The sequence below is a fragment of the Lepus europaeus genome, chromosome 2, assembly GCF_033115175.1.
Source record: "Lepus europaeus isolate LE1 chromosome 2, mLepTim1.pri, whole genome shotgun sequence".
Lineage (NCBI taxonomy): Eukaryota > Metazoa > Chordata > Mammalia > Lagomorpha > Leporidae > Lepus > Lepus europaeus.
The window spans coordinates 22,814,814-22,886,902 of NC_084828.1; positions in this window are offsets into that span (position 1 = coordinate 22,814,814).

A 72,089-nucleotide genomic window follows, 5' to 3' on the forward strand; every position below is an offset into this window, starting at 1 on the left:
AAAGACAGCTTTTCATTCTTTAGTTTTACTGGCTGAGTTGCATTCCATCATGCATATACACCATAATTTCTTTATCCTGTCATCAGTTGACAGACATCTGGATTTACTCCTTTATCTCACTTATTGTGATTGAGGTGTTATAAACTTGGGAGTACAGATAATTCATTCATATGCTGTTTTTTTCCTTTAGATAAATTCCCAGGAATTTCCATATTTCTTAAGAATCTTTGTGTTGTCTTCCATAATGGTTCTACTAGTTTACATTTCCACCAACAGTGTTTTGGTGTACCCTTTTCACCACATTACTGCCAGCATTTATTTATTTTATTTTTTTTGATTTTTGGTTGATAGGCATTGCAACTGCAATGTGGTAAAATTAATTGTGTTTTTTTGCATTCCCATGATAGCTAGTGATTCTGAGTATCTCTTCATGTGTCTGTTGGCCATTTGAATTTCATCCTTTGAAAAATATGTGTTCATATCTTTAGCCTGCTTCTTAACTGGACTGATTGTTTTGTTGTGGAGTCTCTTGAGCTCCTTATGAATTTTAGATATTAATCCTTCATTAGTTTTAAAATTTGAAAGCATTTTCTCCAATTATTTTGTTTGACTCTTTGTTGTTTCCTGTGTATATGAAAGCAATCTTATTTGTCTGTTTTTACCTTTATTACCTATGTTTCTGAGGTCTTATCTTAGAATTCTTTACCTAGGCCAATGTCCTGCGGTGTTTTCCCTTTGTTTTTCTATAATAATTTGATCATTTCAGGTCTTTGATTTAGTTTGCTGACCCACTGTTTTTTAATCCATTCAGCCAGTCTGTATGTTTTAAAGAACTTAGGCCATTTACATTACTAATAATTATTGACAAGTAATGACTTGTTCTTGCATTTTTTCCATAAATATTCCAATGATTTTGGATTTACGTTTTACTTTTTCTAGGAGATTTTTTGCCTTCACATACTTTCATGCTGATGACTATCTTTGTTTTATGTGTAGCACATACTTAAATATCACTTATAAGGTTGGATGAGTGGTGACAAATTCTTTCCATTTCTTTTTGTTTTGATAGTCTAAACAGATTTTTCACAGGACACATCACATTCATACTTTAAAAAGTAAAACAGAAAGAAAAGATCCTAAAATGTGCAAGAGAGATATGATAAATTATCTTTAAGAAAACTCCCATTAGATTGACAGCTGATTTCTCATCATAAACCCCACAGGTTAGGAGACAATGCAGAGAGATATATTTCAATTCCTAAAAGAAGAAAAACAAATCTTTCAACCCAGAATATTATTGCAAAATGAAGTGAAAGAAAGATGTTCCCAAACAACAGGAACTGAAAGAATTTGTCACCATACAAATATCTTACAAATGATACTTTAGAGTGTGCTACACAGAGAAACAGAATCATAATATCATAAAGGAATGTAAAGACAGAAAGCTTCCTAGTAAAGTACATAAGAGAGTCAAAACAAACAAATAGTACTATGAATGGGAAAACAGCAAGTTCAAGTCATTGCTTATGGATAATAACCTGAGATGCAAATAGAATAAATTCTCCAGTTTAAAGATACAGATTGGCTTAATGGGTTAAACACACACACACACACATGCACACATACACACACATACCCCAGAACCATCTAAATGCTGCCTATAAGAATCGCTACTCACCAAACAAGATACATACAGACTGAAACTGAAAGGATGGAAAAAGATTCCATATAAACAGAAATTAAAAACAAGCAGAGGTTGCCATATTAATACCATAAAAAGAGACTTTAAGGCAGAAACTACTAAAAGACATATAGCAGTGTATTAGGCAGTGATTAAAGGATCAATTCAGTAAGACGTGACTATAGTAAATGTATATGCTCCCACAGTTTGGGCATGTGGCTATTTACAGGAAACGTTGTTGGATTCTAAGGGAGACAAATACTTCAATACAATAATAATGTGGGACTTCAACAATTCATTTTCATCAATGTACAGAACTACTGGCAAAATAATCACCCAGAGAAAACAGAACTAATCTACATCTTCAACAACATGGATCTAATTGATATCAACAGACAATTCATCCACTGCTGCAGAGTATATATATTCATTTTTATAATTTTTCTTAATATAACAGAAACATATCTCATGTATTTGTTAGAGATACTTCTAAGACGGTAACCACACTTCTCAGCCAATTTACCTCCCTCAATCCACTTCCTACCTTTCTTTCTTTTCTTTCTTTAATTTTTACAATACCATGATTTTAATTTACTTTACATCCACATGCTTAATTAACCAAGGAGGTGAAAAAATATACAATGAAAATGAAAAGACAGTGAGTAAATAAGCAGCAGAATAATAAGAAATAAAATGATGGAAGTCACAAATATCCCATGTTCATGGATTAGAAGAATTAATATCAGCAAAGTGCCAACACTACACAAAGCAATTTATGGATTCAATGCAATCTCAGTCAAAATGCCAAGACCATTCTTGGACCTAGACAAAACAACTCTAAAATTCATATGGAAACACAAGAGACCCTAAATAGCTAAAACAATCTTAAGCAATAAAAACAAAGTTGGAGGAATAGTGATGCCAGATTTAAAAACATTACAGGGCTGTTATAATCAAAACAGCCTGATATTGGCACAAAGATAGATATTTTGACTAATGGAACAAATTAGAAATCCCTGAAATTAAGCTATGCATCTACAGCAAACTAGTCTTAGCAAATGAGCTGAATACACTTCCTGGATAAAGGACAATATCTTCAACAAATGGTGTTAGGAAAATTGAATCTCCACATGCTGGAGTATGAAATAAGACCTCTAACCTACACTCTACCAAAAAAAAAAAAAAAATCAATTCACAAGGGATCAAAGAAATCAGACCTGAAACAACCAAATTTCTATAGAAAAACATAAAAGGAATGTATTCAATCTGATAAAATATTCATATCAAATATGTAAGAGCTCAAGCAATTTAACAACCAAAAAAAAATGCAGTTAAAGAATGGGCAAAGAAATTAAACAGGCATTTTTCAAAGAATGAAATACAAATGGCCAACAGGCATGTGAAAAAATCCTCCAGATCACTAGCCATTAGAAAAACAAAAATAAAAAACACAATGAGATTTTACCTCAGTACAGTTACAATGGTTGTCATCCCAAAAATTGAAAAACATAACAAATGCTGTCAAGGAGTTGGAGACAAACATACCCTAATACACTGTTGGTGGAAATGAAAATTGGTACAACCATTATGGAAGACAACATGGAGATTGCTCAAATATTTGAAAATGGGTCTAAAATATAACATAGCCACTATATTTCTAAAATTTACCAAAAATGTATGAAACCTATAAATGAGTTATCTGTACCCCCATGTTTATAGCAGCTCAATTACTACAATTGGTAGCTAAGATATGAAAACAACCCAGATTTTCATCAACCGAATGCTGGATAAAAAAATGTGGTATAATACACAATGTAATGCTACTCCACCATAAAAGGAATGAAACTCTATCTTTCCCATCAGTATGTATGCAACTGGAACCCACTATGCTCAGTGAAATAGGCCAGTCCCTAAAAGATAAATATTATGTTTTCTGTGCTTTGTGGTAGCTACTGCATAGAGTACAAAAAGTGTAATTTATAGGAATGAAATTGACAACTTGAGATTTGATTATTTTCTATTGCCCTTGTGTATACTCCCATGAAACAGTGGTCTGTTTTCTAATTGTCAAATTATTGATTTAGTGGAGGTTTAAGCTTGTGATTATAAAGAAAATTGAAACTCTGTGATTATAAAAATTGTAAGGAAAATTAAAAAAGAAAGGAAATATCATTTTGTGTACAAAATTGCATATATGAAATATACAAAATATGTTCTTCCTATATAAATAAAATATTTCTTTAATTATAGAGGAGGAGAGAGAGAGAGTGAAAGAGAGAGAGAGAGAGAGAAAGAGACCTACCACCCACTCATTCATTAACCAAATGTCAGCAGGATTTGAAGGTGGGCAAGCCTGAAGCTAGGAGCCAGTAACCCAATCCAGATTTCCTACATAGGTAGCAGGGACCCAACTACATGAAGCTTTGCCTGCTACCTCCCAGGATGCATGTAAGCAAGAAACTGGAATGGGGGAGTGGAGCTGAGACACATCTAAACTGGTAGGCCAGCTACCTGATCCCTGACTCATTTTTAAGTTCTTCTTTTTGTATCTGGAATTCAAAAGCCTAAACTTAACTATGCGAGATCTCAATCTCAGGATTAATCAAATTTTCTCAAGACAAAAATATTATGAAAAATGACTGAACTGTAAGAGAACCAAGCTTACCCAATCTCTGGAAAACATCCCATATAAAGTAATGTGCATTGGAATATGTTGTATAGATTACTTAATTAAATTTAAATATATTATATGCATTTTTGTCTGATTGCAAAAGTGAGCTCAGAAACTTCAATGACACAGTTCTTGGAAGTGGAGTTTGCAACTGATATTCAATAGCCTGATCATGAAATGTTTACTTTTGCATTTCAGATAGATGGGAAATATGCTTCTATTGGATCCAAAAGATAGAAGTTCTGAAGAAGGCTAATGCATCACCATAGCAGAAACATTATTTTTGAACTACAAGTAAATAAAGCATCTTTCAGTATCAGACCATCATTTTCTGGAAAATTTGAAAATCTTATAGTTCAATTAATTTTTACACTTCCTAGTAGTTTGCAAGGGTAAGCATTAGGATCTTATAAATTCATACTGAAACAGAATTAATGAAGCCTATTAATAATGATCTTTCTAATAAAATCTTTTTAAAAAGATTACTTATGCTTTGTAATAGTGGAAACGATATATTTTCACTTATGTTGAGTTATATCTTCTTTAATAAGATTATAGAACTAGCTACCAAATACTACCATTAAAACATGTTAGAGGGGCGGCACTGTGGCCCAGCAGGTTAATGCCCTGGCTGAAGCGCTGGCATCTCATATGAGCACCGGTTCCAGTCCCGATTGCTCCTCTTCTGATCCAGCTCTCTGCTATTTTCTGGGAAAGCAGTAGAAGATGGCCCAGGTTCTTGGGCCTCTGGAGCCAGCCGCGTGGGAGTCTTAGAGAAAGCTCCTGGCTCCTGGCTTCGGATCCGTGCAGCTCTGGCTGTTGCCGCCAATTGGGGTGTGAACTACCAGATAGAAGACCTTTCTCTCTCTTTCTGCCTCTCCTCTTTCTGTGTATCTCTGACTTTCAAATAAGTAAATAAATCTTAAAAATAAATAAATAAATAAATAAAAACATGTTAGACCACAAATTCTCTAATAAGTTCAGGTAATGCTATATGTCATTGATTTTTTGTCACCAAAATATTGAAAATAATCTAGATTCTTTTTAAATCTATTTTTTTATATCCATGGTCAATTGACGTTATTTTGGATGCCTAGACAAGGCAATGGAGAAACAAACAATTTTTGAGTGGTCCTGGGAAAATCGGATATTCACTTGTCACAGAAAATCAAATACAACTAATAAGATAAAAAACTGTGAGAGCTAACAAAAACTTTTAGAGGAAAACCTAAGCATATCTATAAACCATAAAAATTGAACAACAATTAAGAAGAAAATACAAAGTCTTCTGAACTCTCAAGCACTAACGTTTTTTGTGTTGCTTAACATCAAGTTTTCTAGATACAAGTGATGAATATAAAATCTTATAAAAATGGCATGTACACAATTGAACATAATGTTAGTATTCTAGCAGTGGTCTTAAAGTAGTATTTAAGAACTTTGATACACAAGAAAAGCTATAGGTTAGTTTAGCTCAAGAATGTGTTTAAGTAAAACAAGGATTTTATCCTTATTCTTGTCTTCAGCATTTTCTGCAGGAATTCCAGTCCCCAGTGTTTTAAGTATCCCACTAAGAGTATGGCCTACTTCCCCCAGAAAGTCTGATCTCCCAGCCAGGATATTTTCTCTGCACTTTTGTGGGGTTTATGAGATAGTTTCATATTAAGTCTGCCTCAATACAAAGTATCAGTCACTATTCTGAAAATAACTGGTGGTCATTCCCATGGCTTAGATTTACAGCCAGGAACAGGAGGCTTTGATTCTTCTGGGTTGGCTTTTGGTTGCAGTGGCTATAATGTTGCAGTTAGCCAACTTAAGAAGTCACAGAGCCAAGTCTCCGGGATGCTCTCTATCATAAGTATAGAAGACTGGGATTTTCCTTTGGTTGATACTTACAGAGGTGTCTTAAAAGAAAGTGATACTAGTATCTTTTTTTGTTACATGGAATCATTAAAAAATAACTTTTTGTTTTATGTCTAATTTTTCTGCCCTAGTCTCCATGTAAATAGGTGAAAACACAGTGTTCTCAATCCTTTCTCTCATCTAATAATTAAGTAGGTTTTCTGAAAAAAGTACATCATACGTAGCTCATTACTCACTTAAATTTCCTAGATTTCTCTTTTAGCTCCATATGCAGAGATTTCAGAACCACCTGGTTCTGAGGACTGAAATTGAACCCACATTTTCCACTATTCAATGTAATTCATTTGAAAAAATATGTAGCATTGCCTGATCCACAAGATGTAATTCTAATACATATACGTATACATACACATATGCATTTAATCTGTCATTCAGAAAATCATACAAAATATTCTATATTTCATTATATGACATAGTATATATTTGATTATTAACATCTCAAGCTAAAATCTAATCATGATGATAAAAATGTTTGTTTCACTTTTGTTTAGCACATAGAAGGTGTGGAGTACCTTGTGTTTGATACTCTAAGAAAAACACATAAACACTCATGTACATATGATGAATTGCTGAAAGTGATTTTATTGTATCTGATTTATTTTTTAAGATTTATTTATGTATTTGAAAAGCAGAGTTACAGAGTGGGTGGGACAGAGATGGGGAGAGAGGGAGAGAAAATCAAACATCCACTAATTCATCCCCCAATGGCTTCAAGGGCTGAAGCTGAGCCAGTCCGAAGCCAGGAGCCAGTAGTTTCTTTTGGGTCTGCTACTTGGGTGCAGGGGTCCATACCCTTGGGCTATTTTCTGCTGCTTTCCCAGGTGCATTAGCAGGTAGCTGTATCAAAAGTGGAGCAGCTGAGACTTGAATTAGCACCCTTATGGGATGCTGTGGTCACAGGTGGTGGATTTACCAGTTATGCAAGAGCACCAGCCCCATGATGAAAGTAATTTTTAAAAAAAGAGACATTTAATCTTGTTAAGAGATACAGTGAATCTCAAACCCATTACACATTAAATAAACCAGTTTATAAAATATCCTAATATTTAGATAGGATGAATCAAAAACTTTGGGTTCAGAACTTCTAATCTAATTATAAAATCTCCATTATCCCCTCTATAAACTATAAAATTTCCTTTTGGGTAAATATATTAAACACTAAAAAATTTTTGACATTGAGAAAATATAAAGAACCAGTATTTATTTAACATTTTACTAAAATTTGCCTGATTAACAGAATGGATGAATTAAAATACTTATTATATATACCTGATTTTATTATACTTTCATTATGGCTAAACTACAGTTTGGATTTACATTTTAAAAATTACTCCTCATAGAACACATTAAACTATTGAAAAATTGTCAGACATTGCATAAGAAACACTCGTCATTTTAACAGTATTTTCCATAATTTTCTGTGATAATGACCACCCAAAGACACATATCAAAGCATAAGCTGTTAACTAAGTTGCTGGTTGCTTTTTAGAGTAGGAATCTAACAAACTAGCTATTAAAGAAAACCCACAATAAATAGTAAAGTCCTGTTAGATAATATTTCTCACTTATTTTAAATGGGGTGCACATATATTCCCTTAATTTAATTGAATCTGTTTTTATAATTTGTCTATGATTTTGATGTTGGTTTGTTTCTAACTATGGTTTGAAATACAAGAAAAACACAACATTTCAGATAGCAAAACATAGAACTTGATTGTGTTTTCAAGCTATATAGAAATTGAATATGGAATCATCTCCAGTTTAGCATAAATTGTCACAAACTGTTATGACATATTTTTTTGAGGTTCTTTGCATTTTTTCTCCTGCTCACTTGAGGATCAGTACATCTGGCAACTCATTTAAATCAACGACATTTATTAATCACTTCTCATTATTTCAGTTATGATGTATGACGGCTTTCACACTTGTGAGATTTCAAAAGTACCTAAAACTGATGATTCTCATTTCCTCATTTAAAACCTATTATGAAAAGGTCTCCTGAGAAAACAGCCACCTGTGTCCAGTTAGCAGCTTCTGGCTGTCCAGAACTCCTGCTTGTAGAGCTGAAATTTATTTACTTCCTACTGCCACTGACTCAGTGCAATGTCCTTCAACAGCATTTGTCTTGGATATTTCTGTGTGGTTAATATAGACTTTAATGGAATTAATCTCTGACGATATAAAATATCCACTTGCTTTGCATTATTTCTGTTAGTTTTGAGCTGGTTGAAGTTATGCAACTATTATTTAACAAACAAAACATAAATTTCCAAATATCCATAAATAAGGAAAAGTGTCAATTATTACTTCTTAACATTTGTATATTTAACACAGAGTGAGTTTGAAAAAGAGAAACATATTAGAATAGGAAATATATTAGGATAAATGAATGTTATATCACAAAATAATAGTATTTCAGATAGTTTGTATAACTATTATTTTTATTTTAATAAAATATAAATGAACAGTGGTAGTCATTTTCCTTGGTAGTTAAATGAGTATCTGGGTTCAATTCCCGTATCCGATCCCTTGGGAAACAAAGGTGATTACTGAGTTAATCGGGATTGTACCACCCAAGTTTGAAACCTGGATTGAGTTCCCAGCTCCCAGCTTTAGCCCTGATCAGTCCCAACTGTGGTGGGAATTTGGGGAAGTGAACCAGCAAATGAAAGCTCTCTGCATATGTCTGCCTTTCTCCATCTATAAATAAGTAAAGTGATTAAAAATGAATATTAAAATTATTGTAATAATATTCTCACCTTACCCCCCTGAATTTGGTGACAAACAATTTGAGACTTTTTTATTCAGCTGAGTATACTTTGGAAGAGATGGATGATGAGTTACCAAATAGATAGATTGAGGAAAAGCTAACATCAATGGTGCATTTCCAAATAATAAATTCTCAAAACTTTCGATATGTAATAACAAAGTCTTAAGTGAAGGCTTGTTGGTGATATTGCCTTAAAATTTCCCTTGAACTTGAAAGTTGGTAATTTAGAGAATTTAGCAGACATTTCTTCATTTTACCTATTTGAACTGCAACAGGTAGAATAGCAGGAAGCCCAAATAGAAATTAAACATTGCAAAATGGGAGAAATACCTGAGCATGACATGTTGCATTAAAACTAAAAATGTTCAAGTGGGGCTGGCACTTTGGTGGTTCAAGACCTGACTGTTCCACTTCCCATCCAGCTCTCTGCCTTAGCCTGGGAATGCAGTGGAAGATGGTGCCTGGGCCCCTGCACCCACGTGGGAAATCCAGAAGAAGCTCCTGACTCCTGGCTCCTGGCTTCCGATCAGTGCAGCACTGGATGTTGCGGCCAGTTGAGGAGTGAACCAGCATGTGGAAGACTTCTCTCTCTCTCTTTCTCTCTCTGATTCTGCCTCTTTGTAACTCCGCATTGCAAATAAATAAATACATCTTTAAAAATGATCAATCATCACTATTAGGATGTTTAATATTGACTAATATGCTTTATGTGATCCAAGTTGCTTTTGGCCACACTCATCTTAAACAAATATAATAAATTTCACTATTCATTTGCACTGAGATAAATTAATTATAAGAAATGTATTATCTGAAGCCTATATAGCATAGTATACTCAGAGTACTTCAATTACAGAGCAAAAGATGAGTATGCATATTTTTATGAAGGTCAGGAAACTATGATATCTAAAATAAAGCTAATAATTAAATATAATTAGATAAACTTAGCCATGTGAACAAAAGATGTTTCATAAATTAGATGGGAGGCTTCATAAATATGTTGACAGACATTGGGAATTTTTAGGAAGATATCAATAGCTGTAGTTAAATGAATAAAAATAAACTCAAATCTCTTCACTTATTTTTTTAAAGATTTATTTTATTTATTTGAAAAACAGAGTTACATAGAGAGGTAGAGACAAAGAGAGAGGTCTTCCATCTGCTAGTTCACTCCCCAGATAGCTGCAATGGCTGGAGCCTCATCTCCCACGTAGATGCAGGGTCCCAAGTACCTGGGCCATCTTCTACTGCTTTCCCAGGCCAAAGCAGAGAGCTGGCTCAGAAGAGGAGCAACCAGGACTAGAATCGGCACTCATATGGGATGCCAGCGCTTCAGGCCAGGACTTTAACCCACTGCACCATAGCACCAGCTCTGCGATCTCTTCACTTATAATCTCTATAGAGTGAAGTAAAGGCCATTTTTGATGACAGATAAATAAAATAAATTGAAGATGGAAGCTTTAGCAGAAATTTTACAGTTCATATCAAAGTACGGAGTAGACTGACCCTTAAGCATTGGTATCAGGCAATTAATAGCATACCGAAGGTGTCATTGACAAATCATTTCACAATGCTTTAATTTAACATATTAAAATATGTCTTAAAATAAACTTATTTTGCCCTTATTTTATAAATACTGAGCAATATTACAGAGAATATTTTGTGTGGGTGTAGATTCACAAGTTTGGAGTGGTGTGAAGAAATATCCACTATCAATTATATTTCATTGAATATCACAAAAAATTTAACAAATATAAATTCTGATGAATTCTTGGACTTAAAACTTTTCTTGGCATCTCTATGTATCTTAGTTTAATAATGTTTTCAAGAACTAAAAATTAACAAATCTGGTAGTCTAACCTTGTATGTATGAAATTTGTAAGATGCTGTTACTAGTTATGAATCAACTAGATTCTCTTCACATATATTTTCAAATTTAAATTTTCTATTTGTGAACAAAATCACAAAGTGTTATTGGTGTTTAACTTGCCTTCTGCAGGAACCAACAACAAGCTCCCATTTTGACTCTCACCAGATTCTCGAGATACCCAGGATCTTGATCTTGTAATTCCCAGCCTCCAGAACTATGAGAAATACATTTCTAGTTACATAAATTAGTTGGTCAAGGTGTTTCGTTAGGCAGCAAGCACAGACTATGTCATCTTTTAACATGTATACTCAGGTATATTAAAGAAAGGATAGGGCAATAATATACATTATGTTGGAATTAGATTGACATGTTTCTTAAAATGTGTTGAAAAAATTGAAAATCAAAAACAAACAATATCACCTCAAACTTCTTTATCAGGTGATATCTTTTTCCTGCAAACCCCAGTGAAATAAACCTAAGGAAACAAGTAAAAAGGTGAACCGCTGATGGAAACTTTAAGAAAATGATAAACATTAAGAATTTTGTTCTATTGTGAAAACAAATTTTGGTTTACAAAAATATTCGTGGCTCCCCCATCATGAGAATACTGTTTTACAAGCTTTGCTGTAAAAGACTAAAATTATATAAGAAGAAAACAAAATAGAAAAGTGTGCAAGATATGTAATTATGCCATAAAATTTTCCAAATATTTCTGAGAATGAGAAAATTCGAAGATTTTTTCCCTAAGCATTTTTAGTGGATAATTGACAAATACGAACTGTATCATTTCAAAGCATGCTACATGCTGCTCAAACATACGTATGCATAATATGATGACTGAAACCAAATTAATCAACACATCTGGCATCACAGTTATCCCTTACAGTATGGATATATATATATATATATATATATATATATATATGGGGTCACTTAATCTTCCTTAGCAAATTTCAAGCAAATGATACAATATTAATTATAGTCACCTTGATATAAGATTATCTCTGATAACTTATTAACCTTACAACTGAAAGTATATATGCTTTAACCAACCACTCTTTTTTTCCCTATACTGCAGGCCAAGGCAACCACAATTCTAATCCCTGCTTCCATGAGTTTGGCTTTCTTACTTTTCACAAATACATGAGATCATTGAGTTTGGCGTTTGTAGATTCCACAGATAAGTGAGATTATATGATATTTGTCTATGGTTATTTCACTTATTATAGTGTCTTCCAAGTACACTCATATTGCTGAAAATAGCAGAAAAGCCTTTTGTTTTACAATTGAATGCTATTCTTAAAAAAAAAAAAACAGTTATTGACTGCTGTTGTCTTGACTTCAATATTTCCAACATGAGGAAGATACAAAAGAAAAAGGCATTTAGCTGAAACTTTCTTCAAACATTGAATTGTGTTCTATTCCTTAGCTAGCAATATGTAGACATTGCAATGCTGGGCAGTAGCCATGAGCTGCAACTCTAGTCAGCCACCCTTTCATGGAAGCAAACAATGGATATCATACAGTAGACTCTGATGCTAAGCTATGAAATCAGGTAGGTGTTATGATGTAGATGTGATTTGTTCCCAAATACTTTATGCTTTGCAGGTTAGTTCCTTGGTATGGTGGTATAGAGATGGTAGATACTTAAGGCTAAGATTTTAGCTCCAAGTAGATTATGGTAGTTCTTATTTGACATTGAATTGGCTCTTACTAGAGCAAGTTGCTTTAAGAAACAAGCCTGACATCTAAATCTCTCTTGATTCCTGTATGGTGATGTGATCTCTCATTGCTACCTGCATCCCGACCCTGTGTGGGCTTCTTCCATGATACCCTCTGCCATTAGACTGTCACCAGAAGAAAGACTGTTGGGGTCACCTTATCTTGGACTTCAAGCCTTCACAACTGTGAGCTAAATAAATATTTCTTTATAATGTAGCCTGCCTCTGATATTTTGTTATAAAAGAAAATGGACAAATAGACTAACAGACTGGGTTAGGTACATTAAATATATTTTCCTTTTTTTAAAATTATCTATTTGAATGGAGACAGGGAGAGAAAGGGAGGCAGGGAGGGGAAGAGTGAGAGAGAGAGATAGAGAGAGAGAAAGAGAGAGATAACTTACATCCACCTGTTCACTCCACAAATGCACAAATGGCTATAACAGCTGGACTGAGCAGGTTGGAGCCAAGAGCTAGGACCTTCTTCCCGATCTTCCAAGTTGGTGTAGGGGCCCAAGGACTTTCCCAGGGGCATTAGCAGGGTGCTGGATTGGAATTGGAGCAGCTGGGATCTAGCCAGCACGGTTATGGAATTCTAGCACTGTAGGCAACAGCTTTATATGCTACACAACAGCACCGGCCCATGAATGTATTTTCATTTATGACGTTTTCAACTTTTGATGTGTTTATCACAATAATCTCTCAGTACAGTGTTGAGTATCTCTATGAGAAAAACAAATCGTTGGATACTGAGGGACTAAATTTAAATTAGGATGATCACTTTTTAAAGTAATCATTTATTTGAGAGGTGGAGCTATAGACAGAAGGAGAAGCAGAGAAAGAAGTATTCCATCTGCTGCTTCACTCCCCAAATGACCACTTGTTCTGGAGCTGGGCCTATCTAAAGCCAGGTGCCAGGAGTTTCTTCTGGGTCTCTCAACTGGGTACAGGGGCCCAGGCACTTGGGCCATTCTCTACTGCTTTCCCAGGCCATTGAAGAAAGCTGGATCAGTAGAGGAGTAGTCAAGACATGAACTGGCACTCATAGGGGATGCCAGAGCGGCAGGCAGAGACTTAACCTTACCACACCACAGTGCTGGCCCCGTATGTCCATTATTAAAAACACTATGGAGAGCCCTAAAAAAGGGGGGGAGGGAAGATTATCATATGATCCCATTATTCCACTTATAGGTATAGCCAAATGATAGTAAATGAGGATTTTATAAAGATTTGCACTCTCATTGAAGCATCACTTACAGTACTCAAACACAGAAATAACCTAAATGTCTTGATGAATGAATGGGAAAAATCTCACCTCAGAACTGTGGAAAATACTCATCCTCTGTATTCTCTGGGAGAAGAAAGTATCTGTTGTCAGAAAAGGAACCTATATTTTACGTGGTTTTGGTATGTGTGGTGGATGAAAGAAGAAAACTAGGGTGCAAGGGTTAAAAAACATTCGGAGAATAACATCCTGTTGATGTAATACCTTATAGTACATACCAACATTCCTTAAATTCACAAGCATAAGAAGAGTTACTCCCTGTGATTCAATTTTGCACCACTCATGCTACCATATTTGTTATTAGATTTTTCCTAGAAAATGAAGGCAAGACTAATGGTGTTTCTTTTTTTAACTTTTTTTAACCTGATTTGTTTATTTGAAAGGCAGAATGACAGGGATCAGGGTGCAGACAGAGGAGAGAGTAAAAAAGATATAAAGAGAAGTTTCCCAGTTGTTGGTTCATTTTCAAATGTCTGCAACATCTGTGGCTGGGCCAGCCTGAACCCAGGATCAGCTCCATCTAGGACAATTCTGTGGGTGGTAGGGACCCGAGTCTCTGAGTCCTCATCTGTAGCCTGCTAGGCACATTAACAGGAGTCTGAATGGGAAGTGAAGGTGGGACTAGATCACAGGTACTATGATATGGGATAAAGGCACTACAGGCAATGACTATCTGCCATTTTCCAAGAACCTTCTTCAAAGCTAATATAATTCTATTTTCTAATAATTTTCAAAATACACTTTTATCCATATTTCCATATACAAATGCAGCATTTGTAATAGGCATGTCAGGTCAAAATTAGACTTGAATAGTTTAATTTTTCCAATGTTTTTACCAGTCTTCATGTAAAATTTAAGAGCTATGTAGATCAGAAGCACATAAGCTTGTATTTCCTATTCCTGTTTGGGAATAAGTTCAATTGAACCAAAATCGAAACCATTACTAAGAGAAGCGTATTTTTAAAAATTTCATTGAAACTGGGAAAGGTCAATTCCAGACTTTAGTTTTGAAGGTCATGAAAAATATCATAAGAAATTATTTATACGTTTCTACAGGGCTATAAGGATACAGTAAAAAGAAGGGAATCTTAGAGGGATTGTGCTAGAATCTGGCCAAGAAGAAAAACAGAAATAGTAGAAGACTTGCAGTGTTTCTATTCAAGTGGCATTTTAATCAAAAGATAGAAATTAAGTGTGATATCTATTTTAAAATACTACAGCTGAGATGGAAATGTGATATTCTAACAATTAAAGAGTTTTAGGACTGGAGAAGAAAGCTAAAGCAAAATATGACTTAAGGATACAAACTATACATAATTATGTAGCCAAATTACATTTTACTGAAATGAAAAATGTTTTCCTTCTCTTGATAGGGGCTTGAAAATGCACATCAATTTTTCACAAACAAGCAGAGGTCATTCCTGGAAAATGGATTAGCATACATGACACAGGTTTAGGGAGCATCTCTGGAGGCAGACCACCTTACATGGAGTCTGACTCCTGCTGCTACTCGGGTCTGTGACCTTGCTCTTGGGCAATTTTCAGATATTAGTGAACTACAATTTGTAATAATCATGGTACTTCCCTTATGAGCACTATTCAGTGTATAATATATTCAAGCTTTGTAGTATACATTAAATACTTAATATATGTCACCTCTAATTAATGAATGCGCAGAAACTCTTAGAATTGAAAAATATACATATGTAGACATTGTAAATAATACCAAACCCTTAATATCTGCCAAAGGTGACAGTTGATGCAATCTGAGATGGTCAGCCTCCTAAACCAGGAGGAAGATTGGAGAATAAATGTAGAGATTAATGGAGAATCTCCAGTGCAGGTGATAGAAGCTTCTTATTGCTTCTCATCTCTTTGATCTTATTACCCCTTGCTTATGTTATAATTTCTTTGAGTATCTCCAAATTGAAATGTTGATATTACAGCCCCAATAAGATGGTATTACTTTTTTAAGCATAATTAGTTTTAAAAGAGGTCAAGCGGATGGAGGCCCTAGGGTGAGATTAATGTTCTTACCAACAGAGGAAGAATCTCCAAGACATCATTTGTTCTAAGTATGGATAGAGCCAAAATGCAGCATCTGCAAGCCAAGAAGAGGGTCTTCATTAAAAAATCAAATCTGTTGGCAATTTTATCTTGGGCTTCTCATCCTCTCAATCTATGAGAAATAAACATATGTTGTTTAAACCAGCCAATCTCTAATATATCATTTTGGAAGCCTGAGATCATTAGGATAATATTCATGAAATATTGAAAGTTGCATGTGCTAGTGTTTGTGATAGATACAGCTCTAATTAGTATTCATGCTTTCTATCTTCCCATTTTGTATAATTTGTATTTTTTAATTTTTCAAAATGAACAAATTTCATGTCTTCCATATATACAGCTTTAAGAGCATAGTGATACTTTGCAACCTATCCTGCTCATGCCCTCCCTCCTCCATCTTTTTATTCTTCCTTTTAATGTTTAATATTTTATTTATTTGAAAGAGTTACACAGAAAGAGAGAGAGAGGGTGAGACAGCATGATCTTCCATCAGCTAGTTCACTCATCAGAAGTGGAGCAGCTGGGTCTTGAATCAGCACCCATACGGGATGCCAGCATTGCAGGTGAAGGCTTAAACTGCTATACTACAACACAATACCTTTTTATTTTATTTTTACAATGACATATCTTCAGTTTATTTTATATTCGTGAGATTAAAGCTACATTAAGTATTCAACACATAGTAATAAATAAAAAAACACACTGTTCCTCAAAAGTAGAGACAAAAGCTATAAACAATGATCAAGTCCCCAAATGTCACTTTATGTACATTATTTTTTTATGCTTTGTTGGTGCCACAAATCAGGGGAAACAAATGGTATTTGACTTTTTGGGACTGGCTTATTTTATTAAGTATAACTGTTTCCAGTTGCATATAGTTTCCTGTGAAAGAAAATATTTAATTTATTTTTATAGCTGAGTAGGATTCCATAATGTATATAGACCACATTTTCTTTTTTAAAAAATATTTATTTATATGGGAGGTAGAGTTATAGATAGAGAGAGGGAGAGAAAGAGAAAGAAGTCTTCCATGTGCTGGTTCATTTCTCAGATCAGCCAAAGCTGTACCAATCTGAATCTAGGAGTCAGGAACTTCTTCCAGGTCTCCCTTGTGGATGCAAGAGCCCAAGCAATTGAGCCATCTTCCACTGCTCTCTCACTCCATTAGCAGAGAACTGGATGGGAAGAGAGCAACTGGGACACAAACCGACACCAATATGGTATGCCAGCACCACAGACAGAGGCTTAGCCTACCATGCTGATGTGGGCCAGCTGCACCTGTCGAATGGAACCTGAAGGAGGGAGTGGGAATGAAAAGAGGGACAAGGGCGCAGAGAATGGAGCCAAGACAAAAGTCTGATCAAGGCTCACTTTATTGGAGAAGGAAGCAGCTTATATAATACAAGGCAAGGATTGTAACAGTTGAGGGCAAGCAGGTGTCATCTCACAACATAGTTCAAAGGAATAATTTCACAGGACTCAGTATCAATTTGAGAAAGGGAGTTACAGCGAGGTCTCACAGCTAGCAGACATGCTTATCAAGGCACAAGAAAGAGAGCACTGAAGCCAGATGGCCAGGCGCTAACCATATCAGTGAGCCGTACAAATGGACTTTTCTAGTGACTCCTCCTTACAGGAACACAGTTGAAGGTTAGTCTAAACAAAGGCCTACACAGGGAACCCAGCACAGTGGCTCCCAACACCATGCCATAGCTCCAGCCCTGCCACATTTTGTTTATCGAGTCATTGGTGGATGGACAATTGGGTTGATTCCTTATCTTTGCTATTGTGAATTGAGTTTCAATAAACATGGGGTTCCTGATAACTCTTTCATATGCTGATTTCATTGCATTTGGGGAAATTCTCAGGAGTGGGATGGCTGGGGGATGTAGTATAAATATTTTAAGATTTCTGAGGAATCCCCATACAGTCTTCCACAGTGGATATCCTAGTTTACAATCCCACCAACAGTGGATTAGTGAATCTTTTTTACCCATTTCTAAAAAAGCAATTAGAATTTTTTTTTTGATTTCTGTATGATATCCATTCTAACTGGGGTAAAGTGAAACCTTATTGTGGTTTTGATTTCCATTTCCTTCATAGATAGTGATTCTATTTTTTTTTTTCATGTATCCAGCCCTCTGGGACCTTTCCAAGAACTCTTTGCCTATGCCAATGTGTTGCAGAGTTCTCCCCATGTTCTCCTGTAGTAGTTTTATGGCATCCAGTCATAGACTTAGATCCTTGATTTATTTTTATTTGAATTGTGTATAATGCAAAAGTTAGGAGTCTATTAAGAGTTTTATTTTAAATGGCTTATAGATAAGATTGTCCATAAATTTAAGCTGCTAAAATCAATCAAAGATACATTTTAATTTGTGGAACCTGAATCTGTGTATCATATGTTTTAGACTTATTGGTAGAAAGAAACTAAAAACATTTTAGATGGTTGTGCTTAAGTTTACTGGTTAAACAAACTACACCATGTTAGATATTTAATAGGTGTTTTCAAATACATGATTCTTAAAATTTATAGAAGGCATTGGACCTTCTGGTAAATGTTTTCTTAAGTTGTTATCTAATGGTTGAAACGGTTTGCTAAGTATTCATGTAATATTGCTATTGTCAGCAAGCGATCTAGGACTTGCTCCCTCATTTCTCTATTCTAAGCCCAACTTGTTCTTTCATTTCTCTATTCTCTTCAAGGTAGGAAACTAATTCTATTATGAAGGAATCTGTAGGATGCACAATTTAATCTTTAGACCTTATAAAAGAGATGGCTAACATTTTTCTGCAATAGCATAGCCAAAATAAGAACTTAAATAATAATCTCATAGCTAGATTCACTTCGCCATCAGTGAAGTATACAGTAAGTAGAAAAAACCTCCCTTTCAGACCAAAGGGAAAGAAAGTTTTAAAGTGAGAATATAATTTTCCTCATGGGCATTGTCTACCTTAGAAAAACTACTACAGAACATGCCTGTGACTATAGACTTGTAGTTCAGGCCACCGAAGATTAGAGATGGGACTTGGCCACTCCCTTGACTTGCATCCTCTGGTCTGCTTTAACACAAACCAGGAGGAAAAGAAAGCTCGGCATCAGAAGCAATGGGTGGCAGGCCTATTAATGGCTGATCTATACAGTGATCTGCCCTCAAGGAGACCCAACAGACCAGTCCACTGCAGTGGCTTTCAAAGTGGTAAGCCTGGGCTTCAGCAGAAGTCAGCTTGTGAAGAGCCCTGGCAGCTCTGCCAAGAGTTGGATCACTGGAAATGGACCTGCCCTGGAGTCGAAGGATGCCCAGGTCAGAGCCACAGATCTTATTGGCTCTAAGCTGAAAAGCCCTTCACTCAGCCCAACTTCCAAAGTGACCACTGCAGCTGAGGGGATGGTCAAGTAGGGTCAGCAACATTGCAGGCAGAACTGTAAATTTCTTGTTAGAGATGCCCCCTGCCTTTACCTGGCCAGCTCTCCTCCCAGGCCAGCCAAGTAATGAAAGTCAACAGAGTGCCTTCCCCTAGGAGGTTCACACCTCCCTTAGGATATACCCCATGTGAAGAGATAGATAGGTCTGGGCCTCTGAATTTACAAGGCCTAAAGCCCACCAGATTATTATCAAGCCCCTTCTATCAGGTTCTATTTGCCTCTCAATCAGAAAACTTCATTGTAGCTTAGACAGCACCTTTCTTAGCTCCTCTAATAATGACTCTGTCCTTTGTTCTAGGCCCTGTCTAGTGCACTTGGGCCTCATTCCTTTGTAATCATAACCTCTACTCTACCACCAATGGCTCTACTCCCAACATGTGTGTACTGATGGTCCTCTTCCCCACTTAATGCTGTATAATTGTTCAAACCTGGTAAATGCCACTCTTAGGATCATTGGTTACTATCCTCACTCTGTCTTTTATGACCTTGTCTAAATATGATCAGAGTCGGCAAACTTGGAAGGCTTCCATAGCCTTGGCAACTCATGACGACAGCCTCGGGTGGTTACTGGCGCCATAAACTAGAGTGTCAATTTGTTGGGTCAACAACAGGAGCCACTGTGCACTTGCTCCCCATGTGGGATCTCTGTCCTTAATGTGCTGTACATTTTGATTTAATGCTATAACTAGTACTCAAACAGTATGTTTCACTTTGTGTTTCTATGTGGGTGCAAACTGTTGAAATCTTTATACTAAATTGATCTTCTGTATATAAAGAGAATTGAAAATGAATCTTGATGCAAATGGAAGGGGAGAGGGAGTGGGAGAGGGGAGGGTTGCGGGTGGGAGGGAAGTTATGGGGGGAGGAAACCATTGTAATCCATAAGCTGTACACTGGAAATTTATATTCATTAAATAAAAGTTAAAAAAAAAGTTAGGAGTCTTATTTCATATTTTTGTACTAAGAGATCCAATTTTCCCACAACAATTTATTGAAGAGACTGTCCCTGCTCCAGCAACTGATTTTAGCTCCTTTTTCAAAGATTAGTTGGTTGTAGATGAGTGGATTTATTTCTGGGGATTCTATTATGTTCTATTGGTCTACAAGTCTATTTCTGTGCCAGTACCAAGCTATTTTGAATATAACCACCCTCTAGTATGTCTTGAAATGTGATATTATGTTGCCTCTGGCTTTGTTTTTGCTGTTTAAATTACTTTAGTTTTTGGGAGTCTCTTGTGTTCCATATGAATTTTAGCATTTTTTTTTTTTTAGATCTGAGAAGAATTCTGTTGGTGCTTTGATTGGGATTGGACTGGATCTGTAAATTTCTTTGAGTAGGGTGAATATTTTGATAACATTTGTTCTTTTAATCCACAGACATGGGGGATTTTTCTATTTCTTTGTGTCTTCTAGTTCTTTCATTAATGTTTTATCATTTTCACCATTGAGATCTTTCACTTCTCTGATTAAGCTTATTCCAAGTTATATATTTTTTTTAAATGCTACAAATCGGACAGAGCCTACAAGTTCTTTCTTAGCCATGGCATTGTCTGTTTACACAAAGGCTATGGATTTTTTTGTGTTAACTTTAAATTGTTCAACGTTTTAAAAACTCTCATGAGTTCCAATAGTTTCCTAGTGGAATTGTAGTTCCTCTTTATATAGAACCATGTCATCTACAAAAAGAGATAATTTGACTTCATCCTTTATAATTTGTATCCCTTTGATTTCTTTTTCTTGCCTAATGGAATCCTACAAAACTCCTTCTGTGAGACAATCATCACCCTAATTCCAAAACCAGAAAAAGATACAACAAAGCATGAGAACTATAGACCATTATCCTAAAAATCCTCAACAAAGTACTAGCTAATTGAATCCAACAATTCAGAAAGACCATTCACAGAGACTAAGTGGGATTTATTCCTGGTATGCAGGGATAGTTGCACATATGCAAATCAATAAATATGATACATCATATTAAGAAATTGAACCATAAAAATCATGTGATTATCTCAGTGGATGCAGAGAAAGCGTTAATAAAATATGACATCCTTGCATGACCAAAAAAAAAAAAAAACTTAGGCAAATAAATTGGAATTGGAAGGAACATTCCTCAACACAATCAAAGCGATATATGATGAACCCACAGCCAGCAGCCTAATGAATGTTTGAAAGGTGGAAGCATTTCCACTAATACCTGGGTCCAGACTTGGATACCCTCGATGACTTTCACTATTCAATATATTCCTGGAAGGTCTATATCCTCATTGATGCAGCCGTGTAAGCCTTTCCTCTTTGTGTAAAGAGGTCCTATGAAAATGACAAAGTATCAATTCCATTATTAGGTTCCATTCCAAGTGTAAAGGATTCTGGAGATGCAATTAAGATTTCACTTAGTTAACAAAATATTTGTCAGTAGGAAGTTATCATGATTTTGCACATCTGAATCTGTGAGACTTTTAAAAGAAGGACTAAACTTTGCAAAAGTTGAGGAAACCAAGACATATTCCTTTGGCTTTGAAGAAGTAAACTACCATTTCATGGAAAGTTTTGCTGACAGGTAATGTCTACTGTTTCCCTTGCCATAACAATTTGGAAGTAATCACTGAGCTTTAAAAAGGCACTAGGCTTCAGGTAAATCACAATCCCAAACCTCAGTCTTGTTTCAGCATGACAAGACCCTTAGTAGAAGACCCAGTTATCCCTACCTACTATCCCTATACAGTTGACCTGTGGATCTGTGATACAATAAATAGGTCTTATTTTAAAACTTAATTATGTCTCACTATTAAACAGGAAAAACATTTTATAGTTGCATATCTGACAAGGGATTAATAACCAGAATATGCAATGAGGTAAAAAAATAATCCAATATAAAAATCAGCAATAGATTATTGAAGCAGAATATTTCTAAAGGCAGAAGATTGTCCTACATTTAGATGTAGAAATTACAATTAAATTTAAATACACACAACACAAACATACACACACATACATATTATTAAAAGTTTCAATTATCAGGGTAACATGTAGTGAAAGTTATTTTTATCCACTACCCTATAAATTATTTTCCTATATTATTTAGTTTTTTGATTATCTATATAAATTTTTCTACTGCTCATATTTATGTTTAATCCTTAAAAATACATTATTCTCATAATATTTCATTTTAAGGTAATTGTTTCAAAAACCTGATTAATAATTATATAATCTAAAATATAAAAATTATTTTATTTAAAATATTTTATATTTTTATTAAATTATTTTATAAACAATAATTTTACAGTTTTTGTCACATTCTTTCATATGTAGATATTATATGTATATGCTAATTTTTCTTAAGAACAGGAACATTAATATCACATAATGTTGGATTTGTGACAATGATTATGCAGTGCGGAAAGAAGAGAATATTGCCATGGAGATTGCATAATTTAGTGAAATAATATTTGCAACTATCTATAACCAAATCTATATTTTAGATAAATCCTTCTTTTTTCTTAATTCAAACTATTGCCACCTGTACCACCTTTTTTAATATGTCCTATTTATGAAAAATCTATATTTGTATATATGTTCTATTAAAGTGTATTCAGATGGAAATTGGATTGTTTTCATTCCAACTATACTCCATTAGTGCTGTTAAAAGAGATTAAATTTATTCGACCTTATAACAGGGACTGATTGAATTATTTGTCCCTACAACAGACTCTAAGCAAATGACTATAGTTTTCAAATATTTCAGCAGAAATGCAAACTGTTTAAATAATTAATATTGCAAACATATGTGCTAATATATTCAGTGTAAATTTGTAAGAATGTAATGTACATATATATATATATATATATATATATACATATTTGTTTCTCTTTAGCCACAGAGGATTGAAGATGTCTCATGTTGTACTATTATGTATAAACCTTGACATAAATAATTGCATAGTATTTCTATCTACTGATTAGAGTGATAGGACATATACATATATGGCTTATTTTATATAAACTAACAATCTTGTAACTTCCATTCTATTTGTTATTGAATTTTTCTTCTGTGAATTTATCTTGAAAAAAATTTTGTTATAGTTGGATTAATGCTTTTTTACCTTGACTCTTTTAGAGAAATATCAGTGGCTATAAATTACTTATATGGCTGATACTCATACTGGATTTTAGTTTGGATATAAATTTCAAGAACATCCAGTGTCTTAAAATATTATCATTGAAATTACTATTATTTGATGATATAATATAAACTTGTGAAACATATATATATGTGCATATACATGTATATTTATACAATTTATTTTTCACATCCTTCATTTCTTTTGCTTGAATTCAATGGTAAGAAAGTTTATTAAATTTTCCAGAAAATTACAAATGTGATTGAAAAGTTATCAACTGTTCTCCTGTTTTAACCAATAATAATAAAAAATTATGCATTCAAATTCTTACCATACTTTTCTCTAGTGCTTGTAATTGACATTTTTTGCTAATGCATTCTACTGTGTAAAGTGTTCAAACTAGAAGAGGCTTGTATAAAGTACTCTGAAGAAGTTCAGTTATTATAAGCAATCTACGGTATTCAAAAGGAGTACATGAGAGAATGTAAAATAGATGACATGAGCTTTATGCCACATAGAGTGGTAGAAGAGAATACTTGTAGAGAATACCTGAAGTTCACTGTATTTTTATCTCCTTTTCCTGCCTAAGTAGTTAATAGTTATTTCCTATATAATTTCCTCTAATACACATATGACACTTAGAAAACAAGAATAAAATCAAATAAAAAACCCAATTGTAGTATGATAATAAAAATTGTCCCCATTCTTATTTTACTTTTCTCTGTGGTCTTTAATCAGTTTTGCTCAAACTGACCTCTTAAATAAATTATAGAATGCGTTTCAGTCCAAATGGTGGTTGTGAATATGAACAGCAAATGATGCTAATGAACTGTCTTTTCTAATCTCTTAGACATGCTCAACTAGTAGTGTTATCATGGAAAATGGATCTAACACAGTAGACATTAGGGAAAAGAAGGAAAGAGAATAGAGGTACAACTATATATTCCAAAGGAATCTAACATATCCATGAAATGTTTCCTGGTAATTTTACTGCCAATCATAAAAATGCTTTTTGCAGCAATAAAAACATTAGGAATTGAAAATAAACTCTAGTGAAACCAAATTCAATGGTTTTGTTTTATTCTATCTTTCATATCTGCTAGAATTATAAGAAATTTGAAAACCAATGTAACTTGTGAGTTAGATTGTTAATAAAGGAATATAATTAGATTTATTTGATCTTTGTACTGTCACTTTTACAACATTGTCTCAAGCCAAATAAAATACTTCTTTAGAATGATGAGTACCATAAAATTAAAAACTAATTTATAAAATATCTATATATTTATCAGTTGTTCACTCCACAATATCAAAACTATGTTAAATATTGATTGGAAATACTTTATTATCATCATAATTATGAGTATCACATTTGTTATATACATTGTATCATCCTAACTATGAAATAATTGGTTACGATATTGACTGTGGTGTGTTTTAATAATATAAATATTAAATATATTATTAAATATTTTTCATAATGCAATAATAATTAATCTCTCAATTCCCAGAATTTCACAGTCAATGTTAAATTTTTTTTTTTATTTTAAAATTTTTTTTTTGACAGGCAGAGTGGACAGTGAGAGAGAGAGAGACAGGGAAAGGTCTTCCTTTACCGTTGGTTCACCCTCCAATGGCCGCTGCGGCCGGTGCAATGCGGCCGGTGCAATGTGGCTGGTACATCGCACCAATCCAAAGCCAGGAGCCAGGTGCTTCTCCTGGTCTCCCATACGGGTGCAGGGCCCAAGCACTTGGGCCATCCTCCACTGCACTCCCGGGCCACAGCAGAGAGCTGGACTGGAAGAGGAGCGACTGGGACAGGACCGCCGCCCCGACCGGGACTAGAACCCGGTGTGTGGACGCCGCAGGAGGAGGATTAGCCTATTGAGAATGTTAAATATATTTTGATAATTCATATGAAAAAGTAAAATAATTATACTAGTCATCTATAAAGATTATTATAATCTATATGGCTCAATAATTTTTGTGAAAATGAGTTTCTTCCTCATATTTAAATATCATTCAATGTGATAATCACAATATTATATCTGTTAATTTTGGTGTGTAGAAAGTGGTAAGCCTTCTTTGGTTTTATTTTTGCTGAACTAATTGTTCATTTATGAAAAAAACTCCCCTGATTGATGCAGTGTACAAATCCAAGTAGAGTTGCAAATGCTATTTTCTTACCCTTATGTGATTATGTTGGACTCAGGCAGGTAGTCAAGTATATTCTTCCAGTGTCAAGATCTTTATTTTTTTACTACTATAAAGAAGACAAATTTCAAATAATTCATATATACAGTTTTTAAAAAATATATTTTATTTATCTGAAAGGCAGAAGTAGAGAGAGACAAGAATGAGAGAGAGAGAGGTCTTCCATCCATTCATTGACTTCTCAGGTGGTCGTAATAGCCAGGCTGAAGCCAGGAGCCAGGAAATTTTTCCAGATTTCACACTTGAGTGCAGGAGCACAAATACTTAGGTCAAGTTCCATTGATTTCCCAGGCATTAGCAGGGAGCTAGATTGATAGCTGAGCAGCCAGGACTTTAATCGGCACCCATATGGGATGCCAATATCACAGGTAGCAGCTTAACACACAATATGTCACCTATTTTATTGCAAAATACTGAATTTCATTATTTTAATGACTGAGTGATAGTCTATCATGTACATTTACCTCATTTTTTTTTATCCAATCATCAATTAATGGGCACTTAGGTTGATGCAGCATCCTTGTTATTGTGAGGTGTGATGCAATAAACATGAGGGTAAACATGAGGGTAGCCTGATTACATTCGCTTTGCAAAAAATTCCTAAGAGTGTGTTGGCTGGGTCATATGGTAGATATGTTTTCAGATTTCTGAGGAATCTCCATAATGTCTTCCATTATAATAATATACTTTGCTACTAGTGGATTAGAGTAACTTTTTCTACACAACATCACTAGCACTTTTTATTTTTTGATTTTGGGATGGTAGTCATTCTAACTGGGGTAAAGTGAAACGTCAATGTGGCTTTTATTTGCATTCCCCTTATGGCTAGTGATCCTGAGTATTTCTTCCTGCGTATGCTGGCCATTTGTATGTCAACCTTTAAAAAATGTATTTTCAATTCATTTGCCCATTTCTTAACTGAATTATTTTGTTGTTGCTGATTTTCTAGAGCTCCTAATATTTTTAGATATTAATCCTGTACCAGATGAATAGTTTGCAAATATTTCTCCCATTTTGTCAGTTTCCTCTTCACATCTTTTAGTGTTTTCTTCACTCTGAAGAAATTTCTTGGCACAATTCAATCCCACTTGTCTATTTTTGCTTTTATTGCCTGTGCTTCGGGTGTCCTTTCCAAAAAGTCTTTGCCTGTGCAAATGGCTTGCAGTGTTTCCACTGTTTCTCTATAGTAACTTGATGGTTTAAGGTCTTGGATTTAAATTTCTGATCTATTGTGTGTTGATTTTTGTATAGAATGTAAAGAAGAGTTCTTGTTTAAGACTTCTGCATGTGGAGATCAAATTTTCCCAACACTATTTGTTAAAGAGATTGTTTGTTCTAGGGAGAGATTTCATTAGTCAAAATAGTTGATTTCCGTTATGTGGATTAGTTTCTGAGGTTTGTACATCTTTTCCACTGGTCCATTTGTCTACTTTTGTGCCAGTATGAGGGTGTTTTGATTTTAACAGTCCAGTAAATATCTTGCAATCTTGTATTGTGATGCTTTTGGCTTTGTTTTGTTGGTTTAGATTGCTTTAGCTATTCAGGGTCTCTTGTGTTTCTGTACGATTTTATTTCTAGATCCAAGAAGAATGTCCTTGGTATTTTGATTGGGATCACATTCAATCTGTAAATTTGTGTGAGTAGTATGGGCATTGGGTAGTATGATATAAATTCTTCCAATCGATGAACATGGAATTTGTTTCCATTTTTATGTGTCTTCTATTTCTTACCTTAATGTTTTATAATTCATTATAGAGCTCTTTCATGTCCTCGGTTAAATTTATTCCAAGGTATTTTGTTTATTTGTGGGTGCCTCTGCCCTCTGCAAATTTCCTTATGCTAGAAAATAGAATAAAACCATTTTGGGGAAAGGGAGTTCTATTCTGCCCACCACGTGAACCAAACACACATAACCTCATTCATTAAGGCAGAACAAGCCCACAATCATTTTTCATTGCCCCATTCATTGGGTCATACCTATCATCTGTATTTCATAAACTTTAGCTTTACATTAAATTTATGTAAATGAGCTGAGAGATCAGGCAGAGTCAGATCTCATTTAAGTTATTTTTCAGGATTAAAAGAAAAAGCTGGGAGATGTTAAGGACTATTTATCAAGATTCTGTAAACCTCAGGAAACTTCCTTTACTCACTCATTAATATTATTATAGAATATTCCACCAGTTTCTTTTCTTTCTGAGTAACTATTTGTTTTTAGAATATTACATTTCACAAGGTCATGTAATTACAGAAAGAACATAGAACATTAGAGTCAATGTTATTACCGATCTTCATGATTATATAATTTACATAACCGATAATTGTAAATGAATGATTGCATAGGTAAAATAGAGAAACTAACCAAAATAAAGAAGATTGGAGATCTAAACTTGTGTTATGTCATTATGACCTCACAATTGTTTGATAATAAGAAGTACTCACTATCAGTCTCTGTGAGTTAACTTCCTTGATCTTAGGCACTTATCTTACCTCCTCAGGTTTCTTTCAAAGTCTGAGTAACTCATGGAGAACCACAAGCAATCATAAAGCCAGCTGAGTGGATCCCTTCCATTCAGGCATATGCAATTCACTTAATTATAGTTTGGTTACAATAGTTGTCCAATACTGAAAGAGCCACTTCAATGTTCCATTTCGTTTGAAGATCAGTTTAAGTCATATTTCTTCATGAACACTCTTAAAAAGCCACTAAATTATATCAGTCTCCTCTTCATCGGGTCAGTTTCAGAAACATATTTACTTGTTCTCCTCCTTAGCTAGGTGCATATCATCTCTAGCATTGCATTATTGCATGGCTCATCATATAAACTATCTAAAGTACAAGCTCTTAAACTGAGCCCTTGAAAATCTACCTAAACATTAATAAAAAAGTTAGATAATTTCTAGGTTGGGGGAATCTTCAAAAAGTTTACAGAAAATATATTTTTGAAAAAAACTATACATGTTTCTAAGCATTTTGAGACCAAAATAAACTTCGTTGTAAACTATATTTTCTGTGAAATGTTTGAATTATTTTTTATGGAAAATAAAATATCATTTTGTTCTACTTAATACTACTGGTTGAACTCTGTAATTAACACACAACTATTCTTAGGTGTTGAAATTAACCGAAAAGTGATCTCTGTCAAATATAAGAGTGGGAATAAGAGAGGGTGGAGATGTACAATTTGGGACATGCTCCAGCTGACTTGCCCCAAATGGCAGAGTTAGAAATGTGCCAGGGGATTCCAATACAATCCCATCAAGGTGGCATGCACCAATGCCATCTCACCAGTCCAAGTGATCAATTTCAGTTCACAATTGATCATAATGATAGCACTAAGAGTCAAAAGGATCACACAAACAAGGCAAGTGTCTGCTAATACTAACTGATAGAATCAAAAAGGGAGAGAATGATCCAACATGGGAAGCAGGATACACAGCAGACTCATAGAATGGCAAATGTCCTAAACAACACTCTGGCCTCAGAATCAGCCCTTAAGGCATTCGGATCTGGCTGAAAAGCCCATGAGAGTAATTTAGGCATGGAAAGTCAAGACACTCTGGTAAAAAAAATAAAAATAAAAATAAATAAACAAACCTAAATGAAAGATCTCTGTGAGTGAGATCCCAGTGGAAAGAATGGGGCCATCAAAGAAGGTGGTACCTTTCTCTGAAAAGAGGAGAGAACTTCCACTTTGACCTTGTCTAAATAAGATAATAAGATTGGAGTTGATGAAATCAAAAGGCTTCCATAGCCTTGGCCACTCATGGCAAGAGCCTAGGGAGATTACTGATGTCATAAACAAGTGTCAATTGGTTAAGTCATGGCCGGCGCTGTGGCTTAACAGGCTAATCCTCCACCTTGCGGCACTGGCACACCGGGTTCTAGTCCAGGTTGGGGCACCGTATTCTATCCCGGTTGCCCCTCTTCCAGGCCAGCCCTCTGCTATGGCCCGGGAAGGCAGTGGAGGATGGCCCAGGTCCTTGGGCTCTGCATCCGCATGGGAGACCAGGAGAAGCACCTGGCTCCTGGCTTTGGTTCAGCGAGATGCGCCGGCCGCAGCGGCCATTGGAGGGTCAACCAACAGCAAAAAGGAAGACCTTTCTGTCTGTTTCTCTCTCTCACTATCCACTCTGCCTGTCAAAAAAACAAAAAAAAAAAAAAAAGAAAAAAAATGTGTTAAGTCACAACAGGAGTCACTGTGAACTTACTCCTCATGTAGGATCTCTGTCCTTAATGTGTTGTACAATGTGAATTAATGCTGTAACTAGTACTCAAGCAGTATTTTACACTTTGTTTCTGTGTGGGTGCAAACTGTTGAAATCTACTTAATATATACTAAATTGATCTTCTGTATATAAAGATAATTGAAAATGAATCTTGATGTGAATGGAATGGGGGAGAGAGTAGGAGAGGGGAGGGTTGTGGGTGGGAGGGAAGTTATGGGGGGAAAAAGCCATTGTAATCCATAAGCTGTACTTTGGAAAATTATATTTCTTAAATAAAAGTTAAAAAAAGACTATTGAAATATCAAAAAAATAGTTAATGTTGCCCACTTGCACAGCTGGCTTTGCCAGATGTTTAATTGACTCAGAAGCTGTTTTCAAGCTAACCACTATTTTGTATTAAATTGCCCTACCCTAACAGACTGTAAACTACAGTGGCCTAAGGAAAAAAATAAAGAATTGAAATAGAACTCATTAATTTAGGATTATACATATTTAATATTTTTTCCTTTTGATATATTTTCCTATGGCCATGAGCAAAATGGTCTCAAAAACACATTTTTCAAAATAATTGAATTATCTCTAGTTAGGTAACATACCAATAAATATATTTCTAATATTTTGAACATATTTCAGCATAATCATCATCTTATCAATATTTTAGAGAAAAAGTCTTTAGGTTCTACCAGCATTGTATTTTATAATGCATTGATATGATATGAATTTTTGCCAATTTTAATTGCAAACATAAAATTATTGTTAATGCTTTAAATGTAAGTAATAGAAATATATACACATTAGTGTTTGGAAATATCAATCACTGTTTCTAAAGAAATTTGAAGTAAAAGCACTTATTTGATATGTTTAGTTTCGGGTTTCTCTGTAATTTAAGCATGTTCCTCCTATACCATTTGCTTACTATTTTCTTTTTCTTTTTCTTTTTTTAAGGGAAAGTGTTCATTGAGGGAAACCTAACAGACTGGATGGAAGGAGTGCAGAGGGAAAAAGAGAAGGAGAGTGTAAGAGACAGATCCAGAGAGAAATCAAGAGACAGAGACAGACAGAGAGATCAGGAGATGGAGAGAAAGAGAGCCACGTTTTCAGGAACAGGTCCTTTTAAAACTTTGCAGGGGGGCTGGATGGGAAGTAGGAGTAGTGAATCCCTTTAGGGTGTGGGTGGAGTTTGACCACAGTGGTTGTGCCATGTGGGTGACAAGGTACTCTCTGCTGGTCTTCAGATGCTGAGAGTTTATTCATTAAGATGTGATGTTAATATATCGATTTATTATTCACTCAAAAAATTCTGTTTTATATTGTTTCTTTTTAGAAAATTCAGAAATTAATGCATTAATATTTGAAATAGACATTGATCCATTAAATGACACTCAGTTTTAAAAATTCAAATTAATATATTATTTTAAGGGTTCTTCATTATCTCTAACACCTCCCAAAATGTAGTTACCATACAAATTCTAGTTTCATCACTGAGACAATTTTGCAGAATATCCCAATAACATTAAAAAGACCTAAATTCTTTCAATAATGTAGAGCAAGCATTTCCTGAATCTGAGAAGAGGAAACCAGGTAACTCTTCTGTAACCTCTATTGTGTTGATCCAGTCATCAAATTTAGAAAATTTTTCCTTTTGTCTTCATATTAGGAAGAGTTTGTCTTCAGCATTTATTTAGGCCAAAATTAAAGAAAATACATTAGACCTTATTTTCTGTGAAAGTTGGTCATTTTCAGGGCTGGCGTTGTGGCTTAGTGGTAAAGCCACTGCCTGCGGTGCTGGCATCCAATCTAGGCACTGATTTGAGTCCCAGCTGCTCCACTTCCGATCCATATCTCTGCTATGACCTGGGAAAGCAGTGTAGGATGGCCCAAGTCCTTGGACCCCTGCACCCAATGTGGGAGACCTAGTTGAAGCTCCTGACTCCTGGCTTCCGATAGAATCACCTCTGACCATTGAAGCCATTTGGAAAGTGAACCAGTGGTTGGAAGATCTCTCCCTCTCTTTGCTTCTTCCTCTCTGTAACTTTGCCTTTCAAATAAATAAATATATCTTAAAGAAAAGAAAGTGGATCACTTTCTATTTGGGAGTCACTGATGTAAATATAAATAAATGAAAACATGTTAAGGTGAAAGATTATTTGCATAACAGAAGACAATTTTAATTAAAAATACTCATATTTTCATTTTTAAATGTAATAGTAATTGCTTTCTAGTAGTATTCCAAGAATTCACATTATTTAAACTTCTAAAATTTATTTTCATTTTATTTGAAAGACAGATAAACACACAAACACATACACACACACAAGTACAAACAGTGGGGGTGAAGAGAGGGAGAGAAAAAGAGGGAGAGAGAGATTCTTCTATGCACTGATTCAGTCCCCAGATGCCTGCAACATTCTGAAGCCAAGAGTCCAGAAATCAATCTAGGGTCTTTCTCGTATGCAGGGAGCCAAGCATTGAGGGGTACTTGCTGTCTTACAGAATGCACATTAGCGTGAAGCTAGAATCAGAGGCAGACTGACCAATGACATGAACCCAGGTGCTCCAATATGGGGTGTAGACAACCCAAGCAATATCTTAACCACTCTACCAAATGCCTGCCCTCTACATTATTTTACACCAATGCCTATATAACTTCTTACCACCTTTAGAGCCACTGGTCTGGTCAAAATCACTGACATTATGTGTGACTAATGCAATAGTTTCTATAACTTCTCACTACCTCCACATTTTCCCCTCTGAGTTCTATCATCAATGAAGCAACCAAGGTTATTTATTTAAAAGGTGCATAGTGCTTTATGTCTTTTATTACCCATAAGCTCTAAAATTTCCCATCTTATTAAGGTATAAATCTAGAGGACATGAAATGCCATAAAGAGACTAAGTGATATGTCACACTAAATGGCATCCACTCCCCCCACAGCTATATTGACTTCATGTTGCATTCTCTCACTTTCTCCTTCTACTCAAACTACATTAGCTGTCCTGTTATTTCTCAACTACAATATGGTTATTCAAACCTCAAGGCCTATATACACATGTGGTTTCCTCTGTCTGATGCTCTCCTTCCTTGGATTATGTATCACACTCTTCTCACCCTTCATGCCCCCTGCTCTATGTCATAAAACTGGTGATTTTTACATAGAAATGAATTTACACACTTATACAAACATCATCCTAGGAATGCTCCCTAAAAAAAAATCTGGCATAATTGATAGAAATCACCATAGGCTAGCCACTCAAAGAAAGGAGCTAAAGAGACTTGAAAATTAAAAAGAAAGCAATTTGTATGCGTAGATGACATTTCATTGATTTTGTAAAATATCTTTCATCTTTCAGAACTTATGTGGAGTCAAACGTGAAGTTAGTTCCATTGAGCAATTAAATATTTAATGAAAAAGAGTACTAATTGGTAGGAAATGCTCTCATTGATTGTTTCTTAACCTGTTAGTAATTGCATATAAAAGTCATGTATTAGAGACTTAATGAGCAATACAAATTACACTGCCCAAAGTGGCACATCATTATCACAGAATTTATTTTGTAGCCGTCCTCATTTCCTCCTGTGATTTTGCCATCTTAGTAAAAGACAGCTGAATTTAAGTAGACCATTCGCATTACTATTCCAAATCTGCTCAATTCTTCAAGCTGTAGATTTGTGTACTTTCAAGATTTCTATGCCTATACATCAAATATAAATAAGGAATACAATTTGCTCTCTGTTTCCTGAAAACTAATATGACAATTAAAGTAGGATGAAATGAAAAAGGAGTAAAAAATGAATAATTATCCATTGATCTGTAGGAAACTTATGCCATGATTAAATAAATTCTTAATGAAAAAAATCACTATATGATAATTTTTATTTTAAACTTGGTTAATTTGAAGTTAGTGTACTTTGTCGAATGACTGCCTGAGTTTTCTTTATTTGACTTAGTGAATTATAAGATGGTCTTATTTGTTCCTACCTTACACAATCAAAAGCATGATAGTTTTAAAAGTTATGTATTAATTTACTTTATTTGAAAGGCAGGAAATGAGAAAGGATGGGGTGGGTTGCTTCCAGTTGTTGCTTCATTTTCCAAATGCCTACAACTGCCAGGGTGGACTCAGGCTGAAGCCAAGAGCCAGGAACTCAATCTGTATGTTCCATGTGAGTGGCAGGGACTAAGGTAGTTTTTCAAATTCTTTTTTATTCTAAGTGGGGTCCTAACCCAGGTAGAAGTAGGGCTGCTAATGCATACTAAGCTTCACATATTTTTTTCTTTAACAGTTGTTTTATTTATTTGAAAGGGAGAAAGAGAGGGAGAGAGGGAGGCAGAGAGAGAGAGAGAGAGAGAGAGAGAGAGAGAGAGAGAGAAATTTCCAACTGCTATTTTACTTCCCTAATCACCACAATGGCCAGGGTTGGACCACACAGAAGCCAGGAGCCAGGAGCTTCATCCAAGTCTTCCATGTGAGTGCAGGGGTCCATGCACATGGGCCATTTTCAACTGCTTTTCCAAGCACATAAGCAGGGAGCTGGATCAGAAGTGGAGCAGCCAGGACTCAAACAGATGCCCATATGGAATGCCAGTGTCACAGGCTGTGTTCTAACCTGAGGTTAAGCCACAATGCTAGCCCCATGGACTCAAGTATTTGGCTATTACCTCCTGGCTCCTGCAGTGTGCACTAACAGGAATCTGGATTGGAAGCCCATCTGGCACTAGAACCCGAGGACTCTGATATGGGATGTCACTTAACCAAATGACTTCCCCAGAAATACATCTTTTCCGTCTATTCCAGAAGACCATCCAATAATATCTTCCTACCTCCCTCTCATAGTTAATCACCGTTCTGATATTCATAAAGGTCAATTCTTTGAACTTCATTATGCTTGGTCAAGCAAGTGTCTATTATTAGACACCAGAATTCGGTTTTCACCGTGTTTTAGGTCTGGATTGCTTTCTGTAAGTAACTTCATTCATTTTATTTTTCATATAAGTATTCTTTTACAGAATTTGTGGCCAGCGCCGTGGCTCAATAGGTTAATCCTCCGCCTGCAGTGCCAGCACCCCGGGTTCTAGTGCCAGTTGGGGCGCTGGATTCTGTCCCGGTTGTTCCTCTTCCAGTCTAGCTCTCTGCTGTGGCCCGGGAAGGCAATGGAGGATGGCCCAAGTCCTTGGGCCCAGCACTCGCATGGGAGACCAGGAGGAAGCACCTGGCTCCTGGCTTCAGATTGGCAGAGCGCTCCAGCTATAGCGACCACTTGGGGGGTGAACCAACAGAAAAAGTAAGACCTTTTTCTCTCTCTCTCTCTCTCTTTCTCTCTCTCTCTCTCTTTCTGCCTGTCAAAAAAAAAAAAAAGGTGCTAGTCTAATTATATCTATTTAATTTAACTTTGTAGGCAAAATAATCTCCTAAATGAAACCGACCTTCTCTACTCTTTGGTTACCAAATGATAGAGTTCACATAGGAAATACTGGAAAGTACCCTGGATCTGTTCTGCCATTGAGTCAGGGTTCAAATCATCAGCTCATTCACTGTAGTCCTCAGAGTTTATCAACTGTTATTTTTCACATTAATCAGATGGATTAACTTTTTCCCGTAGACACGAAATCCTCTATTTCTCCATGAAACCTATTTTAAGTCAATAGTACAAAAGTTTCGATTAATCACTTTACAGGACAGTTCAGGATATTTAGGATCTATAGGCACAATGAAAAATATGCAGATAAAATGCCTTATTATATTATACTGATATTTCCATTATCAAAATAATCAGATTTTCACATTATTTCCTCTAGATTACCTCTTTTAAAAATATTTAAACATGTGTTTTTAATGTTTTAAATTTTTAGAGATTTACTTATTTATCGGGAAGGCAGAGTTACAGAGATGCAGAGGCAGAGACAGCCAGAAAGAGAGAGAGAGAGAGAGAGAGAATCTTCCATCTGCTGGTTCACTCACTAGATGGTTGCAATGGCCAGAGCTGGATCAATCTGAAGCCAGGAGCCAGGAGCTTCTTCTGGGTCTTACACATGAGTGCAGTGTAGGGGTCCAATTACTTGGACCCTTCTCTGCTGCTTTCCCAGAGGCATTAACAGGGAGCTAGATCAGAACTGGATCAGAAGTGGAGCAGCCGGGCCTCAAACAGGAGCTCATATCGGATGCTGGCACTACAGTTGGCAACTTTATTTGCTACACCAAAGCACTGGCCCTATATTTTTAATTTTTTTCAGGAGAGAGAGAGAGAGATGATAGATTGAATACATTAAGTTCATGTCATAATTACTCATTTGTTTTATTTCACATTGTATATACAACTGCTTCAAGATAGCAATAATAATATCACCATCTCCAATTATGATATTAATATTAATTTTCTTGTTACTGTTATTGGTGGTCTTATGTTTTGTATAATTTCTACCTTTTATCATCTCTGTATCAAGGAGGTGGATTTGCTCTCCTTGTTCCTAATCAGTCTGACTAGAAGATTATGAATTATGTGCGTCTCCCAAGGCCCCAGTTTTGTTTACCTTGCTACATTGATTTAATTCATTCCCTGTTATGTCCCTTAGGTCAGTGTGGCTTACTCTCATACTCTTCCATCAGGCTTGCTACTTTTCTTCTCTACTATTATGTGCTTTTTTCTATTCATCAATCTTGCATCAAATCAATGATACTTTTCTTCAAATGCTTTCCCATCTATTTCTAAATATGTTGTAAACTGAATTATAACCCTTATTTTAAAACATTTTACTTATGATTACCAGTTAATTGTACAATGACAATTAAAACCAGCTTAGAAATTTTTCTACTGATACCTTGAATAAGAAATTTTACCAATATTTGTCAACTATATTTTTAAGGTTAATTATATTTTGGGGGACACTTGTAGCACAGATTAAACAACTACTTGGAACACACACATGCCATATCAAAGTTCCTGGTTTGAGTATGGTCTACCCCCTGATCCAGTTCAGCTTCGTTCCAGCACATCCTGGGAAGCTGGAGTTGTTAACTCATGCTATTGGTTTTGGCCTGGCCCAGCCTCTGTTGTTGCAGGAATTTAAGGGATGAACTAGCGGATGGAAGACCGCTCTCCTTCTCTCATTCTGCACTCAAGATAAATAAGTATGAAAAACAAATGAATTTTTCAACACTGACATACTATCAGGAAAGTAATAGAAGAGTGCCTAGCTACTATGACAAGAACTCAAGAAACATTTGCCAATACTATTTGCCTCCTTTACAAGTTGAATATGTCTTTGTATTAGAAACTACCTATGGCAAATTTGTTTATTAATTTGATTTTAAAAAATGGTTAAATGAGTCATTGTACACTTTCCAATAATGTGGATACTAAGTCAACTGCATACACATTGATAATAGCAAGAATATGAAACGTCTCAATTAACACAATGTCTTCAAATTATAACGTGAAAGGAAGTATAATTTGAAGTTAATGGAAATAATAATCTTTAATATTGTAAATTATGATATTGGAGTCTCCTAACTGTAACTTTGGGGGTTTCAAATGGAAGCTTGGAATTAGGTAGCCAACAAATGAAGAATTTCGTTATGATTATGGAAGAAATGATAATTTCTTGTTTCATGCTGAAGCAAGATTTTTGAAATTGTTTATTAAATTATATATAAAAATATTTTTAGAGGGCAGCATTGTGGCATATCAGCTAAAGCCACTCACTGCAACACCAGCACCCCATGTGGGCAGCAGTAGACGATAAATTTCCCTAAAAAAACAAATTTGGAAGCATGACAAGATGGCTATTGAAATTATTTTAATGTAATTCAAAGCATGTAGGGAAGACATGGGGGCTAACTGTGTCCCTTTAGGAAAAAAAAAATCTAATTTTGTTCAGCAGATATTGTAAGATACAGACAAGTACAATACACACTAGCTAACATCTGAGTGCTTACCATGTGTCAAGCAGCTTCTAAGTGTTTTATGCACATTAGTTCATTGGATTCACTCATATTATTTTTTTTTCAAAATTAAACAGTAAGGGAAGATCACTATTATACATTCAAAATAAAATTTGACATCTCTCTCCTACCACATTCTCCTTTACTCTGTCACCTACCAAACATGTTTTCAAACATTTAAAAGTGATCATTCACTGCAACCTTATTCTGACAGTAAATATATATATACCCTAGTTTCTTTGTGACATCTTTGGAGCTTATGTAGTTGATTAAAAACATAGGAATCTTATGTTTCAATATGTGAAAGTGTAACAGTCTCTGTTTTGGTACTATTTTCGCAAGCAGATGTGATTTATCAGTGGAGATTAAGAAAATTCATTCTGAAATATGTTTAAGCTGTGAGAAGAATATTTTGAAGTATTATAAAGAGAAAGTTTTTATTATTAATGTTTGCATGTCTAAAATTATATTCAATACCAGCAAAATGTAATTTATAGCTAATATGTTTCATATAATATTGTCAATGCTTTTTCCTGACAAAAATTCAGGTCATTCATAATAGCAAGTTAGGCATTTTATGGGACATTAATCAGGCAATTAGCTGCTGTAGGATCTTAAAAAGAGCCTTACCATAGTAAAATAGTGAATGGAAGATGTCTTAGGAAAACTCAATTATAGAAACAATAGCTCATTTAGTTCAGTTCAGGTTTTTATCATAGTCTTGTTGAATATCATGGTTTATGTGTTTCTTTATGAACTTAAATACCAAATTTGAGTTCCTAATAAAATCTCTTACATATTTAAGTAAAAGTAACCCACACCAAATTTAATTTAACTTTTAAAGATAAATAACCATCAGTACTGTCTTAATGTCAGAATTTTTCCAGTGGTATAGACTAACACTACAGATTATTCAATTTAAAGTTCAAACTATTTGCTTTGTCAATTATTCATTTATTAAAACTCGACATTCTATATTCCTCTAGTTCAATATGTAATACCTATTCTCATATATTTCAAACACAGGAATTTTATCGTATTTCATAGCTGCCAACAAAACCCTCTACTATCTGGTTTCATGTATTACTGGGGGCAGGGGATGTACTAGTGGAGTAATTGAAACTAAAAATAGCAGCACTGTGGTGTCATTGTAGTCTGGTCCCTGATAGAAAAGATGTCCCTGAAAGATATCTATCCCTGATAGATATGTTCTTGTCACTTATCTTTTTCTTAAGATTTTGTTTACTTATTTGAAAGGTAGAGTTACAAATAGAGAGAGGGCGAGACAGAGAGAAAGGACTTCCATCCAGTGATTCACTCCCCAAGCACCCACAGATCAGAAGTCAGGTGTCAGGAACTTCTACTTCTACCAGGTCTCCCATGTAGGTTCAGGAGACCAGGCAATTAGACCATCTTCCACTGCTTTCCCACGCCACAAGCAGAGAGCTGGATCATAAGAGTAGCAGCCATAATTTTAACCAGTGCCCATATAGTATGCTGGAGCTGCAGGCATAGACTTTTCCCACTATGCCACAGCACTGTCCCTCCTCCTACATTTAAAAAAATATTTATTTATTTGAGAAGTAGAGATGCAGATAGAGAAAGGGAGAGACAGAGAGAAAGGTCTTCTAAGGTATATTTTATTGATGGCTGAAATGTTGACTTTGTGGTTGGGTGTCTTCAAGTATCTCACCTAGAAAATCATAATAGAGATAACAAAGTAAAATATGGAGGAATCTGGGTCTTCAACAACATCAATTTTTGGTTCCTACCTGATTTCATCAACATTCTTGGGGGTATGTATTTGGTCTAGGGATTAAGCCACCAGTTTAGGTTTCAGTGTCCTGCGTTCAAGTCCTGACTGTTGCTGAATCAAGCTTGCTGCTGGTGTGCACCCTGGAAGGCAGCAGTTGATGCTACAATTGGTTGGGCTCCAACATCCTATGGAGGAGATCTGGATTGAGTTCTTAGCTTCTGATTTCAGCCTATCTCAGTCTTGGGAACTGTTGATATTTGGAAAGTGAATCAGAAGCTGGATGAGTGTTTCTCTCTCTCTCTCTCTCTCTCTCTCTCTCTCTCCTTCCATCCACTCCCCTCTCTTTCATTCTCTCACCCCAACCCCCCAAAAAATAACAGCATTAAGAAAAATCTTAGGGTCCACCAGGAATTGGTTTCAGGAACCATGTAGTTAACAAAATCCAGGAATGCTCAAGTCTCATAAAAATGCATAATGTTTGTATATTACCTATGCACATGTTCCTGTATACTTTTTTATCATTTCTAGATACTTAATACCATACACTCTATATAAATAGCCATTTTAATACATTTATTATTGAATAATGACAATAGAAAAATGTTCACATATATTCTGTAGATATGCATTTCAATGTTCTCAGTATTTTAAATTCATGGTTGATCAGGGCTGGTGCTGTGGAGTGGCACGTTAATTTGCCCTGCGACACCAACATCCTGTGCATGCACTAGCTCACGTCCCAGTTGCTCTACTTCTGATTCAGCTCCCTGTTAGTTGCTTGAGAATGCAACAAAAGATGACCTAAGTAACTGGGCCCCTGACACCCATGTAAGAGACCTGGATGAAGCTCCTGACTCCTGTTAGAGCCTGGCCCAGCCCTGGCCTTTGTGGCCATTTGGGGAGTGAACAAGTGGATGTAAGATATCTCTTTTTCTCTTACTCTACAGCTTTGTAACTCTGCTTTTCAAATAAGTGAATAAATTATAAGCCAATCAATAAATAAAATTCATGGTTGATCAAATCCATAGCTATGAAACCTATGGATACTGAGGGCTTACTGTCTCTAGATTACTAAAGAGAAATATAAACATTCATATTGCTTGAACCACTGTCTTGTTAAAGTCACCTATTCTTTATGCTATGCAAGGATTATTTTGATGCAAAATCATTAATGTGTTACAATAAACAAAACAATATTTATACTATATCCTTCTAGTAGAGTAGACAGTAACAAGGACATACATACCAATGAATAGAAAGTTGGAAATCTCCATTAATTTATGGAAAGAGTGTTCCAGAGATGTTCTGGAAGACAAATCATGCTCTAGATTTATAAGAACCAGGCAGAAAACATTCAAAATATGTTGTATTTTCTGTTTGTTTCTTCTGTAAGTAATGTTCTGTTGACACATTGAGGCTGATTGTAATATATGAGCTTATTTTAAAGACTAATGGGAGGAAAGGTTGGCTCTCAGCCTTTCTCATCATTGTGTATTAAGTCACACAAATTATTTTCCTCTTAGTCTACTACTTCAGAAGACCTCAAGACAATGCCACTGTGTATTATGGTACAGTATGTTCAGGCTTTAGAGGCTCCTCGCTTGGAAGGCAAGCTGAAACAAAATAAAAGCCTTGGTTTCAAAGATTTATTTTCAGTTTACTCTATAAAAATTAATAGTGGAAATAGGAGAGAGAAGAAAGAAGGGTGAGAGTGTGGGAGAGAGGGAGGGTAGGATGGGAAATATCATTACATTCCTGTATCTGTATATATGAAATGAAAGCCATCTACCTTAAATAAAATTTCAAAAACTCTTGGTTTCTCATACAGGTTTATGTTTAACTTAAAAAAGTAACATAATTTAATTCTATAACAATTATATAATATGAGGTATAATTTAATTTCTCAAAGTCACAATTCTGGCATGAAGGAGAGAACTTGTTGGACTATATTATCCTACAACTGTACTTTTTTTTTCTGTTTGTTTGGTTTTTTTTTGGGTGGTTATAATTTATTTTTTTAACTTTTATTTAATGAATATAAATTTGCAAAGTACAGCTTACGGGTTACAATGGCTCCCCCCCCCCCATAACTTCCCTCCCATCCACAACCCTCCCCTTTCCTGCTCCCTCTCCCCTTCCATTCACATCAAGATTCATTTTCAATTCTCTTTATATACAGAAGATCAGTTTAGCATGTATTAAGTAAAGATTTCAACAGTTTGCACCCACATAGAAACACAAAGTGAAAAGTGCTGTTTGAGTACTAGTTATAGCATTAAATCACAATGTACAGCACATTAGGACAGAGATCCTACATGAGGAGTAATTGCACAGTGACTCCTGTTGTTGACTTAACAAATTGACACTCTTGTTTATGGCATCAGTAATCCCCCTAGGCTCTTATCACAAGTTGCCAAAGCTATGGAAGCCTTTTGAGTTCACCAACTCTGATCATATTTAGACAAAGTCGTAGTCAAAGTGGAAGTTCTCTCCTCCCTTCAGAGAAAGGTACCTCCTTCTTTGATGACCTATTCTTTCCACTGGGATCTCACTCACGGAGATTTTTCATTTAGGTCATTTTTTCTTTTTTTTGCCATAGTCTCTTGGCTTTCCATGCCTGAAATACTCCCATGGGCTTTTCAGCTGGATCCGCATGCCTTAAGGGCTGATTCTGAGGCCAGAGTGCTGTTTAGGACATCTGCCATTCTCTGAGTTTGCTGTGCATCTCGTTTCCCATGCAACTGTACTTTTTGTGTTTAGATACAGGTGACTATTTTTCACTGAATTTACATGAAATGTTGTAAAAGACACTGACTATCACTTTCACATTATCTAACACTAAATCACGTCAATAGAAGTGCAATAAGAAAACATACATCAGTAAATTTAACTATCGATTTAAAACAAATGAAAAAGAGTACAACAACAAGGACCCAATATATTTAGAGAAATTGTCTTTGGTCGTGGTCATTTTACACATGGAATTTACTGGAAGCATGCAAAATGAAACTTAGCAGAATAGCAAATGGAATTCTAAGTAGATTTGTGGATGCATATCACATTTTCCATGACAAAAAATAAACATGATCACAAAATCATACAGCTATTCTACTCTTAAAGTCATTCAAAGGCACCCACTAAGTCCTAGCATAAACTAGGGCAACTCAAATGCCTACTCTGACTAGTCACAGAAAATAATGTACAAGGGAAATATTCCAGAGGGCAATTCTCAAAACTCCCAGGTATATGAATCAAAATGTTTGCAGAAAGTTTATTCTAATTGTTTAATTGTTAGGAAAATTACCACTGATAAAATAGTTTATGCTTCACAGTATTATATATAAATATAAATATATATACATATATATATATATATAGAGAGAGAGAGAGAGAGAGAGCTTAAAAGCTTAAAATCCTCCATATGTTGGGTACAATTGTTCTTCATCTAGCTACTCAAGGCTTTGGTTGTATCTTTGAGTTCCTTTTGTTGAAAACAAAGGGGATAGTTTAATGCCTTCAAAAGACATATATGGATATTTTAACTTTAAAATTATAATTCCTAAAATTGTACTACTCTAAAGACCACACTGACTTGACTCTTTTGCCACTAGGTGATGCAACATGATTAAGTTTGAGTCAATGGAATAAAAGCAGAACATATACAATGTTAAATATCTATTTATTTATATTCATTTAAAGCCAAGAGAGAGACAAAAGCAGAGGCAGAAATAGAGAGAGGTTTCATTTTCTGATTCACTTTCCAAATTTATGCAATGGCTAGGGGCTAGGGTAGGTCAAAACCAGGAGCACAGAACCCCATCTGATTCTCCTATGTTAGAGGTGGGGGCTCAAGGACATGAAACATCATCTTCCGTTTCCTAGGATATTAGTAGGAATCTGGAAGAAGAGTGGAATATTCAGGATTCCAACCAGGGACTCCAATATGGGATGCAGGTTCCCCCAAGCAGTGACTTAATCCACTATGCAAGAAGGCATAACCCTATATAAAGAATTGGAATAACTCCTTCTTAGAACATTATCCCTTATGTTCTTTTTTGTTTTATTGGTTGGTTATCATCAATGTTGTGTGCAAAGCATGTAGGCATGGCCAAACCAAAAAAGAAAAAAATGAATGGAGACTGGGTCACTGACACCAGCTAGCCGCATAATTAATAATATTGTTAGGTGACAGATGAACTTATAAATAGTTTAAATCACTGTGGTTTGAGGTATCTTTTATAGCATGTTCACCTATACTCACTTATTCATTAGACCTATACTCAGTTGTTCATTATAACTAATTCCAAACTATCAGGCAATGGCCTTTAAATCATGTTAATAATGTTAATAAAGTTCATAATTATTATAAACTATTTCCTGTTATGTTCTATCAATTATTTCCATACGACAATTAGCCTGTTATCTTTTTGTATATCCGGATGATAATTACATAAATTGCTGGCGCCGTGGCTCACTTGGCTAATCCTCTGCCTGCAGGGCCAGCACCCCAGGTTCTAGTCCTGGTTGGGGTGCTGGATTCTGTCCTGGCTGCTCCTCTTCCAGTCCAGCTCTCTGCTGTGGCCCAGGAAGGCAGTGGAGAATGGCCCAGGTCCTTGGGCCCTGCACCAGCATGGGAGACCAGGAGGAAGCACCTGGCCGCAATGCACCGGCCGTAGCGGCCATTGGGGGTGAACCAACGGAAAAAGGAAGACCTTTCTCTCTCTCTCTCTCTCACTGTCTAACTCTGCCTGTCAAAAAAAAAATACATAAATATACATATAATAATAACTAAATCACTCAATTTGTGGCTTTTATGTGTAGGATAAAGTTTTTTCGTGATTTATTAATCTATAAATGATTATGCACTGAGAAAGTTTTATGAGCTCTATATTGACCCTATTTTTATTCAACTGTGAAATAAGGTTCACTGAGCCAAAAAGAAATTGCCTTTAGTAGGGGAATTCCAAAGAAATTATACAAAAAACTAGAAATTTCTATCCTCTTGAAACTTAAATTTGTGATATGGAGTGAGCAGACCTTTTGAATTAAATGATGAAATACTCTTAGTCTGCTTTTTCTGTAGCTATTGCTCCCACTAAGCTAGAATTAGGTTTTTTGTTTGTTTAGATGGATGGTTGTTTAGGTTTCTTTTGCTACATTTCAGTGGCTTCTAACCAGAATGTGTATGTGGTGTTCAAATACTTCAATTTAGGGAAGGTGGTATTCAACAAATATGATTTTAAGAAGATGTACGTTGGCCAGAGCTGCGGCTCAATAGGCTAATCCTCCACTTGCGGCGCCGGCACACCGGGTTCTAGTCCAGGTCGGAGCGCAGGATTGTGTCCTGGCTGCTCCTCTTGCAGTCCAGCTCTCTGCTGTGGCCCGGGAGTGCAGTGGAGGATGGACCAAGTCCTTGGGCTCTGCAGCCACATGGGAGACCAGGAGAAGCACCTGGCTCCTGGCTTCGGATCAGCGCGGTGTGCTGGCTGCAGCACGCCTGCCATGGCGGCCATTGAAGGGTGAACCAAAGGCAAAAAGGAAGACCTTTCTCTCTGTCTCTCTCTCTCACTGTCCACTCTGCCTGTCAAAAAAAAAAAAAAAAAAAAAAAAAAAAGAAGAAGAAGAAGATATGTGTCAAGTGATCTAAAGTTCTAAAGTTATCTGCCAGCAAAGTTATATCCAATTATCATTAGATTAGTGATTATATTAGATTATAAAATATTCAGTTCTAGTCGCTCATCGTCTATGACCTTTAATGTAATACATGGTTTTATTGAAATTGTGCATTTCATTTAATACAACTTAAATGTTTATTGTTAGTTGAAAAAGAATAAGTAAGGATTAAATAAATTTTGTGTTCATTTCCTTTGCTATTTTTTGTTTTATTTGTTTTATATTTTCACTTTACTTTCAATAATATAATACTTATTTAAAAATGCATTTTGATTATTCTTTAAAACTAGTATGGAAAATAGATAACATAAAATAGTTTTATAATAAAAATTTAAATAGTTAAATGCAATGAGTTAATAAAATTACTTCTCAGATATTCGAATTAGTATGTTCTGTTTGGTCTTGTTAAATGTAAATTTTGTATTACAATTTTGTCTTCACTATAGATTTTAGAAATACAGTGTGGAATATTACATATTAGCATTTAAGACACTATTCACAGTAAACTACCTAAACAAATATGTAAACTCATCATTATGACCACAAATTTATATGATACTGGTGAGAAAGTAAGCTGGTAATTTTTTTTTACATTTTTTTTAAACTTTTATTTAGTAAATATAATTTTCCAAAATACAGTTTATGGATTACAATGGCTTTTTCCCCCTTAACTTCCCTCCCACTCGGACCTCTCCCATCTCCTGCTCCCTCTCCCATTCCATTCACATCAAGATTCATTTTCAATTATCTTTATATACAGATCGATTTAGTATATATCAAGTAAAGATTTCATCAGTTTGCACCCACACAGAAACACAAAGTATAAAATACTGTTTGAATACTAGTTATAGCATTAATTCACATTGGACAACATATTAAGGACAGTGATCCCACATAAGGAGTAAGTACACAGTGACTCCTGTTGAAGACTTAACAATTTGACACTCTTGTTTATGGTGTCAGAAATCTCCCTAGCTGGTAGTTAAGACAAAATCTTCTTTTTGTTCATTTTCTAGTGATAAGATACAATTTCCTTAAGAAACCACATGCAGTTTCATTGGTATTGCCCAATATTTCCTTGGGATACATTGCCTTCCATTCAGATGCTGAAAGCCTCAGGCAAGTGGCCATTGTTCAAATTGGCTCTGGTTGTGGCTTTTATTTGTGGCTGACTTTGGTATGATGAACACCATGCTGCATATGCAGGTAACAGGGAGGGCTACTTCTAATTCAAAGTTTGGTGGATTGTACCTCAACTTGGCACTGTTGATGGAGCTACTGGGGTGCCATGTCTAGCGAAATAATGAGAAAAAACAGTGTGGAGATCTCAGGAAGATAAAACAACTGGCAAGGAGTGCTGGTGGGAAACCCACAGACCAACTCAACAAGCCTCAGAGAACAGCTTTATGGAAAGAGACCAGTAACAAGAGTAGAGCCACTGCAGACAGCCTCCATATGGTAATACCAAGTAGGATCAAAGCTATGACAGAGTCTCTACCTTGGCAATGCCCAGTTGAGTTGTAAACATGAGTTACCCTGTGGGTTTCTATTTGCTTTAAGCCAATTTTCCTTAGTATTCTCCATCCCTTCCATTTAGAATGGGAATGTATATTCTGTGCCTACTCTGTCACTCTAGTTTGGAAATGTGTTACTTGGTAATTTCATAGGAACTCATGGTTGGTGTTTTTTTTTTTTTCAAAAAGTAATCCTCACAAGCATAGTCAGCATTTTTAAACAAAGATGTAAGAACAACTTAATAAAAGAAGGATAATTTTCAATAAAATACACTGAAATAAATGCTTAATTATATATATATATATGAGTATATTTATATGCACACACATATTTAGATTTTACTTTCCCTGTAAAAGTTGACTCAAAGCCAATCTAAGATCTATTGTTAGTATGAAGCTTACAAGAAAATCTTTGAAAACTTGGCATGAACATGATATCTTAGTACAATAAAATGTATTCCTTTAGAAAAAAACAATAGATTAGGTGGATTTCATCAAAATTAATATTTTCTTTCCTATAGTTTTAAGAGATGGTGAAGGATATTCCATCCTCTAAGAAAATATTTACAAATCAGACAAAGCACCTATACCCAGAAGACAAAAAGAAAACTGCAAGCAAAAATAAAACAGTCTAGTTTAAAAATAATTTAAAAATTTGCACAAATTATTTCACAAAAGAAGATGCATAGATGGCAATTAATCAACAAAGACATGCAAGCACTGTTTGCTGTTAGGATATTGCAAATAAAAAATATGTGAAAGTATCACAATCCAACTGTTCTGCTCTCTGAGATAATTGACACCCAGGTGTTGACAAGAACCCGTAATAAAAGAACTCCCATGCATTTCCGGTGGCTATGCAAAAAGTTACAGTATTTTAAAACATAGTTTGATAGTTTTATTGTAACATTGAAGTATGCTAGCCATGTGACTCAGCAATTACACTTCATGGTATTGCTTCAAGGGAAATAAAATTCTATGTTGACAAAAATGGAGACAGAAATGTGTAGACCCATAACACTTATTCATGATATTTCAGAACTGAAAACACATATATACTTCAACTAAAGAAATTAAAACACATATGGTTGGTGCATATGACATAACAGTACTAAATGACAAAAGGGACAGTTAAGATCATAAATCAATTTGAAATGCATTATGGCAAATGAAGTTTTCTTGACTCAAGGGTTATATACTTATATGACATTCTGGCCTATGCAAAGTTTGGGGAACCTGACTCAGATTCATGCTTGGTGAATGAAAATGTCAAATATAGCTAAACGAGCATTTGGGGAAATCTCTCAGTTGATTTTATTGGTGTATAAAGATATGTTGATTATTGTGGAAATTTGTATTCATTTGCAAAAACTCAAACTTCACACTAAGACTGCTGAATTTTATTGTATAAATTATAACCAAATAGTAACAATGAAGTAATACCATCTGATGTAATTACCATTATATCCTAAAGATTCATTATCAGTGAATTTTTCCCCTCCTGATGTACTTCCTTTGTGCAGTAACATACTTCAATCTGAAACCATTTTCTTTCTTTAGCATTTTTGTTACACATGTTTCTTAAGTTTAAACCTTCTGAATGCATGCATTTTAGAATTGTCTCTAGTTCACTTGACTTCAAAAATTATTTTCTGATATAGAATGTTATATATATATATATATGTGTGTGTGTGTGTGTGTGTGTGTGTATGCGTGTGTGTTTCACTTATTTGTTTTAAAATGTACAGGATATAATTCAGTGATTTTTCTGTCATCTTTAATTTTATTAGGAATGAGTCCAGTCAGATAAGGATATATCTTTAAATATTATTGTTTATTTCCTGAGAATAAAACACCAAGTAAAATGAGATCCAAAGCAATGTTGCAAGTTGGAGAATTGCTGCCTGAAAATCTTTTTGATAGAAGAATGTTGGAAAAATTTCTTTTCCCTTCTCTTTCTTCAAGAAACTTTTGCATGAAACTAAGTACAACATTTCTTTATATGATTATATAATTTATATATTTTCAGATTGCCTTATTTTAATTTTAAGCTAAACACCATTTGTACCAACCATAAATTATACCTAGTATTCATACATTATAACTTGTTATGACCTATTGGTCACACATGGTAAAAAAGTTATAGAACATTTGTTAGATGAGTATAAATTATTATAAAGTAAAACTGTCTTCTTGATCAGCCCTCGTCCTAACTGTTGATGAACAACTTAATATTTTATCCCTTTTAGTATTTTTTTGTCCTACTTAATACTATTGGCTGAACTCTGTAGTTAACACACAATTATTCTTAAGTGTTGAAATTTAACTGAACAGTGATCTCTATTAAATATAAGAGTGGGAATAAGAGAGGGAGGAGATGTACAGTTTGGGACATGCTCAAGCTGATTTGCCCCAAACGGTACAGTTAGAAACGTGCCAGGGGATTCCAATTCAATCCCATCAAGATTGCATGTACCAATGCCATATCACTAGTCCAAGTGAACAACTTCAGTTCACATTTGATCATAATGATAGGTCTAAGAGTCAAAGAGATCACATAAACAAGTCTAGTGTCCCCTAATACTATCTGATAGAATAAAAAAGGGAGAGAGCGATCCAACATGGGAAGCAGGATACACAGCAGACTCAAAGAATGGCAGATGTCCTAAATAACACGCTGGCCTCAGAATTAGCCCTTAAGGCATTTGTATCTGGCTGAAGAGCCCATGAGAGTATTTTAGACATTCGGATCTGGCTGAAGAGCCCATGAGAATATTTTAGGCATGGAAACCCAAGACACTCTGGCATAAAACAAACAAACAAACAACAACAACAACAACAACAAAAACTAAATGAAAGATCTCTGTGAGTGAGATTCCAGTAGAAAGAATGGGCCATCAAAGAAGGAGGTACCTTTCTCTGAAGGGAGGAGAGAACTTCCACTTTGACTATGACCTTGTCTAAATAAGATCGGAGTTGGCGATCTCAAGAGGCTTTCATAGCCTTGGTAGCTCATGACAAGAGCTTTGGGTGATTACTGACATCATAAATAAGAGTGTCAATTGTTAAATCAACAACAGGAGTCACTGTGCACTTACTCCCCATGTAGAATCTCTGTCTTTAATGTGTTGTACTATGCAAATTAACAGTAAAACTAATACTCAAACAGTACTTTATACTTTGTGTTTCTATGTGGGTGCAAACTGTTGAATTCTTTACTTAGTATATACTAAATGGATCTTCTGTATATAAAGATAATTGAAAATGAATTTTGATGAAGAATGGGATGGGAGAGGTAGTGGGAGATGGGATGGTCGTGGGTGGGAGGGTGATTATGGGGGGAAAAAGCCACTATAGTCCAGAAGTTGTACTTTGGAAATTTGTATTTATTAAATAAAAGTTAAAAAATAAAATATAATAAGTATAATTAATATGACATAATATTTATGCCATATTCATATAATAATATAATGTTTTCTGTGATAGAATTTTAGCTTTTTATTAACGTTATGATTCTTTAGGTATATAAAATGACTTAAAATCATTGATAATTAATCTATTTTATAACACCAAATAATTCTGTTTGATGTACTTATGTTGGAAGCAATAGATGGCACTATTGGTCCACTGTAGTTCAGAGATTATGACCACTAAATCTCATTTACCCCTCATCCATTTTACCCTCATTATTTTTCTATCTATGCATCATTCATTCTATAGAGATTTGAGATTTTTGAAGACTTTTTTTTTTAACTAGGCAACTATCATATGCATTCTGTCTCTGTAAAAAAAATGTAGTAACTGACAAATAATGGGTATAGGAAACAAAGAACATTTGTGTGTGTTTTATTCAAAATCAGGTAGAAATTCCCACAGCAACTTGCTGTGGTTCTTTTTTGGTTCTTTAACTTTAATGCTAAAAATATGAACAAGAAATAGGTATTTGCCCAAACTTATTTTCTGTCATATTGCAGAAAGGTATTAAGTTTTAAATGAACAACTGCCAACTGTATTTTATGTGGATAAGAAAGGAAATTATTAATTTTGAATACCAGCAGACATGATGAAGGGTGATGCCTAAAAAAATGTCATGAGATGTAAAGCATTGATTCCTATATTGTATAAGGAAGAATCAAAAGGGATACAATTTCCTGGATGTTAATGAAAGAGTTAATTTTATTTACCAAAAGTTTCTAGTTCTCTGAGTGCAATCATACTAGCCCATGAAGCTTATTCTGTTCAACATCTACCTTGAGATGATTACTGATGTTTATCTGATCACTAAGGTGTGTTCTAATCTGCTGTGCCTGTTTAGTGCTGTTGGGTTCTCTTGCAATGAATGTGTTAGATTTCAAACAAAATAAGATTTAAAAGTTATGCCTTATTTCCTGCCTTTTTTGCAAAGAGATCAAATATCAACTCAACTTAATAACTAGAATGTGAAGGTACCAATTTAATGTCATCGAACTGTTGCAAAGGCTTTCAGCAGTGAGAATACTAGATTATGGAGCTAAGCTGAAGTGCTTTGTTATCAATGCTTTTTTTTCTCTAACTGCATAAATAACATGACACACTTTTTTACTGCACCACAAATAGCAACTGATGTGGGAGCAAGCTAAGCTTCTTGGTACAGTACCCGACATGTTCAAGAAACCATGCCATTTGTCCTTTTTGATTGCCAAAAATTAAATAGATAATTCAAAATTACTAATAAATTATTCTTTGCAATTTGTGTGATGTACCTTGTACTATATAAATATCAAAGCTCAAACAAATGATAATAAAACAAATAATAATAAAAATGATAATCTGTTATTATTCAGTTCTTTGCAACTTTTTATTGTATTTATTCTGAAGAGAAAATCCTCCTTTAGATAATGGGGTTAGATACTTTAATTTCCAAATGTCATTCTCACTTGAGAAAACTGATAACTCAGGGTGAACAAGAAAATTGACTAAGGTCAAAATGCAAGTGGAAGACACAGAAGTCAAATGAAGAATTTTGACCATTTGCTCCTGAATCTCTCTGCTGACTTCTACAGCTTCCATTCTTAAAATCACTTATCAAAATATCCTATATTTGTTTTGAAAAGATGTCAAAGTAATTCTCAAAACCACAGGTTGATGGTACAAAGAAATTATTTTGTTTTCCAGAATTCCAGTGAATTAAGTAACCATAATTTTATTAATCTGATAATTTCACTAAAAACTTATTTTCTTCCATAAAATTTTCTACTAATATATTGGAAAATGGACTATATGTATCATAATTAAAAGAAGCCAAATTTTAAGCCGAAAATTTATACGAACTAAAATAGAATTGTACCTTTAGATATAGAGTTTTTAATTATGTCAATGAGAAAAAGAGACAATTCTTTAAATACTAATTTCATAATTAGAGCTCAGACACCAAAAAAACATGATGAGAAAGTAACATGATAACATGTAGTATGGCAGAAAATATTTGAAAATCTTATAAAGGTCTGTTTATAACTCAACAATCAAAATTCTACACATTTAAAATAAAATAGGTAACAAACAGGCATATGAAATATGCTCAAGGGCTGATGCTGTGGTGCAGTGGGTTAAAGCCCCAGACAAAGCATACACATCCTGTTAGAATCCTGGCTGTTCCTCTTTGCATCCAGCTCTTGGCTAAAGCCTGGGAAAGCCAGTAGAAGATGGCCCAGGTCCTTGGGACCCTGCACACACATGGGAGACCTAGAAGAAGCTCCTGGCTCCTGATTTTGGATCAGCTCAGCTCTGGCCATTGTAGCCATTTGGGGAGTGAACCAGCAGATGGAAGACCTCTCTCTCTCCCTCTCCCTATCTCTCTCTCTCTATAACTCTGTATTTCAAATAAATAAATAAATCATTTTAAAAAAAGACAAAAAAAGAAATATGCTCAAAATTGTTAGCCATTACAGAATTACAAATCAGAATTAGAATGAGGTACTACTTCCATTCACTAGAATAATTATTGAAAAACTAAGAAACAAGCCAACAAAACAAACAGAAAATAACAAATATTCAGAAAGATGTGGAAAAATAAAAAAAAAATCTTGTGCATTACTATTAGGAATAGAAATTAGTACAACCATTATGGAAAACATTTTGATGGCTGTTCATAAAGTTAAACATGGGATTATCAATTTTTTAATCAATTCTACTCCTAGAAGATAGCTAAAAATCTTCAAGAGCAGTTACTTAAATAGCAAAGTATGTGTATGTTCATAATAGTACTACTAACGATAGTCAAATGGTATAATCAACCCAAATTTGATCAATAGAAGAATGCGTGTGTATATGTGTGTGTATTATACATATATATATTTTATGTATATATTTTTTCCTTCACTCCAACTCTGTGATTTGATAGAACAATTTAGCCAAAGGTACAGAAAATAATGAACTATAATTGCTTCTTTTTTATTCTTTTATTATATATATATATATATGGTAGTGTAAGTACAGTATGGTTATTATTCAATTATAAAACATGAAATACTGATACATGCTGCAATATAGGTATATTTCAAAAATACTATGTTACGTGGAATCAGAAAAAGGGAAACACATAGTAGTATTCCATGTGTTAAGATAGCCATGCAGGCAGGATGTGGATTGTTGGTTTCCAGGAGCTGGGTGAGGTGGAGAAGGAGGAAACAGTAAGTGCTTAATGGATATGGGGATTTCTTTTGGAATGATGAAGGTATTTTAGAACTAAATAGAGGTGGCAGCTGTGCAACATTGTAAATGTTTTAAATATTTTTGAAGTGTTCACTTTAAAAAATTATGCAAATTTAAATTCAATGGAAAATTACAAGAAATAAGCAATTATAGTTCATTATTTTCTGTACCTTTGGCTAAATCATTCTGTCAAATCACAGAGTTGGACTGAAGGAAAAAATCGTCAAGATTGGTGACAAAGACGAATTTCAATTTATTATTATTGAGTTTACAGCAACATTAGTTGCAGTAATTTTATTTTTGTGCTTTAATAGATTTCCTTGGATTTTTCTATCTGAATCTTTGATTTTCTTTATGTGTTGTCTATAATTTCCATAACTATGTTAAAGTTTCAGTGAAGAAAATTAACATCAGTACCAAGTTCTTTTTTATAGACAGGAACACTCAGTCTTTCACTACTAAGTCTTTCACCATTAAGGTTGATGTCAGGCACAAATATTTTATGAATGTGTTTATCTAGTCTGTGAAGACCTTTTTATTGCTAGTTGGTTGAGATTTTTTTAAAAAAATTATGAATGGGTATTTAATTTTTCAAACTTTTTGTGTATAATTAGATTTGTTTTTCTCTACCATCATTTTCTGGAGATTATAAAGATGATTTTCAGATACTGAACCTGCCTTGCATTTTCCAGTGCATTTCACTATGTCATGGTGTATAATTCCATTAAATATCACTGAGTTGTATTTCTTCATATTTTAAGAATTTGCATCTATATTAATCTTTATTTCTGTTAATCAGTATTTGTTCTGTCCCTGGTAATTTATCTTCTTCAGAAATCTACTTTATCTAATATTAATTAAGGTATACTATTATCCATATTTTTATATTCATTTTCTTTTTTTTTTGCTGCATTTGAAGTGAACTGATTTTAAAATTTATCTGTTTATTTGAAAAGAGAGACAGAGTGACAGAGAGATCTTCCATCCACTGATTCACTGTCCAGAAGGTTGCAACCTCCAGGGCTGGGCCAAGCTGAAACCAGGATCTAGGTGCTTGATCAAGGTCTCCCCACATGGATGGCAAGAATCCAAAGACTTGGGTCATCTTGTGCTGCTTTTCCCAGGACATTAGCAAGGTATTGGATCAGAAGTGGAGAAGCCTGGACATGAACAAGTGCATGATATGGGAGGTTGGCATTGAAGGTGATAGCTTTACTCACAATGCCACAATGCTGGTCTCTAAAGTGAGTTGCTTAAAAACCACATATAGTTGTATCATGCTATTTGTTACGCATTCCTATACTCTGATTTTAATTTATATATTTAAGCCACTTACATTGATTGGAGAGATTGATATCTTCTAAGGGATTAACTCTATATTTTTTTTCCTGTCTTCCCTATCATTAATTTTCTTTTTGTATTTCTACCTTGGACATTTTAAACTTTCATTTTCATTTTAGAATTTCAAGCCTGTAGTGAGAATTTTTTTAAATTTTCTAAAACTTTTTCTTATAACATTTTAGTTTGCATTATATTCAAAGGCTTAATAATGCCTTTTAATATCTCTGCTCTTGATATAAGACAAATGCTAACTTACCATAGTCTAGTGATAGTGACACATTAACCATCTGAGTACAATGTAGAAACCTTATGCACTTTATGTTCCTTAAATCTCTACATTTATAATTTACCTACTATTTATTCTACATACCCTAAAAATCATGTAAGATATATATTTCCTTTAAAGATAATTTAGAAAATTTAAGATAAAATAATATTATAATAAATATGCTATACTTTTACACATTTTTGTTCTTATTTCTTTCCTGATGTTTCAATTTCCATTATCATTTATTCTCAATTTAGAGGTGCTAAACAAGAAAAATGAAAAATCCCTTGAGAAATGGGCAAAGTACACGAACCTGCATTTTTCAAATATTCAAATACAAAATGGCCAACAGACAGATGAAGTGATCCTAAGGATCATTAGTCATTAGGGAAATGCAAATCAAAATCACAATGAGATATCACCTCATCCCAGTTAAAATGGCTGTCATCCCCCCTCAAAAAACAAAACAAAACAAAACAAAAAAACAATAGATGCTGATGCTAATGTGGCAAAAAAGGTACCGTCATACTCGTCATACTCTGTTGTTGGAAATGTAAACTAGTACAACCATTCTGAAAAATACTACGGAGATATCACAAATGAAATCAACATATGAATGAGTTATCTGTATTCTCATGTTTATTGCTGCTCAATTAATAATAGCTAATATGTAGAATCAACCCAGGTGTCCCTCAACTGATAAAGAAAACATGGAGAAAGAAAATCTGAATATATACACAATGGACTAATACTTATTAGAATGGATTAATACTCTCTTATTAGTATCTCAGAAAAATTAAGAGAAACAAAGTTGGAGAGGGAAGAGTGGGTGGGAGGTATCATCATCATCATGGGCTTAGGATTGCACATATGACATACGTACAATCTGTACTTTTTAAATACATTTTTACAAATTAACAAAGAAGATATATTTTACCAATACTCAACAATGTCACACTCTTATCTGGCACATTGCTACAAATAATGAATATAACACTGTGTACTGATCAAAGCAGAGCAACTAACATCTGTCTTTTATCACCACCTGAAATCTGGAATCTTCAAACTCCTCTACTCCATTTGCTGATAAAATAGATAATAGGTTGTTGGGAACTATAGTACCCAACTCTGTTGGAGAAAACTAGTATTTATTCCTTTTATCTGTTTTCTTGTCACTGTTACCAACCTCCCATTGCTCCCTCACTTCCATCTTACCCTCAACTCTTCCGAGCTTCTAGCAATCACTCTTCTATACTTAATTTTTAATTTTTAAAGATTTTATTTATTTATTTGAGAGGTAGAGTTACAGACAGTGAGAGGGAGAAACAGAGAGAAAGGTCTTTCTTCTGTTGGTTCACTCCCCAGATGGCCACAACGGCTAAAGCTGCGCCAATCCAAAGCCAGGAGCCAGGAGCTTCTTCCAAATCTCTCACATGAGTACAGAGGCCTAAGGACTGGGGCCATCTTCTACTGCTTTCCCAGGCCATAGCAGGGAGATGGATTGGAAGAGGGTCAGCTGGGACCAGAATCGGCGCCCATATGTGATGCCTGCGCTGCAGGCAGATGATTAACCTACTGAGCCTATATTTACTTTTTAAAAACTTTCTCACTTTCATTTTGATAATGTAATAGAATGTGAATTTACCACTGCAGTCCTGAATTTACATAGGTGTTTATAGTTATTGGTTGATCAGATTATTTGTCTTATATCATATGGAATATAATCTCATATTGTTATTAAGAACTTTTGTCTTTATGCTTATTAGAAAATTTAGACTGTAATCTTGTTTTCATTAATGTCCTGCATTAGGTTTAGGTACTGAAGCCTCATAAAATGTTATGGAAAGTCTCTTCTAGTTTTCTGGAGGAGTTTGTGCAATATTTATGTCTTTTTCAAATGTCAGAATTAAACAGTACAAGCATGTGGAATTGCAAACACATTTGTGTGATGGGAGTTTTAAAGTAAATATTACATTTTATGATTAGGTTTAATATGCATCTTATTTTGGAGGAGCTAAAAATTGTGTGACAAGTAGATGCAGTACTCCTTGACAATCTGGTTACACTTGTGGATCTTTTGGGGAGTCTATTTTCTACGATTTTGCCAATAACAAATGTTAAACAGACACATTTACTTGCTTTATACATTGTGAAATTTTTTTCTAGTTCTTCATTTCAGTTAATATGTCAATATCCTTGGTCATAAAACATGTGGGCATTTTAGATTCTACTCCTCACAATGTATTTATCTAAGGTTCTGAATTTTTACCCATGTTTTGCTTTAAACAAATCCAAGGTCTTAGATTCTCAAGACATTTGTGTACATCAGTGATCGCTTAGCTTGCTTGATTCTGCCTGTTTCATATTGGCTTTGAATACCCCTTTTATTTCCAAAAAAGATATGAATTAAATATGACCTTAATCATTATTTAAAGACAGTGTTTAATGTTTCATGACCATAATATTTTAGGAATTTCTTCTCATCTGTATTATAGGAAATGCCTCTTCATTGACTTTTCCTGGTAATCACTCTAGTTTTGACTACCTCCTACTATGTATTTGTGGATATAAGCTAAAGGATTCAGTGTGTAATTGGATTATAAAGAAGTTTCCCAAAATAAAATCACTGAGATCCACTTTACTAAGGCCAAATCTTTGAAAATCATTTAAGCACATTATTACTAAATGACCCATAAATGCTGACCAGAAATAAATGCTTCTAAAATAGTTGCAAAAAATTTTCTTAGACAATCCAATGGGTTATTGTATGCATTTAATATATGAATGTTTTTATTGCTGATTTATCTTCTCCAGGTCACTTTCAGGCTAATTTCAATATAAGACAAAATCTCCCATGATTCCTACCCAATCCAGATAACCATACACTTGTCATAGGAAGTCAAGAGGCAATGTAAATCTCAATTTGTGAAAATGGATTTCTTAAATGGTTTTATCATCATATAGAAAAATTTCTGTTGAGAAATTGGTTTCATTTAACCAATTTCTTTTCTTTAGGATTTGTATATTTACTTGAAAATTAAAGTTACAGAGAGAGGGAGAAACAGATATATATATATATATATATATATATATATATATATATATATTATCCTTTGGTTCACTCCCAAAGGGCTGCAATGACCAAGGCTGGGTCAGCTCGAAGCCAGGAGCCAGGAGTAGGTAGCAGAGGCTCAAACATTTGGGCCACCTTCTGTTGCTTTTCCCAGGCTGTTAGTAGAGAGCTGGATCAGAAGTGGAGCAGCCGGCACATGAATCAATGCCCAAATGAGATGCTGCCATCACAGGTGATGTCTTTATCCACTATACAACAAGGCCAGGCCCTCATTTAACAAATTTGTAATAGAAAAGTCATACCATGAAACCCAAGAATGTGTTCTGCTGTGTGATATAAAAAAGTCAAGAAATGCTTGAGAGTACAAAGCAAGTTTTGATTGTATATTTACAAATAAATCCACAATACACAATAGCAGTCTAGATCTGATCTTGTTGGAAATAATAAGCATTTTTATTCCACTTATTAATATTTAATGTTTTATGGATATAGTTTACATTATTTTTTTTAACAGGCAGAGTTAGAAAGTGAGAGAGACAGAGAGAAAGGTCTTCCTTCCATTGGTTCACTCCCCAAATGGCGGCTGCAGCCAACGCTGTGCGGATCTGAAGCCAGGAGCGAAGTGCTTCCTCCTGGTCTCCCATGGGGTGCAGGGCCCAAGGACCTGGGCCATACTCCACTGCACTCCCGGGCCACAGCAAAGAGCTGGACTGGAAGAGGAGCAACCGGGACAGAATCTGGCGTCCCAACCAGGACTAGAACCCTGGGTGCCCCAATTTTTGGTTCGACTGGAATTTGCATGTTATTGGTTGAAAGCTTAGAATTTTTTAGAATAAATGTAGATACCTCTGTTTCTAACTAGAAAAAGAGCACTGAGGAAGAGTTTACAATGTGAAAAATGACTGCTATTTAAAACATTGAGTGCATAATTTCTGTTTTGGATGATATAACAAGATATTTACTAGGTGAGATCAGATCACATTATGATACAATTTGATAAAAGGTGATAATGTTTATTATCTATGTTGTGAATCATATGAAGTCTTCTATTCTGAAGTCATTGAAAGAAAAACACATTCTAGCATATGTTTTATCTAAAAAAAACCTAGCAATCATGTGTGCTATATAAAGGTCAAATCTCGAAAAAGAAGAAATTGTTAGACTCAGCATTAACTTCTAATTTTTAGTAAATTTCATGTTATCTCAGTTTCCTGACACTGGATTTGAGGATCACCCCAGTTTGTCAGTATGTTGAAATTTAAGGTGGCGCATGTCTTAAGTCTTTTAGAATGCAAGAGTCAAATCAGTTGTCTTCATTCTAACTACTCAGGACAAATCTTGTCATTGTTTGAGCATTAAGTAGGTATGCTAAAAGTGCATTTGTAAAATATTATAATAGAGTAATCAAGATCCTGGGATGAACCAAGAAAACACTCTTTCAGCTTTTCATGCCTTCATTTATACTATCACGACCTTGTAGGCTGCTGGTACTTTCTGTTACTTAATAATTTAAAAAAATTTCATTTTATTTTATCAGTGGTTTATAAAGCCATTAGACTTGTTCTTGTAATTTGTTTACCTTGGAATTATCATGTTAATTTTCTTTGGATTGCCTTCATTTAAAAATACATTTTGTTTCATAGTAGCAAAATTTCTTGCTGGGAACCAAGAGACATCATTCATTTCCAGGATTTTTTTTGTGTTAATCATGCTTTATATCTACCTTACTCTTTTCCATTCCTGTAAGGAAATGAAACAATGGATGAACCAGGAAGTGAACGAATCTCTACAAAAAAAATTATAATGGTCAATATTGCATTTGATCAAGCATGACCATCATAATGGTTTCAAAGTGCTATGTGATGATTGCAGGTGCTAATTACAGGAAATAATATGGCTCTTCCAGATGGGACTTAGGCAAATTTTCCAGATTATGCCTTCCATTATATTCACTATAAGAAAAATGGACTCTATTCTCTCACTGGCTCAAAAAGTTTCATTTTCTTTGACTTTCAGCAGTTTAGCTTACAAAGAGCTGTGTGTCTTTGAGTATATACTACTTAAATATTCTTAAGCTTCATGTATTTATTTATTTTTTCTTTTTTCTTATTTGTTAAATTTTTATTTATTTATTTTTATTTTTTGACAGGCAGAGTGGATAGTGAGAGAGAGAGAGACAGAGAGAAAGGTCTTCCTTTGCCGTTGGTTCACCCTCCAATGGCCGCCGCAGCCGGCGCGTTGCGGCCAGCACACCACACTGATCCGAAGGCAGGAGCCAGGTGCTTCTCCTGGTCTCCCATTACAGGCAGAGTTAGAGAGAGAGAGAGAAAGGTCTTCCTTCCATTGGTTCACCCCCAAAGTGGCCGCCAAGAGCCAGGTTCTTCCTCCTGGTCTCCCACGCGGGTGCAGGTCCCAAGCGCTTGGGCCATCTTCCACTGCCTTCCCAGCCCACAGCAGAGAGATGACTGGAAGAGGAGCAACCTGGACAGAATCCGGTGCCCTGACCAGCACTAGAACCCGGGGTGCCGGTTCTGCAGGCAGAGGATTAGCCTAGTGAGCCATGGCGCCGGCCAAGCTTCATGCATTTATAAATTAATATTTTAAGAAAATTATAAATCTCAACTATTATTTCTCCTTAAGTATTCTTTCAATCTCTTTATGTATTTTGTTGAATTATAGGCACACAAAAATAACATACTTAAAAACACTTATGGGATTTCATTAAAATAAGTTTATTTTGGTTCAAAATTTCTAAGAGGCCAAACGTGTGGAGCAGTAGTTTAAGCTACTGTTTGCAATGTCAGCATCTAATGTTAGAGTACTGATTCAAATCCAGGCTGCCCTTGTAAACCCAAATTCATGCTAGCAAACCTGAGAAGGCAGCATAAGATGACACAAATACCTGATCCCCTGCCACCCACGTGCGGAAGATCAGGATTGAGTTCCTGCAACCTGATTTCAGCATGGCACAAACCTGGCTATTGCAGCCATTTGCGAAGTGAACCAGCAGATGGAAAATCTCTCTCTCTCCCTCTCTCTCTCTGAGTATGTGTATGTTTGTATGTGTGTTTCCTTCTCTGTTTATATGCTTATAGGTCTACCCCTTTCTGTTGCCTTCAAATATATATATATATACATATATATATAATCTATATTTTTTCAAAATATACATTTGTATGAACTATTTGTTCTAATATTAGCCTAAAACCTATAAATGTTACAGGGGAAAATCTCATTTGCAGCTACAACTACTTAATTAAGAATACTGACATAGAGGATTAAACTGGATTACACTGATGGGTCTTAAATTTAGTTGCAAGCGTCCATGTAAGAGATAACAAAAGGAGATTCAACACGCACAGAAAGAAGGAGGGAATTTTGCCATGAATTTAGAGACTAAAGTGATACAGTCATAACTCATGGTAGGTTGGATATGACTAGTGCTTGGAAGAAGAAGAAAGGAAGTGAGTATCTCATGAAGTCTTTAGAGAATGTGGTGTCACCCTGCTGACATCTTGATTGTGAGTTCAATAATTTCAGACCGTTGTACTCCAGAAATCTGAGTAAATAAATGTTGTTTTCAGCCACCAATTCTGAATCCCACATAAAAATCCATATGTTGTCTCTCTTCTCTTTCTATGCCTCCCTTTATGTAAACATTGACCTGCTAGTGATGTCCCATGGCTCTTTGAACTTCCGTTTATTTTTCTTCATTCTTTCTGTATGCACTCTTTGTATTAGATTATCCCAACTGACCTACCTTCAAGTTTGTGTATGCTTTATTCTGCCATATCTAATATCCTGCCTCAACAAAGTAAACTTTTCGTGTTAGCGATTTCATTCCTCCACTCAAGAATTTTTGTTCTCTCTGCTTTCATGATTTCTATCTCTTACTGGGTATTTTCTCATTACCCATCTATTCTCACACTTTCCTAGTTCAAAGTGGAGGCTTCCTTCAGCATAGTTACCATTGAATATTTTATATTTTTCTTTATTTGTTTATGTGGGATAACTTTCATGTTTATTTACATGTCTCATAACTTCTATTGAAAATTGGATATTTAATTGTACAATGAAGTCTATTATTGATAAGCTTATTGAGTAGATAACCATGGAATGGAGAGCCTTAAATGCCTTGCATCATTAAGCCTCCTAGACTTTGTTGATGGACTCCTGTGTTAGTGTTGAGGCAGACATTCAAGATTCTCACAGTTGCATTAGCCCTCATTTCTTGCGTATTCAGAATTGAAAGGTGGAATAGAAGCTGAATATTCCTCCTTTCTCATGTTTCCATTGGAATTATACACAGTTCTATGCATACATATGCATTTTCTCACTCATTCTCAGGAGTATGTCAAAAACTTTGAAGCTCTCCACAGATGCATATTTTCTAATTTTCCCTGTGTGCTATAGCTTATGTTGCTCCATGAGAAAGCTACTAAATTAAACTGCTTCTGGTTATTTTTGACCAAAGCCCTGGGCTATGAATGATAGTACCTAGGGACTTAGCCAAATTAGTTAAAGATAATTTTGTGGAGATGCAGATTTTAAGTAGCTCCAAACTTGTTCCTTGTTCTGCCTTGTCTAGTGCTTGCTGGGGTACTAATTTTCAAGTTACCTACTTTAAGTGGAGCTACTGGGGTATTAAAGTAACTCAAGGTAATGTGCCATAAAACTCATTCTTCTCATTGAGATTCACTTATTTAAAAAAAAAAAAAAAAAAAAAACACTAATGCTCCTGAAGTTGTTGAGAACATTGTTTTGGTCATGAAATCTGGAAAAAAAGTTTATTTTAAAGTATTTTTAGTATTATGCCAATATTCTCACTTCATTATTATCACCTTCATGCAGAAGCAAATAGATTTTTGGGACAGTTAGTGTACTGTTTCTGTGTGTGTGTGTGTGCCCACTACACATTTTTCAACACACATTCACTGAATAACTATTATATTACACATTTTATATGGGAAATATAATATGGACATAAAGTTGTTCCTTAAACTAATGCTTATAAAAGTATATTGTAAGATATAGATATTAGTTATTAATGTGATGTGTTTGTATAAAATGTTATTGAGGAAGAAAAAATTATAAAATTTCTAGAAATGTGGGGAACTAAGCAAAACTTATCAGAATAATTGACCAATGTTTCACATCATAGTATATACAGTTATATCTGACTAGAAATAACAAGGATAAGGATGATAATGTATTGTTATTCTGTGAGCAATTAGCTTGTGCAAAGGAACTGAGGTTGGTGGGAGTAGCTGAATTAAGCAGATTCAACAAATTTAGAAACAGAACATTGCTACTTACTTTTTTGATTTATTTTATTTATTTGAGAGAGAGAGAGAGAAAGAGAGAGAGAGATTCTTTTATCTGCTGGTTCACTCCCTAAATAGCCTCAGTTGTTGGGGCTGGGACAGGTCAAAGTCAGGGGCTTCTTTTGGGTCTCCCTCGTGGGTGCAGGGGTCCAAGCTCTTTATCTATCCTCAACTGCTTTCCCAGGCACATTAGCAGGGAACTGGACCAGAAGATAGCAGCTGGAATTAGTACCAATGCCCATAGGGTAATTTGTGTTGCAGGTAGCAGCTTAACCTTCAATATCACAACAGCGGCCCCCATGATGGCCTTCTTATTGGTAGGCAGATCCAGGTTTGCTTCATTTTATTTTGTTTTTAAGAGTCAAAAATACTTTATTCAGGAAATCAACATAATTTCAGATAATTACTTGAAAATACATGCTGTCTTTAAAATAGGGTACTAAAATATAAGTTAATCCGATTTAAATGGTCTCATAGTGGTTGAAATGACAGATAAAAACAACATCCACTAATTTCATTGCAAATTCAAAACTTTGTGATGAAGTATATAGTCATATTAGTTATGCTTTAAGTATATTAGCTACATTTAATATATTTTACTTTTTAAAAATTTTGCTTATGGTATAAAAATCTCATACATTTCATAAATAGAGATTAGGAACATAATGGTTATTCCAACCTTACTCTCCCTCCTGCCTATGTTCCCACCCTTCTTCCTGCTTTGTCTCCTACAAAGATCTATTTAAGTTTGCTTTACACACATAAGATTAATCCTACAGTAGGTAACGAGTTCAACAAATAATATGAGGGAAAAAAACTGTTCCTTAATGGTAGAGACAAGGGCTATAAATAATCTTTGAATCTCAAAATGATAATTTCACTCCTATACATTACATTTTAGATTCTCTATTAATTTCCAAAGATCAGGGAAAACATATAGTATTGTCCTTTTTTGGGAAGCTTATTTCACTAAGTATATCCATTTTGCTGCAAAAGACGAGATTCAATTTTTTTCCCCCATGAGTGTATTCCATAGTGTATATATGCCATAATTTATTTATCCAGTCAGCAGCTGATGGACAACTGGCTGATCAAACCAGATGTCAATCAATATATTTTAAAACAATAGAAGTAAAAACACTTCAATAAAACCAGTAATGTAATCAAATCAATAAATGAATCTCTTAGCTCTTTATAAACACGTTTAATGCCAATGTGTTGATTTTAGAACAATTTTATGCTAAACAATTCAAATACAATATGGAAACAAGCCAGATTAAGCATTTTAAAAGATTTTATTTACTTATTTGCGAGCTGGAGTTACAGACTGGGGTGGGAGAGAGAGAAAGGTCTTCCATCTGCTGGTTCACTCCCCAGATGGCTGCAATGGCCAGAGCTGAGCCAATCTGAAGCCAGGTGTAAGGAGCTTCTTCTGTGTCTCCCATGTGGGTGAGGGGGCCCAAGGTCTTGAGCCATGTTAAACTGCTTTACCAGGCCATAGCAGTGAGCTGGATCAGAAGAGGAGCACCTAGAGCTTGAATTTACACTTGTATGGGATTCCAGTGCCTCAGGAGGAGGCTTAGCCTGCTGCACCACAGTGCTGGCCCCAAGACAGTTTCAATATTAAAAGTTTACTGATCTTACCCTTTCGGAGAATAATGATATATCCTGTTTCAACTTAAAATGAAGAAATAAAGCTTTATATGTAGATATAAATTCTATCATTTAATAATTTAATCTAATAATTTAGTAGCAAAAGCTAAATGGATGACATTTTAGTGTATATGCATATTGTACCTACACAAATATATTATTTTTATATAATTTTTAAATGTTAATTTCATTTAAAAGGTTATCCTAAAGACAGCTTTTAATGTTCACAGAAAGACTGATATTAAGTATTATCTGGGGCTGGCACCGTGGCTCACTGGGTTAATCCTCCTCCTGCGGCGCCAGCATCCCATATGGGTTCTAGTCCCATTCGCTCCTATTCAAGTCCAGCTCTCTGCTATGGCCCGGGAGGGCAGTAGAGGATGGCCCAAGTCCCTGGGCCCTGCACCTGCATGGGAGACCAGGAGAAGCACCTGGCTCCTGGCTTCGGATAACCACAGCGCCTGCCGTAGCAGCCATTTGGATGGTGTACCCACAGAAGAAAGACCTTTCTCTCTGTCTGTCTCTCACACTGTCTATAACTCTACCTGTCAAATAAAAAAAAAGTATTATCTGGAACATGCCATTTTAAATAAAATTAATTCAGATTAATTACATGGAGTCTGCAGGAATTTGCAGATCCATTTTATTGTTTTTTTGTTGTTGTTACTAAATGGAAAGAAAATTTATGTCAGTGTTTTTGTTTAGATTTGCTATTTTCCAGAGAGGAACAAAAATCATTTTCTGCTATTTATTTTCTTTCTTGTATCCAAACTATATTTCACATACCAAGTGACTGAAATAGGAGGCACTTTTCAATAACAATAGTTCTAGTCTAGGAGTTTCTCACTTTTAAACAACAAACTAGTTGAATAGTTTTTATGGGGTACTGCCAGGCAAAGGGGCTACAAAAAAATCCATCACATAAGAGCAATCATAAGATTCATGATTTTGAGTTTTATGTAGCAGGTATTATGGTGAAGTTAATTAAAATGCTAGTGCTTCATCTTAAAATCATAGTAGATGGCAGAGTCTACAGAATAATTATTCATAATACAGCAAACAAAGTCTTGGGAGAAATAATCATTATAAGGTATCTTAATGTATATTTTAACCATCTCTTATTTTCTGAAAATGAAAAATGTATGTTTAAAATCAAATACATGAAATGTCAATTCCATATGCATACTAATATAGATTGAATCCTCACACAAATTCATAAATTAAAACTTTTACCCCCAAAGTGAATGTATTCTGAAATAATCACAGGTTGGGGTCCTAATTCAACATTAAATTCATAGCTAAAGAGGGAGAGACACCAGAGATCAGACACACAGACACACACACACGGAGAGAGATGATGTTGTCAACAAGGCAAGGGGAAATCAAACCTACTGATAGCTTAATTCCACCATCCAAAATTGTGATAATATAAAAGTCTATTGTATAAATCACACAGTCTGTGGTATTTTGTTAATGCAGCCCTAATAAATTAATATACATATTCAAAGAAAAGGTGATTATGTAGAGGAAGACATTTAAGACAACTTATTATATTCATATTAGTCTGCCACAAATACTATAATAAAATACCACAACTCATGTGAATTATACAACATAGACCTAATTTTTCACAGTTCTGGAGTCTGGAAGTCCAACATCAAAATGGCTGCAGATCAGCTGTCTCACGAAGCCTCCTTCCTTGGGTTACAGATAGCTGTCATCCCACTATGATGTCTTCACATGGTCAAGTCTCTGTGTGCACATGTATGATATTTCTGTCTTCATTTGAATCTCCTCTTCTTTTAAGGAAACCAGTCATGCTGAATTAAGCCATAAAGCAAATCTCAACATTCAAAAAATTGAAATCATATCATGTGTTTTTTCTGGTCACAATGGAAGCTTCAGAAAATATGCAAAAAATTGGTGACTGAGCAAGATGCTGCTGAATGAACATTGGGTCATAGGAAAAATGAAAAGGGAAATTAAAAAAAAATCCTGGAAATAGACAAAGATGACAAAACAACCTGTCAAAACCTATGGAATACAGTGAAGGTAGTTTAAGAAGGAATTTTATAGCAATTAGTGTCTACATCAGGAAATTAGAAAGGCATCAAATAAATGTTCTAACAAAGCATCTCAAGGAGTTAGAAAATAAGAACAAATGACTAGAGCCTAGGGAGATTACTGATGCCATGAACAGGAGTGTCAAATTGTTAAGTCAGCAACAGGAGTCACTGTGTACTTACATCCCATGTGGGATCTGTCCTTAATGTGTTGTCTAATGTGCAGTGATGCTATAACTAGTATTGAAACAGTATTTTACGCTTTGTGTTTCTGTGTGGGTACAAACTGATGAGATCTTTACCAATTATATATTGAATCGATCTTCTGTACATAAAGATAATTGGAAATGAAAAAAAAAAAACCTGGTGTTAAATTGGAAATGGCATAGAAAATTAATTAATTTTTCAAAAAAATATTATGTAGGATCTCTGTCTTTAATGTGCTGTACACTGTTATTTAATGCTATAACCAGTACTCCAACAGTATTTTTTTCACTTTGTGTTGCTATATGGGAGCAAACTGTTGAAATCTTTACCTAATATATACTAAACTGATCTTCTGTATATAAAGAGAATTGAAAATGAACCTTGATGTGAATGGAAGGGGAGAGGGAGCAGGAAAGGGGAGGGTTGCGGGTGGGAGGGAAGTTATGGGAGGGGAGAAGCCATTGTAATCCATAAGCTGTACTTTGGAAATTTATATTCATTAAGTAAAAGTTTAATAAATGGAAAAAAAGAAAATAATAACAAATGAAACCAAAATTACTAGAAGGAAATAAATAATTAAATTTCAAGAGGAAATAACCAAAATTGAAATGCCTCCCCCAAAGAAAACAATACAAAGTTCAGTGAAATGAATACCATGTTAGTGGTTTGGAAGAATTACTGTAATCAACATGAATGTACAACCCCAAACATTTTGCTATTTGATGCTATCCAAATCAAAATATCAATATTCTTCTCCAATCTGCAAGAAATGATGCTAAAATTCATATGGGAATACAAGACACTCTGAATAACTAAAGCAATCTTAAACAACAAAAACAAAGCCAGCGACATCACAATACTGAATTTCAAGACATACTACCTGACAGTTATAATCAACACTTCCTAGTACTGGCACAAAAATAGACATGTGGACTGATGGAACATATAGAAACCACAGAAATCAATCCACACATCTACAACAAACTAATCTTTGACAAAGGCGTTAAAATCAATCCTTAGAGACAAGAAAATCTCTTCAGCAAGTGGTGCTGGGAAAACTGGATCTCCATGTGCAAAAGTTTGAAATAAGACCCCTGCCTTATACCTTATACAAAAATCAACACAAAGTTGATCAAGGAGCTAAATCTACAAACTGATGCCTTCAAATTACGAGGAAAAATTCAGAAAAATTCTACAAGACATTGGTGGAGGCATGACTTCTTAGAAAAGACCCCAGAAGAACAGGCAATAAAAGCAAAAAATTAACAAATGGGATTACATCAACCTCGGAAGTTTCTGCACGGCAAAGGAAGCACTCAAAAAGTGAAGCAGGAACCAATAGAATCAGAGAAAGTGTTTGGAAACTATGCAAGTGATAAAGGATTATTACTCAGAATTTATAAAAAGCTCAACAGCGATGCAAACAGTCCAGTTAAGAAATGGACAAAGGACTTGAACAGATTTTTTCCCCAAAGTGTGAAATTCAAATGTTCAACAGATACATGAAAACATTGTGAAGATCACTAGCCATCAGGGAAATGCAAGTAAAAATCACAATGAGTTTCACTTATCCTAGTTAAAATGCTTATCATCTAAACATCAAATAATAATAAATTCTGGCAATAATGTGGGGGAAAAGGTACCCTAATATTCTGCTGGTGGGAATGTAAACTAGTACAGCCATTTTTTTTTAAGACATTATGGAGATGCCTCAGAAATCTGAAAATAGATCTACCATATTACTCAGTCATCCCACTCCTGGGAATTTACCCAAGCAAAATGAAATCAGCATATGAAAGAGCTTTCTGTATTCACATGTTTTTATGAAATCAACCCAGATGCCCATCACTGACTAGATAAATAAATTATTGTATATTTGCACTATTCAGGTAAGGTCAGCCACAAAAAAAAAAAAAAAAAATCAGATCCTGTCTTTCGCAGCAAAATGATGCAATAGGAAGCCATTATGCTTAGTGAAATCAGCCAGTCCCAAAGAGACAAATGTCAGGTTTTTCCTGATCTGTGGTAACTAATTGTGTATAAAAATGCAATGTGTCTGAGTGAAGTTGACATTTTGTGATATGGTTATTATTACAGTCCTTGTCTCTACTGTTGAGGAACAGCGTTTTCTTCTTCCTACCTTTTGCTTAATTTTTAACTTAATAGAGGGTTATACTTATGATTATAAAATAAGTTGAAACATGTCATTATAACAATCAAAAGAAAAATAAAAAAGGAAAAAGGATGGTAGGTTGGGAAGTATCACTATAATTCTAAATCTGTATATTAAAAACATGAAATGTGTTTGTCTTATGTAAATAAAAAATTTAAAAGCAAAAATAAAATGAGAAAAAAAATTGAGGTGGACACTGAGGTGTAGCAACTTAACCCACCAATGGGAGTCTCACATCACATAACAGTGTTCTTGGAATGGAGTCCTGTTTCTGCTTCTCTGTGCAACCTGGGAAGCAGTAGGTGATATCTCAAGTACTTAACTTCTTGCCACCCACGTGAGAGACATAGATGGAGTCCCTTGAGAACCTGGTACAATTTCATCTATTACCGGTATCTGGGAAGGAAGCAAGCAGAGAGGAGGTCTGTGTTTTCCTTTCCTCTGTTGCTCTTCCATTCAAGTAGTTAAGGTAATAACCTTTTAAAAATAGTCATTTATTTATTTGAAAGACCTATAGTTGCGGGGGGGGGGGGGAGAGGGAGAGAGAGAGAGAGAGACAGAGAGAGATCTCATCTGCTGGTTCACTCCCCAAATGGCTGCAATGATCTGACAAGGGGCCAGGAGCTTCTTCATGGTTTCCCACAGATGTGCAGGGTCCCAAGAACTTGGGCCATCTTCCACTGTTTTCCCAGAAGCATTAGCATGGAGCTGGAATGGAAATGTAGCAGCCAGGACTGGAACTAGCACCCATATGGGATGCCAGTGCTGCAGGTAGAGGCTAAACCAACTACACCACAACAGCCCCATAAATTTTGAAAAATAATTCAACAATATATCAAATAATAATTCACTTTAGACAAAACCGCTATCAAGGCAATATGTGCATATTTAATTCATTATTGTTTATATTCAAAGATTTAAAATAATATGATATAAAACAGATGCATTTTATTGTGCTGTTTTGTAATACGTATTCTGGGCAAATGGAGTTTACATTCTGTGAAGTTAAATATCATTCAAAGTCACACAGAAACTTAGTTTTCTTATCTGTAAAATGGCATTAATAATAAAACTCTTTCATAGGTTATTAAATGATGTACTGCAAAAGTATATAAAATAATTGATGGCTATAGCATTAAATGAGAATTTTATGTATACATTTGAAACTGTTAAAAGTATGGTCATAGGAGATCAGTTTCCTAGTAACTCATCATTAAACAATATAGCTTGCTGCTTCTGAATAAAATTTGTATTTATTTATATATCATAAATTATGTGTAATAATATAGTAAAGTCCTTGACAATTTATTTCCATATAGAACTATCCACTTACTGCTCTTATTTGTGAATTGCCATCTAATGTTAAGTACTAAAAAGATTAAGACAGCTTTATCATGAAATGCCTAACATTCACAAAGCTCTGTGTTGAACATTGTGGGGGAATCTGGAAGTTCTAAATTGCATTGAAGCTTTCATAAGACAGTGGTTTTTATGACCAACAGAGATTCCACAAAACCTTTTACTCACAAGAGGAAAAGTAGCAGTGATTGGATTAGAGTTAGAAAGACTAATGCATTTTTGTCCTTAAGGATTAGAAGAAAAATGGTTCTTTCAGCTTTGAAAGTGAGCACAACAAGCAATCTAAAAGCATTATTTGTGTGAGGCAGTTTGTAGAATCAGTTCCATTTGTCACAGGAAGTAGTGATCGAGGTTCAGCAAAATCTGAGTTATGATTCAGCCCCAAGGTCAGTTTCTACATGTTCAGGGCAATGCTTAGGAGTATAGGTGACTCAATCCTAAAAAACAATGTGAAGTATCTTCCACCCCAAATTCTCAATCCTTAACTTGTAGGTTTTTTTTTTTTTTTAAAGGATATAAGAGAACCTGATCAGATCAAATGAAAAGGAAAAAAAAATCGTATGTATTTATATGTGGGGATAGTTAGATGATAGACAGTAGAGATAGATAGATGATAGGTAGGTAGATAGATAAAGATCGATAGATATTATGTGTACAAAACACATAACGTGAAATTTTCTTCCATATGCAGTTATTAAGCGTTTTTACTGAATGCTTAAATATTTAATCTGAGGTCTTTTTCACTCTTTCTACTCACTTTTTAACCTTGAAGTTGACAATTTAATGCATACCAAAGCTGTTTTATTTCAAGTAAATAGTGTCCTAGCAACAATTTGAATTATTTTTCAAATGAAAAAAAAAAAGGAACACTCTCATCTGTAGAGTTCCTAAGGTCCTTAAAGTGCAGCAACCATTACAAAATGAGAATATGTATAGTATAGAGTACAAGTACCTTTCCCTGTGGTTACAAGTTGACAGCTAATAAAAAAAAAAAAAACATTTTTCAGGTCTCCAACCATATAGCATTTTGAAATGATTAAAACCATAACTATGTGATTCTTTCGTTACCGTTGAAGC